Raw genomic sequence first — 60,948 nt, 5'->3', positions numbered from 1 at the left:
TGTTAGTGAACAGGACTGATGCGGGGGATAAACGACTACCACTGCCCCTCACGCCTTGCTACGCACTGCCAGGGGATGAAAGGCCCTGTTGCGTATCAACATGTAGTGTTTGTGAGGCGCATTCTGTCACGCTGTCGCTTGCATGGTCGTACATGTAGAGTTTCTTGTTTACTGATAATTTGTTGTAGCGCAGATGAATGAGGGGTGTTCCTGGCAAACTTTTACCAAAGGCTATCAGTTTACTTCGTGCATGACGGGTGGCGGATGAGTAGTCATCAGATATTGCTATGTCTTTTTCTTTTAGTTCACTGCGTACGGAAAACACTTTCTTTTATTTTGTAGTGGCTGAATTTTGCAACGATGGGACGGCATTTGTTAGGCGAGTATGAACCGAGACGATGAGCGCGTTCAATTGCCATGTCGGCTAAATTGACGTGAAGGCTTGTTAACATGTTGACGACAAAGGCTTCAGATTCCTCCCACGATTCCCGAGAGTCAGGGAAACCGTGAAAAATAACATTATTTCTTCGCGATCTGTCCTCTAGGTCGGCAAAGCGAGATTTCATAGAATCAAGCTCAGCGTTGCGGGCTTCCAAAGATTTTTGGAAATCCGTAACCTGCTCTTCAAAGTCATCAAAGCACTTTGTTTTTTCTTCAAGGGCATCAAGTCTTTCTTGGATGCAGCCAATCTTAGATTCAATATTTTTTTGGCTAGCTTTGAATGATTTAACATCGACCACCAATTCTGTCTGACACTTAGAGGACTGGACAGATCGCAGTTGAATATCCTTGAGCAGTTTGAAGATAGCGGCCATCTGTTCCGAGGGTTCGTCAGGCAAAGTTAGTGTTTCTAGATTGGATTCAGAGCGCGTGTTAGGGCCAGGATTGGATTCGATGTCGCCGCAGCAAAGTAAGAGCACAGACATATGAAAGCACTCGCAAATAATTTCAGAAAGCACTTGTGGGCACGGGAGCAGCAATAAGCAGATATCATCGCTTCTCTTAGCGTACAAGGAAAAAGGCTTACACACCTGCGAAGTGCAGAAAGCTGGAATGTAGAACATGTTGGTGTTGCTACTCCGGTGCCCACTGAAGACGGTGTCGCACGGCCAGGAATTTAAGTAGGCGCTGGGAATTGACGTCATCGTGGGTGACGTATATGCGCCGTACGATGGGCGCATCTGTCCGGGTGGGTGCAGCGGGATGTAGATATCGGGACCGGCGTGGTGGTTGGGTGATGCCACACAATCTGAATGGCTTGGTGAGGGAACGGTAGCAAGCGCTGACCAAAGCAGAAAAGACGCCAGGAACGCCTGCGAAGTGCGGAAAGGTGGAATGTAGAACATGTTGGTGTTTCTACTCCGGTGCCCACTCGTGTCTTGTCGTGTCTTTCGCGGCTACTCATGTGCAATGCGCTCGCGCGTCGTCTGCTGCGCTGATAGGACAGCGCGCGCCTGCTTAAATCCACTGCGTGGAAAATTGTTGCCTAATTGTCAGCCGAGTCACGTACTCCCTGCAGTACCACGCGACGACCAAGGCGGAAGGAGAGCAAACCGACATCATTCTCAGGAAGGCGTACAGGACTGCTCTGCACCTACCCAAGCACACGTCGAACGAAAAGTTGCTCCAGCTAGGCATCAGCAACACCTTCAGCGAGCTCGCCGAAGCCCTGCTGGGAACGCAAACCACGAGACTCAGAGGCACCCCCACGGGACGAGCGCTCCTAAGAAGGTTGGGTCGGGACACGAACGGACTAGTAGACAGATACGCGGACGTATCGGACCACCTTAGGAAAACCATTGACGTGGGACCATTGCCAAAAAACATGGACCCAATCTTCACGAAAACAGACGAAAAGCGAGGGCCGAGTACGTGGAGAGAACGCTAGCCCCAGTTAGACAACACCGTATACATGGACGCTGCCGTATATCTGCGCGAGAGAGAACGCGTAGCCGCGACGGTAGTGGTAAACAAGGAAGGAAACATGATCACGTGTGCCACGGCAAAGGTCGCCGGCACAGCGGAGGCCGAAGAGATTGCCGTTGCGCTGGCGGCACCAGAAGGCTGCAGAACGGGCCGATCTCTCAACATACTGACGGACTCGAAGAACGGGCAGGAACTACACGAGGGGCAGGATCAGCAGAACAGCCCTTAAAATACCCAGCGGGGTAACCTCCGCCGAGGAGAAACCCAGGCATAACCTAATCTGGATCCCGGGCCACGCGGGCATAGGGGGGAACGAAAGGGCAGACAGTCTAGCTCGAGGTAATGCATTCCGAGCAGGGCAATCAATTACTCCGGAGCTCCGCCTACAGGCTTGCTAGGGGGGGACACGCAGAGACCTTGCACTTGCATAGGGGAGCTAGAATTAGATATCCACCACCACACAAAGCCCTAACAAAGGAGGAAGCGACCGGCTGGCGCAGATTACAGACCAACTGCTTTCCTAACCTACACATACTTAATAAGATGTTCCCGACACAATACAGAGCCACCTGCCCTTGGTGCGATGCCACACCTACACTTTATCATATCACGTGGGAATGCGAACGCAACAAAGCATTCCACCAACACGAACACCCGAGTGCGGAGCAATGGGAGAGTCGGCTCACCAGCGGTGAGCTCGCGACCCAAAAGGCCTTAGTGCAGCACGCGAATGATGCAGCACGACTCAGTGGAGCCTTGGAATAGGGGCCCACCCTTGCTGACGAGAAGCCTCAAGTCGCCAGCGCCAGAGAAGACGACGGAGACTTCACAACCGCGAAACCCTTGAAAGATCCAATAAAGTTTTTATTCACTCATTCACTCTGTCACCTAGAAGTTCGCTTGTCTGAGGGTCGTTATTTGAAAGCAGTGCTTGGCAGCAGCCAATACTGAAAGCTTGGGCTCTGAAAGAGCTCCGTTGTGTGCTGTTGTTTACTCCTGTAAGTAGCACGTAAAGCCGGTAGACTACTTCCAAAGCGGTACATGATCCCGCGTTTCCTTCGTAAAGTTTTTGAGAGTTGCCATTGTCGCCACCGAGGCCAGAGTTGGCGCCAGAAAATGTGCAGCTTTGCCATGTGGTTTCATCATTTGATCTGCCGCGCACTTGCTGCAAGACTGCATGGTGTCTCGAGTCGCATCGTTGACGCTCAACTTGATCGTGTATGGTACGCGCGAAAAATGCGCCCTGCTGTCAGTGCCACCAGCCATGTAACGTGAGACGCTGCATCATCTGCCTGCACATAACGCTGAGCATTTATAGAGGTTCATAGATTCGATATCAGTGCGTTGTGAGTCAACACTTACTCAAGCTAGAAAAAAAAAGTATTTATTGTGGAGGCTAACTTCTACACGGCAGTAAAACGTACGCCATCCTCAGAGCCTCGCGTACTTTCGCGAAAGGGGCTTTCTTGCGAAATGTTTAACTACGTCGTGCTTGTCACTGACATTGAATGCGTAGTTGCACATAAGCGGCCTCATAAAACGAACCGTTCATGAGCTCGTTGATGTCATCGCTCTTGCACTTCAGCAACTTTGAAGCACAAAGAGCTGGGACAGCGTGCTCTACTAATGTAGTGAGAGGCTTTTTCAAGGTCTGATCGTCCTGCAGGGCGCGGTCAGCAAAAGCTCTTAATGTGTCGAGAACGAAGAGAAGTTGATCTGACGGTTAGAGCAGCCCACCTCGGTCTTGGCTGCGGGTGAACTGAAGGAGTGGCTGGTTGCTAACCGGCTTCGTACACAAAGTAAGGCAGTTCTCGCAATCCATATGCTCGCCAACAACTCGTGCAATGTAACCGCCCACATAAGCGGTAGCCGAGATCTGAAGCGACGGCAGGTGCTGTGGGAAAATTGTGGTAGTAAGCCTCTGAAGCACCAATCTTGCTCTCGACGGCTTCGGCGCTGCTTGCACAATCGACGTCAGGGCAGGCTTTGGAGCTGAAGTAGAAGTTGGTTGCGCAGAAGAAAGGACGTAAGCGGGTAGCAGTCTTGACATCGAAGCACATTCTTTGTGGCAATATTGGATGATGCTGAATTAGACGCAGCGATCCGGGTCTTCAGTAGCTTTTCGAGACTTGACAATGCAGCCCGAACATCCAACATGTCGTTACACCCGGATGGCATTCGCAAACTACCAAACAGGGATTCAATTGGATCGCTGTTGAATTTTCGGGTGAGGACGAAAAAGAACTTCTCTTCAGTCAGCAGATATTTGACACACGCCCCTGTGGATTAGGCAGTGATCAGAATTGCCTGATAGGTTTCGTCTGTGAGAAATTAACGGGTATGCCCAGATCTTTTTTCTAGCCCTTATAAATGCATAGGGAAAGTGACTACAAGCCATTCAAGCCACGGATCAGAAGTGTCGTCGAATTGGCAAGCATCCGGAAAATGTTGGTGTATGTGCTGCGTCGTGTTGCTGATATCGTGAAGCACGAACTAACAATAAACGTTCTTCATGAACGTAATCGTTGGACCTGCAGCTGAAAGTGACACGGCAGAAGTGCGCCCAGCCTGATCCTTGAAAAAGAAACAAGAATCGTACTGCGCGCGGCCGATCAGCAGTAGCCGAGCTTCTCGTATCCTCGAGGAGAGCGGGTATCGAGCATAGAGGCATCGAGGCACCCGAGGGCGCGCGCATCGAGGCACCCTACGTATTCTACTCACACAGCGCCTCCTTGCGGCAGCCGCGAGCGGCGGCGGGCCGGCGCCCGACGGCCTGAGGAGAGCGTTCGCCCAGGCACAGAGTAGGCTCTAACCTAACTAGTAAGTTGATGCTGTACGAAACACTAAGTTGTATGACACCATTCGGAACATTCTGCGGAAAACCGCTTGCCTACAAATTTTACACTTAGTGGCCCGAATCTCATCCGCCCATCCAAATTTTGGCCGCCCTCTGACACGCTTGCATTCTCGGTTACCCTTAAGGACTAGCGGTTGTCTTGCCTTCGGATTACATGCCCTGCCCAAGCCCATCTCTTCCTATTGATTTCGACTAGGATATCGTTAATACGCTTTTGTTCCGTCACCCACTCCGCCCACTTCCGGTCTCTTGACGTCACAACAACCATTTTTCTTTCCTTAGATGCACTGTCCTTAACTTAAGCTGAACCCTTTTCGTTAGCCTTCACATTTCACCCCGATAGGTAAGATACAGCTGCTGTATACGTTTTTTTTTAATGCGATGTTGATTGCCTCAGGGCATAAAACGACATGTAATGATAAATGAACACGCCTAAATAAATGAGTAAAGGTTCGCTGATCTAATGAAATCGAGCAGTGAACGATGATGAGGTCCTTGTGTCCAAGCGGTGTATGAAGCACTGTTATCGGGCGAAAGACCCGCTGCCGCCAGGTGCCGAATTCTTGTCGGCTTCAACGCCGGGCAAACCCACAGCAGGTGGTGAATGTCAGCCTCAAGATTTCTGTTCTTGCAGACTGGACACTGCAACTTTCCACTGTAACTTTCCACACTGGACACTGTATACTTTTCTCTTGAGGGATATTGGTAAACCGCCATTCATGATCTGAGAGAACTTGACTGATGCGCTGTTCTCCATTCTTATCCTTGCGGTTATTTCCCTCTGATGATCTGAATCAGCGGCCTCTAGGTGCCTTAAGTAGACGTACTTCCTCACCGCTCCAGCACCTCGCTGTCAATTGCTAACTGCTGTTTCCTTGCGAGACGGTTGAACATTACTTTTGTTGTCCATATGCTAATTTTAAGAGCTAGCATTCTGCTCTGGCTGTCTAACTCTTTGATCACGTTTTACCAGTTATACGAACTCGTAAAACTTGCTCTGGCACTCTGGTGCCATTCGCAAAACAGTCGTTTCTATCAAAGAATAGCGCTTCTCTCTCATTCTTGGTGCTGTCAGCTTTCAGCAGCGTGTCCCTGCATATCACTACACTAATCAATTGGGTACTGAAGCGAATATAACAAGACAAATCCTTGAACACCTTCTTGTAAGATCTGAGCGGATGGCCTAACGTCAAGTGGGCACTTTCAGAGTTTTATTAATATAGGCTACATTCTTTTAGCGAATTGAACGCGTTGAATGTAGAATACAGGGTCTGTTCTGAAAGTAGTAGGACTGGTTTTTTCCTGGGCGAACGGGCGGACGAGAGGCTGTCTGCGCGTGCACAATCGTTGAAGGGGGATATTGGGAATGCTGGGGAAAATCGGCAGTAGGTTCTCGGCCGTTGAAGAGAGGAGGTCGCTTGTATTTGAACCCCTGTCTAAACATCTCGTCACGGAGAATCGTGGAGCGTTTACTGGATCAGCGATACGCGATCACATTTTCAGTAAATCTTGGTAAAACGGGCAAAGAGACTTACAACATGATTAAGGAGGCCTACGGTGACGCTTCCATGGGTAGATCAGGTGTTTTTTGAGTGGCACAAGCTTTTCCGAGAAGGTAAGGAAAGATTGGAGGGAGACGACCGCTCCAGACGCCCTTCGACCAGCAAGACCAACGAAAATGTGTAGCGAGTGAAACATTTACTTAACAGTGATCGTAGAATGAGTATCAGAATTATTGCTGATGACTTGAGCATTCCTCAAACCCAAGTTTTTGAGATCGTGACAGAAAACTTATCCATGAGGAAAGCGTGCGCGAAGTTGGTGCCGGGAGTGTTGTAAGAGGAGGAAAAGGCCAACCGGTAGGATCTTCTTCATCATGTGAATGAGGACCCCGATTTTTTGCCCAGCACAAGGCGGCAACGCTGCCTCAGCACCCCTACAGCCTCGACTTGGCCCCGCCAGACTTTTTTCTATTCCCGAGAATAAAATCGACGCTCCAGGGGAAACATCACGGATCGGTAGAGGTGGTTCAACAGACCGTGACGAGGGAGCTAAACAGCATTCCGGTCCAGGCGTTCTTGGAGGCGTACGAAAACTGTAAAACTCATTGGCAGCAGCGAGTAGGTGCGGAAATTCTAATTGTAATTGAAATTCTAATTCAAAATTCTAATCGTTTGTACTATTCTCTTGAATAAATTTTGTTTAAAAAATGAGTCCTACTACTTTCAGAACAGACATATATATTGCCACGTATCGTTGTAGTGTCCGTTCGTTCGCGCTCAAGGCCGCAGGAACGGGGCGTTATCACTTTTGTTTGTGACGCGAAAAGTGACCGGACTATATTGATTGATCACAGCCGTGAAGAACTGCATCTATGTTCTTTCAGATTACTGCACCTACTTTTGACCTGTGATCTTGAAGTTTCCTTGCCGGCTTTAAATTGAGCGATGCAGCGAGCGGCGGGCCTTCTGTACGACTACCGCCGAGCACGCTTGTTGCTATGCCACCGCCGGGTGATTTAGTTGTTTGCGGACGCAAGTCAGCCCATGTAAACAGTTTCGTATAGAAGCCATTCTCATTGTATTTCTGTTCGCCGGGCTGCAGTCACCACTACGGGACATCTGGTGGAGGTGCAGGGTGGAGGTGGTGGTGCACACCAGCTATCTTGCTAAGCCTCTGATGATGGCAGCTGGTGCACAGCCAACACCCGTTATGCCTCGAAAGCCTCGTAAGCATCCGTATTTTGGTGGGGAACCACACGAGGAGGTAGATGACATGCTTGGACATGTACGTACGACCGTGTGGCAGCGCTGAACGCCTGGGACGACAGCGCCGAGCTTCGAAACATTTATTAGATGGCACTGCCATAACGTGGTTTAAAAACCACGAATCTACTTGCTTAAAACATAGTGACTGGCTAGTTGGTTCTGCACACTGGAAGCTTGCAGCGCAGCAGTGACAAGGACGAGACGAGAAAGGACGCAAACACAAGCGTTGACTAACAACTGTGTTTTATTGCTCTGAGCCAGCCTATATAAGAACTAGGTACAAAACAACAAAACAGAAAACCAACACATCACCTCACGCATTCGGGGCACTATTATCGGAATAGTCTCCCGTTCCTCCAATCTTTCGTTCTATCATTGGCGTTCAGAAATGACATTTCTTTTTCACTAAGGCACACAGAGGGGTTGCTGACACACTTATCTGCGCATTTTGATATCGCCAGAGCTTCCGCTATCAACCTCGTGGTGGTGTCCCGACACTTGCGAAGAATAACTGTGCTTTCAAGGGCAGGGGTGCACCCTTCGCACTGGCTACAGTGTAAGGCGAGTTCCCCTGTGTTTGGGTCCCTTAGGTTCCTTTTGTGCTCTTGTAGCCTTGTATTCAGGCATCTCCCTGTTTGGCCTATATAGATGTTGCCGCACGACAGGGGAATTGAATATACAACATCTTTTTCGCAATCGACGAGACGGGGACGGTGCCTCGTCACGCAGTCGGGCTCACGTTCGGTGTCAGAATTTACTCCTCTGCACAGCTGATGCAGTTTCTTCGGGGCCGAGAAGAAAATATCAATTCCCGCTCTGTTTCCTATCCTTCTTAGTTTGTGTGATACTGCATGTAGGTATGGTATCACAGCTGCCTTTGCTCGACGTTCATTTGTGGTGGGCCCATTTCGCGATTGTTTCAGTGTGCCTTCTGCAACAGCAATTAGGAGATGCGCTGGATATCCGGCTTGCTCAAGACGACGCACTTGGCTTCGAAAGGCTTCCTCTTTACGGTGCCCACATGTTTTCTCAAGAGCGCTCACAAAGCACGACTTCACAATGGCCCTCTTCACAAGCTTTGAGTGCGCTGAGGCATACGGGAGGACTGGTTTGTTACCCCTCGGCTCACAGGCCCAGCAAACATGTTCAGAGCCAAAGTACAGTCCTAAATCTAAGAACCTAATGTGGCCGTTGGCTGGCCGCTCATGAGTCACCTCCAACGGTCGAAGACACTCTGAAAACATTGTCAAAACTTCGGGCACTCGCGTATTCGCACAACCGTTTTCGTCGTTCAAGATTACGAGAAAATCATCTACAGACCTAAACACTTCGCCTATTCCAAACTCAGCGCATCGGTCCCGTATCTTGCGGTCCCGGACAGCAAGGCATATATCGCTTAGTACGGGCGCGACACAAGAACCAATGCAATCCCGTTTCTTTGAGAGACAATGTGGTCCTCGAACTGTGCAAAGGTGGAGTTCAGGTAAGTGTCCAGCAGCTCCAAGAATCTACTGACTGCCACGCCTGAAGCATTTTGAAATTTGACGGCACCATGGGCCTCGATACAATCTCTGACATCGCTTGACAGGTCCTCATGCGGGAGGGAATAGTACAAGTCTTTTATGTCCACAGATATTGCAGTAAAACTACCTCCGCGCCTATCTTTTTAGTAGTCAATCACCTGCTCGGAGCCTTTTACCTGAAAAGGGTCGTCAATATCGAGCACGTTTACATGAGTCAGGAGAAACTTTCCTAGATTTTTCTGCCATGCCCCGTTCTCCGAAACAATAACACGGAGTGGACAGTCAGGCTTGTGCGTTTTTGCGCTAAAAAATATATCTAAGCAGAGCTTATTGTCTCCATTGATACTCCGAGCAAGCTTGTGCAGGTTTAAACTTTCGCATAGCTTTATAGCATGGCGTTGCACTTTTTTCAACGACACTTCGTCGTGCCTGTCAAAGACCGAGTGCACTGCATCAGTAGTTCGCGATTTATATGCTTCGCTTGACATAACGACAAAGCCACCCTCTTTGTTTGCCGTTAACCGAAACATACGCCAGAACATACGCCTTTTGCATCCGTCGAAAGCTACTGCCGGCTGACGTCCTTTTGCTCTTTGGCGGTTTCCCTCCGTCGGCTGGCCATGGCACTCGTATCTGCAAGTTCCTGCGATCAGAGTGGCAGCGGCAAGCACGCCTCTACAAGAATCACCTTCGCTTGCTTCTAAACTGCTCCGAGAGCGTGGCTAATGCTGCGTGGCGCTGGAAGGAAGCTTCCCGTCTCATCGACCAGACTACTGAGGTCCTGTGGACACAGGTACTGCACCAGCTACGGAGAAATCTTCCACGGAATGGGACACCCTCCAGGAATGCAGTGCACACTGTTGGTGACGTGCAGCTCCCTGCGGAAGTCCACCAGCTACTCGGCCATGGTCCAAAGTTCGCCGTGGAGCCGAAAAAGAACGCAGCAGAACAGCTGGCGATGGTGAGGCAAGTCGCACGATTTGTGCCCAATACAGAGACAGAACGGTGTATTTCGGAAGGTGTTGATGTACTGTTGCGTCGCAGCGGACATGTAAGGGATACGTCGCTTAGAAGAGTTGTTGATTGTCTAAGGGGAAGGTCTCTCAATCTGTTACCGGCAGACAAAGAGGGTGGCTTTGTCGTTATGTCAAGCGAAGCATATAAATCGCGAACTACTGATTCAGTGCACTCGGTCTTTGACAGGCACGACGAAGTGTCGTTGAGAAAAGTGAAACGTCATGCTATAAAGCTATGCGAAAGTTTAAACCTGGACAAGCTTGCTAGGAGTATCAATGGTGACAATAAGCTCTGCTTAGATATATCTTTAGCGCAAAAACGCACAAGCCTGACTGTCCACTCCGTGTTATTGTTTCGGAGAACGGGGCATGGCAGAAAAATCTAGGAAAGTTTCTCCAGACTCCTCTAAACGTGCTCGATATTGACGACCCTTTTCAGGTGAAAGGCTCCGAGCAGGTGATTGACTACTTAAAAGATAGGCGCGGAGGTAGTTTTACTGCCATATCTGTGGACATAAAAGACTTGTACTATTCCCTCCCGCATGACGACCTGTTAAGCGATGTCAAAGATTGTATTGAGGCCCATGGTGCCGTCAAATTTCAAAATGCTTCAGGCGTGGCAGTAAGTAGCTTCTTGGAGCTGCTGGACACTTACCTGAACTCCACCTTTGCACAGTTCGAGGACCACATTGTCTCTCAAAGAAACGGGATTTGCATTGGTTCTTGTGTCGCGCCCGTACTAAGCGAATATGCCTTGCTGTCCGGGACCGCAAGATACGGGACCGATGCGCTGAGTTTGGAATAGGCGAAGTGTTTAGGTTTGTAGATGATTTTCTCGTAATCTTGAACGACGAAAACGGTTGTGCGAATACGCGAGTGCCCGAAGTTTTGACAATGTTTTCAGAGTGTCTTCGACCGTTGGAGGTGACTCATGAGCGGCCAGCCAACGGCCACATTAGGTTCTTAGATTTAGGACTGTACTTTGGCTCTGAACATGTTTGCTGGGCCTGTGAGCCGAGGGGTAACAAACCAGTCCTCCCGTATGCCTCAGCGCACTCAAAGCTTGTGAAGAGGGCCATTGTGAAGTCGTGCTTTGTGAGCGCTCTTGAGAAAACATGTGGGCACCGTAAAGAGGAAGCCTTTCGAAGCCAAGTGCGTCGTCTTGAGCAAGCCGGATATCCAGCGCATCTCCTAATTGCTGTTGCAGAAGGCACACTGAAACAATCGCGAAATGGGCCCACCACAAATGAGCGTCGAGCAAAGGCAGCTGTGATACCATACCTACATGCAGTATCACACAAACTAAAAAGGATAGGAAACAGAGCCGGAATTGATATTTTCTTCTCGGCCCCGAAGAAACTGCATCAGTTGTGCAGAGGAGTAAATTCTGACACCGAACGTGAGCCCGACTGCGTGACGAGGCACCGTCCCCGTCTCGTCGATTGCGAAAAAGATGTTGTATATTCAATTCCCCTGTCGTGCGGCAACATCTATACAGGCCAAACAGGGAGATGCCTGAACACAAGGCTACAAGAGCACAAAAGGAACCTAAGGGACCCAAACTCAGGGGATCTCGCCTTACACTGTAGCCAGTGCGAAGGCTGCACCCCTGCCCTTGAAAGCACAGTTATTCTTCGCAAGTGTCGGGACACCACCACGAGGTTGATAGCAGAAGCTCTGGCGATATCAAAATGCGCAGATAAGTGTGTCAGCAACCCCTCTGTGTGCCTTAGTGAAAAAGAAATGTCATTTCTGAACGCCAATGATAGAACGAAAGATTGGAGGAACGGGAGACAATTCCGATAATCGTGCCACGAATGTGTGAGGTGATGTGTTGGTTTCTGTTTTGTTGTGTTGTACCTAGTTCTTATATAGGCTGCCTCAGAGCAATAAAACACAGTTGTTAGTCAGCGCTTGTGTTTGCGTCCTTTCTCGTCTCGTCCTTGTCACTGCTGCGCTGCAAGTTTCCAGTACACGAATCTACCCTCACGACCAGGGCGACCTATTATAGTTCCATTATAGTCAAATTATAGTCCGAAATTAACTTTCAGTAGGCGATCGCGTATTCATATACAGTTGGTGCAGATGTGCAGAAACATGTGGTCGCTGAGCCCGGGAAGCATAGTTATGCTGTAGACGTTATCTGGGTCTGATTTAAATAGCAGGGCAAGAGTATGAGCACTTGTAATAGGGTATGGGATGGACTGATGCAAGTTGAAGTGTTAAGTCAGGGAATTGCTTTGATTCTTGGCGAACAGCATCGGCGCTAGCGAAAAAGCGGCGTGAAAGGTCACGGCCCTGAGGCGGTTTCAGTGGTAGCGGCCGCTTAGGAGCCTCGCTCGTCGCTAAAAACATGCGCTATAAATATCGGTCTGCTGGCGCTGAATGCCACTTAGGTCACTGCATACCCACTCCTATGGATTCTGAGGAGTGACACTGCGATGGGGGCAGAAGCGCAGCGGGAACAGATCCCGCTTGCGAAGGCCGTAGTCCGCTTACTGAGCGAGATGAGTTGGCAAGGAGAGTGAGCAATGTGGCAGTTGTGCAGTAGGTACGGCTGACGCTATACACTTGGTGCTGCATAGTCGAGAGGCAGCCCCCGAAGAGACACTGTCCACCGAGGCAGCTGGAATAGGAAGACCTTTATTGGTAACCGGCCACCGCTTATAAACGGTAGCACGGGAGAGAGAGAGAGAGGGGGCATAGAGAGAGAGAGAGAGATGCACGCGCTGTCATGCGCATGTGCCGAGCTGACGAAGCCGACGCCGGGTGATCAGGTGTGGTAACGATACCGCAGGTACCACTTTTATGGCCTCATTAAAAGGCCTTTAATGCCTCATTGTTGTCGACAGAAGGTTGTCAGCAGAGGTGTCACGCTTTTTCTAGTCACACCAGAAAAAAAGTCTTTGTGCACGATGGCATTCGAACCACCATCCTTCCGTTCCGCAGCCGGAGCATGCTAAGGGCTTCGCTACTTCCTGCCAACGCATATGTAGTGCTCCTTGTCTAGGACGCTGGAGAGTTTGCAGAAAGGTGTCGAATCAGACGGATGCCTCCCAAACGCCCTCCCGTGTCTCCAGCGTTTGAGATTCACAAACAACTGAGCACTTAATTAACGTCTTAGCCACACATCAGTTACACAAGCAGCAACACCGCGCTTAAAGCTTTCGTCTCACCACACTTTAAGTCAAAAAATCCCCTTCTCCCCCCCCCCCCCCCCCCCGCCCCTGAATTTTCTGAAGGTACCCTGCGCGAGACGTACAACTTGGCTGCCGATAACGACATAGTACAGAGTAACCACGCGCATGCTAAACAATTTCTCACCCTTAAGGGTGCAAATCAGTTTGTCCCCAGACGAACACCCTTTGCACCCAAATGGGTGCTCGAAAAAGGGTGCTGAGATAGGGTGCAGACATCAGCACCCTTAAGAAAGGGTGCACAGCATGAAATTTTGAAGGGTGTAAAGGTTGCACCCTTACTAAAGGGTGCTATTTTAACCATAACACCCTTCAAAATGGGTGTTGGAAGGGTGCTCCGCATTGATTCACCGAACAAGCAATAGGCTAGGATTGATGCAAGACAGCAAATGCGTCCATATATGTAGAATGATCGAATCTGCAGACAATGCTGGTTGACAGGCCACTGCTGGCAACACATTGCATAATGTTCTATAGCTACCCAGTTTTTTGGATCACATGCATGCCAATCGAGGGCACCTCCATGCACACATGCATGTGCCGGATATGCTTGGTCACCATCCAGACATGCCTGCAAGGAAAAATTCATTACGGAAAACAATGCTGACCACTTCAATAGTAACATACACTTCCTTGACAACACAGGCAGATAACCCATCATACAGCAGGGCCACATTTTCCTCATTTGAGGCATGTGCGGCACACGGAGCCTTGTATATATGCATATCAGAGTGCACATGAGTGAGTGCATATGAGGCTATAGTTTTGGCATAGCAGAGCAAATTTATTAAAAACACTAATAAAACACTTCACACAATGCGTCTGTATATCACAGAAAAATACACATCACCCTGACTATACTTAACTACACACTTTTTGTGACTTTATTGAGAAACTTAGTAGCCACTACTCTTGGTGTGCTTAGTGTGAGGCCAAGAAAAAGGCGCTCTAACACTACAAGCGTGTTGCATAGCTTGCGTTCGTACTGGACACTGAAGAGCCAGTTGGCCGATAAAACAGCCGCCAGCCCCTCCTCTGCGCTTTTGACCATGAAGTTTCTCCCGATCCACCTTAATATGAAGAATGTCTGCTTCTTCAATCTGCTGTCCAGTGAAAATTATACATGGCGTTGCCGGAACGCTCAAGTCCTGTTGTGGCAAGAAAATATTTCATTATTAGAAACAGCCCATGAGGGATTAATTCAATCCCATCTCTCCATGCTTAAGTCACCCCCTTCATAAAGTTGTCTGTACATTATACATTTTTTCAATACAATACAAAGAATGTTAACAGTACAAAATGGCTTGTCTCATATTTACACATGCAATTTTCGTTTATACGCAATGTTAACTTTTGGACCATAGCCAGCAGCACTCACAATTCTTAGATGACAACTTTATTACCTTTATTTATTTATAACACATTTGCTAACAAAATTTAAACCATTACACTAAAGTAATTACGTTGATATTAGGCTTCTCCTGTTTAATGTATCAGATTAAAGCTCAGCAACGTCTTAGACCAATGTTTTCAGCAAAGCAAATTAGTATAGTACACACGCATTCTAGCAGCACAAAATTAAGAAACTTACCTTCTCTCGCACAAAAAAAGCTGAGAGCCCATTCATCTCTTTAACACTTGCAGACAGTATCCGCACAACTGCGACTGTTAGGATGTCTGCAAAAGCAAAACATTTATAGGGAATGTTTGAATGCACTTTTTTAGTATCTTCTTAAAGTTCCCTAATTATATGACAAAGGCTGTTTAGAAAGTGAGTTGTTTGTAATCTTCTGTGCCCACAAGTAATGAAACATTGCTGCTAGGTTAACATTATCTTATTTAAGTCTGCTCTATCTTGACGGCCATTCCAACGGGTCTTCAAATATTGTCTAGTGCTTGACACAGCTAAAAACATTCCTTATTTACACATATAATTGTGCTATATTACAACAGTTTTCTATTCCGCACACTAAGCAACATGCCATCAAATTCTTTCCATGCAGGACCAGATACGAGTTGCAAACCTCGAAAGAACCAAACCTTTAAACACAGATTAAGTCTAATGCTATGCCTATAAGATGAAACCCTGCAAAAATAATTTGACACAGAGTGTAGGTCTGAAATATAGCAATAAAGCCTTTGTAACACTACTCACATCGCGTTCGCAGCCTCTGTGGTGCCATTTCTCCAGCACGTCGGAGAGAATCCATTATGCTTGCTTCGCAAGGAATGAGTTGCATTTGGGCTGATTTTATAATCTTGTCAATCCCCTCTGCTATGCAAGCTGAAGGGCTGACCTTCGTCAATCTCTGAAAGTCACTGCAAAACTGAAAAAAAGTATGTAAAAGTGCTTTACAACAAAACAGCAACGCATACAAAGCGGTGATTTTACTTTATCATGGCATCTACTGAATATAAGGCAAGGAACTGACGAATGCACAGTTCAAATGAGCACTCTGACCTCACAAAATACTAACACCACCTTATTTCTGAAGGTGTACTTGAGCCTGAAAATTTCGAGTCACACACGAAAGAAAACCAAAAGTTATGGTGCTGACAGTTTAACCTTGGCACAAGCACAGCCTTCGTGGCACAGCTAATGGGTCTTCTGCCCAAATGCATTTGAGCACTAACTTTTTCACCACATCAATTTTTTGGAAGCAGTAGCTGAGTTTTCTTGTAGTACAATAGAACATGAGTGCACAGAAGAGATGTGAAATCTCAAGAAATTTTGGAAGTTAGAAAACAGCTATTTTTTGTTTTCTTGCCCAGAAGAATGCAACATTAGGGGGGAAAAAACGATAAAGCACAATTTCATTCAACAAACTTATCTTGAAAATCAGAAATAAGTAAAGAATTTTGTTGACATCAGAGCAAAAGTGCTGCAAATCGTTTTCAGGAAAAGTTAGTAACAATGCATAGAATGCAGTTGACGCAAAGCATGGCATCAATCTACCAGGTATGACGGTTCAGTGACTAACGTTCGGCCGCAGATTCCAAGGTCGGCAGTTCGACCTTGGCCACTGTGATTGTATTTCAATAGAAGCGAAATGAAAAAACGTCCGTCTGCTATGGGATGTGAATTATGTTAAAGAATCCCAGATGAACTAAATTAATTCGGAGCCCTCCACTACCTTGTACTTCAAAGACTTGACTTGCTTAAGAAGGTTCAATCTCATAATCAAAAGAGTATACCGGGGGCACTGAAGTCTGCTTTAGTGGAGAAATGCGAAAGCAATGTGCACTACTGCTGTTTCTGTTGGTGCATTTGTGCAATTTAGTTCACAGTGGCCACCAAACCGCACACCATTCAGAGCTCCTCCATGGGCCAATCCCCATACTAAATGCAGAATTAGTCATTCTCTGCTGAACGTTCACAGACGCCGGTGAGTGCTCATGCCACTGCCAGCACAGTGGGGCAGCGTTTAAGCGAAGCGCCAATGCATTGGCAAGTGGCTCTTCTTGCCACAAGCACCCATAGGGTGTGACCCATGTTGCTCTCCAACTAGGAGTGCACACTTTCTGTTCACACACTCGATGCACAGAACACCGCGTCATGATCCAAGAAATAAATGCTTTCACATTAAAAAATAGCAATCATTTCTTCGGCTAGGCAAAGTCAAAACAGCGTGGTAGTTCGAGCTGCTTTCATTGATATGCTTCGTTTTGTTTCACTTGGTTTTGCATCTTAAAACGTTGCCACGCTAAGGTGTGTAGGGTGTGTCTTCCTTCATGGGCTAACCCCCCCACCCCCCCTGTTACTGTCCAAGCTTACAACCTGATTACCACCTGCATGGTTCTTGCTTTATATGTTGTTAGTCCCTGCCCAGTGATTACTACTTAGTCGCCTGAATGTGCGACATCAGCATAAATTACCCATAGTGCATCCCCCGCTGGAGGTAAGCAGTGAGCCCTGGCTTAAGAAACACACAACAGCTAAATGCAGGAACTGCTAATATAAGTGTAGTCACTAGAGTCTAACTACAGCAGTAACAAAATTGTTACATCACTATGACATCATCGCTGGGTAAAAAAAATGTATGCTCATGCACCTTTTCTTGCATTAAGGCTCGAGAGCATACAGGTACACAACGCTTTGTATGCATTCCCCCCGTAGAGCAGCTCAGTGTGCACATTACCAAACTGCGACCAGTTTTTTTTCACAACACAGATAACGTTGGAATCAGGAGTAGCCGACACATGACTGATGTCAGCAGTTGCTTGCTACAAAGACATTGCCACGATGTGGATGGTTGATTCCCAAACAGCTCATTTAGACAAAATTTTATAGTGCGTACAGTGAGGTGCTACTGTGCAGAAAATTCAGCTTCGAAAATTGGCATTTTTTCTTCCATTTTTTCAAGTTTTACTCAATCACTCGCATTTAGTGTGCATTAAAAATTTGTTTTTCGACCAGTCACAGAACCTATAGTACTTTTTCAACAAATGCTGCCTCACCTAAGAAGTAGCCTAAAATAATGTAAATGCTGTCTCTCAAATATAGTAGGAAGAGTTGACTTAGCTTTTCAAAGTTCCTTAAGTAAGGGTATTTCTCCTTTGCCTCTTGAACAGTACTTGTTGAAAGCTCGGTAATCCTATGGCGGGAAGTCAGCGACATCCTTTCCTGCATTTGCATTTCATCTGGGGAGGCTTTTTGCCTGGGGAGGAGCAATCTTTCTATACACTGCAAATGCTATAAAAACTGCAGACTGACGCTTCATCAGACATGTATCTTAAGAAGATATCAAGAGAAAACAACCAGAACATCTATAGAACTTTCATCATTAACACAAGAGGAGAGACCTCCGTCAGCATGCCTTCGATCACTCTTGAAGAAGGAACTGCTTTATCTGAACTCTTAAGCTCCTTCGTCTCAGAAATTGTCTCCCGCTGTACTACTGCACCCTAATTGTACGCCTTCTGTGTAAGATTGAGTGGCATGTCTCTGACAGCCAATTCCAGCACTAAATTCACTGTCAAGGTTCCAGAACTAGTCTAGTATATAAATTAGGAGGAACTGAAATGCATAAGATCAGTAATGAACATTCTCATGGATTTGTTGGATAGTATTCTGAAGTTAGCCTCTATTCTAAATGCAACAAAAGGCCATAGTGGATGCCTATGTGAAGCGTGTTGTGCTTCAGAATATTTATGACGCTTGGACTTTAAGAATCTTAATGTTCAAAGCCAGTGTTATGATGAGGAAAGCAGAATTACATCCAAGCAGAATCTCGGTGATACAATCACGTCTGTAACAAATTTCGATATGATTCGAATTCATAAAATTTCGTACCACAAGTGTACTGTGTATGAATTTTAAAATCTGATGTGTAGAGAAGTTTTACTTGAAACGGCGGCAATATAAGCATGGAAGCAGCGAACACGCCAGTGAGCAATAAGCATTATCCTGACATCAGCACCGCCATGACTGCTAGTTGAAAAGTGCACACTGCAAGCACCGATAAAGTGAGCAGCAGGCAAATGTCGTTAGCCATAACGGATAGGTGTGGTTTCAGTTTCCATGCTACAGTGTATTGTTCATTTGTTTCTGAACCCTCTTTTCCTCTTCCACGCTCCAGCACAGAGTAGCAGGTTGATATATAGATATGTACCATCAGGCCGACTTCTCTGTTTTTACACTAAATAAATTTTTCTTTACTACATGGTTAACAGGCAAAACAAATATTAATTTGCGATCCTGTGAGGCTCATTATTGAGATCATACTGTACCGCTCTATGCACTTACAGATTGAAGGACACATCAAGGCCATTTTCGTGGTCATCTCTGCCACTGGCCACAGTCCTGTTTTCGTGGTCATCTCCGCCACTGGCCAGAGTCCTGTCAGACACAGTGGGCTGCAAGAAAAAGCCAACAGCTCATTCATGAATTCGAAACTGAGTTGTGATCTCACTGACTACACGACTACTGAATCCAAATACCTCTGAAGATGTCGATGCACACTGCTGCTCACTACCATGTGCACGTAGCTGAATTTTGGACAAATCTGGGATACTGTCCTCAGCAGAAAGGTTGACGTATTCATCAAACGTCTTGTCCAAAATCTGTAAACGGCAAATAACAATTGGTTTTTATACTGTGCACGAGTCTCAAGAAACTCCATGCAAGACAAGTTGGTGCGGCAAGGACCGCCGTCACTGCCTCCGTTGCCTAGTACAGCAAAACAAAGTAAATGTGCAACAGCAGAGCTATGCACACAGATTAGAAAACAGACCAGTAATGTACACTAAATTTATTCTGATATGAGCAAAATCACTAATATGCATTTGCATGGTGAGCGATCCTCCACCGACCACTACAAAAATCAGCAAAGTGGACGAAGTGCTTGTACTGGGCATGAAATGCCTTTCGCTCTTGTGTGTGCTAGCACGTAGCCCCACAAGAAGTGTTTCAGCCTTTTGTTACTGACAAACATAGTTATATTTTCTTTTTTTTTCTCGGTTATGCTTCAAAGCCGCGGCAAATCGAATATTATGTCCATTGCGGACTGTGCAAGGCAGCGGCGATGACAGCTAGGTTGCACGGCGCGACTGCTAAGGCAAAGCCAGACAAAGGGGAGCAGCAGTATGGCAAATGGTTAACGTGTACAGTCAGAGGGTGACTGCCTGGCTAGTCAAACTACGTATGGGTACTATCTCCAGGCGAATAGGGAAATTTTGGAAGACTCAGAAAATAAGCTACAAGACAAGAGACATGAACAAAACGCTTCGACAGCAACGCATCGTATCGTAGCTGGCCGCCGTCGCCCTGAGGTTCATGCACATAGGTTTCGGCCGCGAAGCCCGAAACGCGACTGTGAAAAACGAAACGTTTAGCGCCCCTCCAGTTACTGTTTATTTCAACCATCGCCAGAAATAATAGCACAGTTCAGCAGTGCCTGTTCTCGTAAGGCCATAGTAAAAATAAAAACTGCTGCATGTAATCCTTTCACATGAATAGCGCAAAAGAACACAAAGGAAGAGAACAAAATGTGCCATGTGCTCTTACACAAACAAATGTAAAAGCTACAGCTCGGCCCGCACGGTTACCAAGCGGAACACGACGCGAACCAGGCGCGAACCATATATTCCACTGCAAATTGTATAGCTCTGGTCCTCACGTGCATGAATATGCCATGCCTCTCTTAGCGATGTGAACACCATCCGGATTCGAACATTTGCCGAAAAGCCTCAGTTGGCAGTATTTCCGCGTAACGCTACCTTATCGGCTGCCACCGCGATGGCTCAGTGTTGCACTCGGCTGTTGACCCACAAGACGCGAGCTCGATCTCTGCCGCGGCGGTCGCATTTCGATGGAGGCGAAATGCTAGAGGCTCGTGTATTGTGCGATGTCAGTGCGCGTTAAATGAACCACAGGTGGTCGAAATTGTCCGCGGCCCTTCACTATGGAGTCTCACAAAAACTCGGTCGCTTTGGGACGTTAAACTCCATACACCGCCACCTTGTCAAACGCAGCTGAAAACAAGCAAAGGAACACACGTGCACTTGCCTGGAACGAGCATGACGCCAGGTCCAATTTGCCGCCAAGAACCGGGCACGCGCGCACTGCGTCTTTGAGAGCGCTGAGGGTGTCGCCCTGAAGAATTCCACCGTGCCCTGAAGCGTATAGGCTCGTAGCGAACGTCGTTCGCGCGCCGACCACACCAAAGTGTGGTACGTGAACTAGGCAACGCGGCATCGCGGGGCAGAAGCGTACACACACGGTCGCACGCAACGTTTCGGTCGCACGCACTTCCAAACAGCAGGCTCTGACAGATGCAGCAATCTGTTGAAGCGGCGACGGCACCAAGAAAACAACATCACGTGACCGTAGCAGAACAAGAGGCAGTCGCGAAACTTCTCACACACAGCATGCAAAGAATATTAGCAGTTTAAAAAACTTCAAACTATTAGGCCTAAACCGATGTTTCTGCCACCTATAGGGAAGAAAAAAAATCAGAACTGCGCAGTTTAATACACTAAAACTGCACAAACATTTTACAAATTTCTTCATAGGTGTCAGAACAACTTAAAAGTTCTAAAATTGATAGACAATTATGGGATTTGTTTGAGTCTTTACTGAGAGGACTAGGACTCCCAGCGAGGGTGGCCAGGCGAGGGCCTCTCACGAGTTTTCTTTCCTGCTTGCGTTGCTTGCGTTCTTGTTCTCGAAAGGCCAATCATGGGTTGGTGCGTTGCGCTTGGTGAGTGTTATCGGTGTATTAAGGCTCTAACTGCGCAGGCACACTTGCAAAGCTAAGACGATTCGAGCAGTACCAAATTTAATGTCATTAATTTTAATTCTCATTAATGAATTGATTGATTGATTAATTGTCATGAATTAATTCTCGTCGCATGACACTAGCACCTAATGTCATTAATCGACTGCTACACGGGAACATGTAATGTCATTAGGTTCGATTGACATTCACCATCGAATGAGTTAGGGGTACTTTCGCCTTCGATCTCGAACCGAATGCGTACTCTGGACACCAGATACGCACCACAAACAAGCGACGCGAAAAAATAATGTGCACAATGCCAAACCTAGAAAGTATATTTAATTAGTTCTGCTAACAAAAGTTACTGTTGGTGTGAATCTGTTCACACTAGAGGCTGTCGTGGATAGCTAGTACTCTCGATCTCAAAAGCAGCCAACCGCAGCGGCCGAGCGTGAAGGAGGGTCTTCCCCGCGACCGTCGGTAATTTTGGGTTGCGTGTTTCTTGCTGGTTGGCGTTCCATGTTCGCTAAGCTCGAAAGTACTTAAAGACGTAACTGAGCAGTTCACCTTTTGGAAGTCATTTCCATGCTCCGCGCGTGTCCGCGCGCCGCCATGTCAGCCATTTGGTTTGTTTACATTTATAGGATTTGTGGTTCACTGTGTAAACATTTATCGCTTGTATTTGCTGCTGCTATAAATTACATGAGTAATATGCACACATAATCGCTATGCATTTTCGACAATAAGGAATGACAAAGCAAACTGTAGTATTCTGCAAGGCAAATAAATACGTATTCTGTACAAAGGATATCAGCTGTAGTTCTCGCCGTGTTTTTGGTTTAGATATTTGCTTATATCTTGGTTATATCTATCCGTACATTAATAAATATACTCAGTTCCATGTACACCCTTGTGAGCACTTCAGCACCCATTAGTTGTAGCACCCTTCTTGCTCCCTCGTTTACACCCTTCTGGTAAATGCACCCTTTGCTTCCTGCTTGTAGGGTGCTGCGGCTCAATAGGGTGCTCAAAGGGTGTGAAATAGGGTGTAAATTTATGGCACACCCTTTTTTGCACCCTTAAGGGTGAGAAATTGTTTAGTGTGCAGTGTGCGGTCTGCACGCTGAAAACCTCCCTGTTCATGTCTCTAAGCGCTGATCTTGATAAATTCATCACAGCGCGCAGTTTGCGTAGTGCAGGGCGCCCAAAGATATCGGAAAAGGCGCGTTTAAAGGCCGACCAGGTGGCAGAGTCTGATTCATGGTTTCTGTGCCATAGGCTGGCCACGTTCGACCACGTTGTTCAGCTTCATGGCGTCGTCTCACTGGTTGTGGCCGCTTACCCGCTCGTAGGAGGCAAGCCAATCCTCCACGTCGTGATCATCGGACACGCTAAAAATGGCTGGGTCCCGCTGTCGGAGAGCGTCATGGCAAACAACGGGCGTAGGCAAAGGGGCAGATGATTGACTTGCATCGGTAGACATAGTTGATGCGATGGCTCTGCTGCGGTGCTACAGGACGTAGGCCAAAGGCTGCACCCAGCACATCTCCAAAGTGTAACAGGAATTACACAGAAAACAGCCTAAGGCGAACTAGCCAAAATGGCGGTCCGAGCTGTGGTCATCAACCCAGCGATCTCGTGCCCTGCGCTGGCGGTGCGGCTGGCGCCGCTGCCTGTCTTCCTCTTTACAGTGTAACCAATTCGCCCAACAAGCCACTGTGTTGTACGCTGAAAAAAAAATGGCTGGATGTAAGTGGAGGGCATTTAATGGCACAGGATCATTGATGCCGCCCGTCGGCAACATTGCACGCATCCAGTCGAAAACGCAGATACATGGATTGGGTGCCTGGTACGGCACCACGATCCTCAAAGCTTGCGGGTTGGCACTCTGCTCTCCTCGCGCGCGCCTTTTATAGCGAAAGCTACATTGGCCACGAACTTGCGACTTCGCTGTGTCGGTGCTCCGAGGAGGCACAGAGACCGACCATGAGCTGTTTATTTATTTATTTATTTATCATCATACCCACAGCGCCATTGGCTGGCATTACAGTGGGGGGGTAGAAGAAAAAGTACACAAATGCCACCGCGTGCAGGTGGTTACAAAAAAAAAAGATAACAATGAGATAGAAAGAACACGGAATTATTATACACAAAAAAATGTCACAGCATGGAAGAAAATGAATCATTTGATAATATGGACACTACTTCCTCAGGCAGCTTGTTCCATTCCGAAACCGTTTTGGGGAAAAAAGACATTTTAAAAAGGTCAGTCCGGCACCTGTATTCTTTAACTTTAAGTGAATGATCTCTACGTAAAGACACGTAATCAGGGTTGGCTATATATTTGGTTCTGTCTATTCCAGTTCTAGAATGAAATATATTATGAAATAATTTTAAACGCAGTACTTTCCTACGTTTTTGAAGTGAGTCCCAACCCAAAGATTTTTTCGCGCTCGTTACACTAAAATATCGCCCATAGTTATTGAAAACAAAACGAACGGCCAAATTCTGAACTCTTTCTAGCTTTTGAACGTCAAGCAAGGTTTTCGGATCCCAGACTGTGCAAGCATACTCAAGTATGCTTCTAACGTTTGTATTATACAGCAGTTCTTTAGTCTTTAAAGGGAAAAGTTTAGCGTTACGTCGCAGGAAACCTAAAACACGACAGGCTTTGGCAGTAACGAAATGCACGTGACGATGCCAAGACATTGAACTTGTTAAATATACACCAAGATATTTAAATTCCAACACTGAAAGCAGTCTGCTATTATTTATGTTATAAGTGAAAATATGGGGAACCTTCTTTTTAGTGAAACACATATGTACAGATTTTTGTAAGTTAATATGCATTCTCCAGTTCTCACACCACTGGGCCACTTTACACAAATCCTGTTGTAATGCATCGCAGTCACTTTGATCGTTAATAATTCTATACAATACACAATCGTCCGCAAAAAGACGCATGTATGAAGAAATACCTGAAAAGATGTCATTCATGTAAATTATGAACAGTAATGGGCCCAAGACGGATCCCTGAGGCACCCCTGATGTTACAGCCACCTCATGCGATTGTTTCCCGTTGACAACAACACATTGACGCCTAACGCTCAAATATTCCTTTATCCACCTAATAACGTTCTCATTTATGTTGTACCAGTATAATTTTTGTATTAATAAGGAATGTGATACAACGTCAAAGGCCTTCTTAAAATCTAGAAAAATACAGTCAACAGAATATCCCTTATCTAAAGCACTTGACAGGTCATGTACAAATTCGGTAAGCTGGGTGACACACGAGTAACCACTGCGAAAGCCATGTTGATTAGTATTTAATAATGAATGTATACTAAGATGATTCATAATACTAGTATAAAACACATGCTCTAAAACTTTGCATAATACACTGGTCAAGGACACTGGTCGATAATTTGAAACAACATTCCTAGGTCCCGATTTATGTATAGGCACAACATTAGCAAGCCTCCATTCATCAGGCAAGGAGCCTTCCTGTAATGACTTTGTGAAAAGAATTTGAAGGTACCTTGACAGCACAAAAGCGCAAGAAGAGAGCAGGATCGTGGGTAAGCCGTCCGGACCGGTGGCACTGTTATCTTTTAAGCGTTCTAAGAGCGACACAATTCCTCGCTGATCAAATTCAATGTTCTCCATGGGTTCCGTACAGTTCAAGGCAAGGCGAAAATCGGCAGGGCTATTGCTGTCCTCAGCCGTTGCTGTCCTCAGCGGCCTAGCAACGGCCGCTGCTGGCGGACGCCGCCTGCTCACCGCGCCACCTGGCATGACGTCACACCACGCGACTCACCGCGAAGCCGATGCCGCCGTATGGTATGACGTCACACCGCTTGCCTCGTCGTTGCGCTCGCCTCCGCTCGCTTCGCCAGTTGTGTCGCATGCTTTTGCTGCGCATATCCTGGCATAACCGAGCTAGGCAACTGCCAATTTTTTTCACTGCTCTTCAGCCGATTGGTTATGGCATTCTGAACACGTATAGCAACAATACAGCCCGTTACAATGGTTTGTTTTTCCCGTCCTCTTATTGTTTTTGTCCCCTTCAATCACGGGTCGGTTACGGTTCTTTCGAAATGAATGGCCGTTTAATAAAGCTTATCTTTTCTCACGCAGCTCTCTCATCATGTTCCAGTCCACGACGAGTAACATTCCGCTTGCCAGCACCGATACCATGCGTCGGCGACGACTCCTCCTAGACTCAGACGGAATCCACCTCAACTACAACGTAAGTTATATTATCAGTACCAGCAACATGGAACCACCAATGTGTACATCTGGTGAGGTTAAATTCCGCAAGCTATTTGCTGCAACTGCCCTCTACGGTCAGTGCCAATATACGCTCTCAGTGCTATGCAAAGCGGTAAAAAAATCCAGTTTGCCGAAAAATTTGGTAGGCGCCGAAGAGGTGTTGGCATATTTAGGGGACACGGCAGAAGCCGGCTGCGTCGACGGAATGCCGCGGTGTTGCGGCACTGGACAGCCTTTTTTTTTGTTTTCACCTTTCCCGGAGGCTACAACACGGAAATCAAAGGGCGGGAAACATAACAAAACAAATTTTTTAACCAATAAATTCCACAAAAATTTCAGCGTAGGCAAAAAGAGTCACAGGATAGATTTACAGAAATAATGTAAACTGTATGGGGTTGTCCGCAGTGCCCATTTAGGGGTTGACTGTAAGGTATTTTCTTTTTTGAACAGTTTGAGTTCCTAATCACATGACATTCCTTACATTCCCCTCGTACAAGAAAATGTCTTCCAATATACCAAGTAAAGTATTTAAAAAGACAATAAAAACAAGAGACGTAAGACGAAACTGCGTTTTGACCAAACGATAACGTTACTTCATCAAAGTAGTAATTTGGGCCTGTTGGTAGTTCATGATGAGGACGTTGGAGCGCAAAAAAACAAAGACAGAGTGGAGACGTGGACGGGACAAGCGCTTGTCCCGTCCACGTCTCCACTCTGTCTTTGTTTTTTTTTTCGCTCCAACGTCCTCATCATGATAACATTACGACAGACTGTACTATGAGATCACGGATAATGTCACAAAGCCTATCTTGTGCGCATTGATTGGCTGAACCGGCAACTGTAAGCTAGAACTACAGTAATTATTTGTCTGAAATGATCATTCGAAAAAAAATTGTAAGGACGACTACAATACTCCCTAATGCGAAATTCCAGCGCAGCTGCAATGCACAGCGCGCGAGAATGTGTATACTAGTAGAGAAGAACGTTGGGCCAGTTGGAGTACCGATATATTCAGGAAAACTTCGCGCAGAGCAACACAAGACGGAGGGAGAAACACGTACACACACACGAGCGCAAACTTGCAACTGTATTCTCGGAAACGATGCTCCGCCTCAAGAAGCAGGAAGAGCGCAAGCGTACAATAACCAGTGCAACACGTGTGGGAAAAACAGCGAGCACAATGATAGGCACAAGACAATTCATACCGGAACTTAGCGGAAATACCCAGCAACCAGGAACAAGAAAAGCGGGTCGTGAAGAAAATCAAGTTCTTTTTTTAAAAGGGCTACTCACGCCTTACTGACGCGGCCTTCTGTAGTATATATCTCGAGGGCCTCCACAATTTCCCTGGCCAGCCTATCGGAAGATCTCCCGGTAACAACCGTAGAACGGAGGAGCGTACGGCACTTCTCGTTTCTGAGAATACTGTCACGTTGTAGTGACGGCAGTCCAGCGGTCAGGAAGACACCAACCAGTCTTGGAAACGAAGATCTTTATTTGGGCTGACTTGCGCCCTCAAAAGAACTGAATCACTCGGCGGCGGCTTAAGCAACAAACGTGCTCCTCGGTCGTCGAACTACGAATGTCCGCCGCTCGCGGCATCGCTCAATTTAAAGGCGGCAAGGAAACTTCCAGATAACAGGACAAGATCATCTACAGTAATCTAGAAAAACCTAGATGCAGCCTTTCATGGCTGCGATCAATCGAGATTAGTCTGGTCGCTTTTTGGCGTCACGAACAAAAGTGATAACAACCCTTTCCTACAGCCTTGAGCGTGAACGAACAAACACTACAATGATACGTGGCATTACCCCCCATCCAAAGAAGCATCGTCTCGATGCTTTATAATGAAATTAAACACGGAGAATGCTTCGAGAACTTAGAGTCCTTTAGCGTTCCTAATAAGGTGTAAGGGCAGCGGTAAAAGCTTCAAGTCTGGTCGTGTCGTCGTCGTCGTCGGTGTTGTCGTAGTTTTTGTCGTCGTATTTGTCTTCGTAGTAGTCGTCGTCGACGTAGGGATCGTCGTCGTCGTAGGGATCGTCGTCGTCGTAGGGATCGTCGTCGTCGTAGGGATCGTCGTCGTAGGGGTCGTCGTCGTCGCAGGGGTCGTCGTCGTCTTCGTAGGGGTCGTCGTCTTCGTAGGGGTCGTCGTCTTCGTAGGGGTCGTCGTCTTCGTAGGGGTCGTCGTCTTCGTAGGGGCCGTCGTTGTCGTAGGGGTCGTCGTTGTCGTAGGGGTCGTCGTTGTCGTAGGGGTCGTCGTTGTCGTAGGGTTCGTCGTCGTCGCAGGGCTCGTCGTCGTCGTAGGGGGCATGGTCTTCTGTTTTCGTCGATGGAGGATCTTAGTTCTTGCGCTCAGAAGCAACCTCACCTCCAGAGGCTGCTTTATTCAGTTTAACCTTCGGGGGCTGGGGGAGCGTCCACGCATCGCGTAACCTCGGCTAGGAGATACAAAGCGCGGTGACGATGGCGACGGAGAATGCGATAGGCGGCTCGGCGACGGCGATGAGTATCCTTCCCGACGCAAAAAATCCTCGATTTCGGCTGGTCGCTGGCCGGGTCGGGGTCGTGGGGCGTCGTAAGGGAACCCTCGGATGCCCATTCTCCTGTATGGGCAGTACCGGAGAATGTGACCAGCTTCTCCGCAGTGGAAGCATTGTGGGCGGCGCTGGTCGGGTGTTCTCCACTAGACGCATTTCCTCGGCCGTGTACGACGCTCGTAGGACGGGCGAGTTGGGGCGAGAGGGCGGCGCGGCGCTCCAGCGCAGCTGGCTAAGGGCGATATGGGCTTGGGTCCCGTCGTCGAGGTACAGGACGGCGCACTGCTGCGGCGTAAGTCATGGCTGGAGGCTCCAGAGGCTGCGTGGTAGACTGGAGTCAGGTCTTCCGGCGAATAACTCAAAGGGCTGGCGTCGCGACTTGCAGGGGTTGTCCGGTACCTGGAAGGCTACCCAGCACCTCCACCAGATGTCACGTTGTAGTGACGGCAGTCCAGCGGTCAGGAAGACACCAACCAGTCTTGGAAACGAAGCTCTTTATTTGGGCTGACTTGCGCCCTCAAAAGAACTGAATCACTCACGCCTTTAAATTGAGCGATGCCGCGAGCGGCGGACATTCGTAGTTCGACGACCGAGGAGCACGTTTGTTGCTTAAGCCGCCGCCGAGTGACTTGCGCCCTCAAAAGAACTGAATCACTCGGCGGCGGCTTAAGCAACAAACGTGCTCCTCGGTCGTCGAACTACGAATGTCCGCCGCTCGCGGCATCGCTCAATTTAAAGGCGGCAAGGAAACTTCCAGATAACAGGACAAGATCATCTACAGTAATCTAGAAAAACCTAGATGCAGCCTTTCATGGCTGCGATCAATCGAGATTAGTCTGGTCGCTTTTTGGCGTCACGAACAAAAGTGATAACAACCCCTTTCCTACAGCCTTGAGCGTGAACGAACGAACACTACAATGATACGTGGCAATACGGTTACAAGTTTGCGCTCGTGTGTGTGTGCGTGTCTCTCCCTCCTGTCCTGTGTTATTCTGCGCAAAGTTTTCCTGAAGATGTGTATATTAGTGCGATAGTAGCATTAGTAGAAGAAGACGGCGATGTGCAATGCACAGCGCAAGAGTGTGCTGCAGTTTAACACGAGGCGTGATCGGCTGCGCGATAGCCCAGTGTTGACAGTCTATGTTGAGGCTCATTGTTTTACTCTGTTAGGTCGTCGGCACATCTGGGGACGATATTAGTTCGATAGTAGTATTAGTTGATAAAGACGACGATGTCCAATGCGACAGCGCGCGAAGATGTGTATATTTTAGATATTTATTTACAATACACTCAGGACCAGTAAAAGCACTGAGAGGGGAGTAGATGAACAAACCAAAAAATGCTCAACTGAATTGTTTAGAGGGGTATAAATTTCAATAATAAAGTAAACAGGATGATAAGGACAAAAATAAATATAATAAGCAGCCGAGCAGTGATCTTGCCAATATACAATAATAGCTGAAGCGGTACGAAATTTTGAGTTATCATCGACGCAAAGAATAATTGCGGGAAGAAAGACGACGTCAAGGACTCGCAAAATTGCAGACCGATTAGCTTACTGTCCGTTGCGTAAGGTATTCGCAAATAGAGTCAGGACAACCTTGGACTTCAATAAATCATATGATCAGACAGGCTTTCGTAAAGAATATTCGGCAATAGACCGTAGTGACAATCTGCTCATATTTCTCCGGTCATAGAGAAATGGGAGAAAATAAGCGACCCCTATAGAGCCGTCATTGATTACGAGAAAGCATTTGACCGAGTGTAAACCTCAGCAGTCATGCAGGCAAAGAGAATCAGGATGTGGAAGAGTCTCATGTGAAAAATTCAGGGGACACTTTGACTGCCTAAAGTGGGTAGAGGCGGAAGCGTTTTCCGCACCACCTTCGCTGTTTCTGTGGCACTGGTGGCGTCACATATAATTGAGTACTAATTACTAAGTGATGACAAATCACTAATTAATGGCTAATTACTGATTAATGCCTGAATACTAATTACTACTAATTAATGACGCTTAAGCTTCGCCTTTAGGAGTGGAACGCGACAGCGCGTTGTAGCGCTGCCAGGGAGTCCACGGAACGCCACCACCCGTTCGGCGCGATGCCTTACCCTTTGAACGCAACGCTTTTTGAGGAAAGGAAATGCCGCAGTAATTCTCTGTCATCTCGGTGGACACCTGAACCGCACCGTAGAGGAAGGGAGGAATTGGGAGTGAAAGAAGATAGATAAAGAGGAGCCGTAATGAAGAAAATGAAAATTGTATTTGAGGAAAGGAAATTACGCAGTAACTGTCTCACAAAATTCAGGGGGGCACTTTTTTGACCTAAAGTGTGGTCACTGATGTGTGGTTAAGATGTTAAGCTTCGGCCCTAAGAGTGGAACGCAACAGCGTCTGGCAACGCTGCCAGGGAGTCCATAGAACGCCATCGCCCATTCGGTTCTACGCCTCGCTCGTCGGTAAATTGGTTTTTGAGGAAAGGAAATGTATCTGTCTCTCATTTGTCGGTGGACACCTAAACCTCGCCGGAAGGGAATGGAGGAGGATGAGAGTGAGTGAAGACACCGTATTCACTAGACGCGCCTTTGTTCATTCGAAACCATCGAGCTGGCATGGCGGAGTGGATAGCATGCTCGTCTCTCACGCCGAATACCGGGGTTCGATTCCTGAGCTCGACCAATTTCTTAATCGGTTTTATTTATTTATATGACCTGACTAGTAAAGCTAATTAGGCTAGTTGGGTAATTAATCAATTAACTAAGCTCAGCCCCACTTACTTGGAGCATCACTATACGATCCATTCAATTGGTTGCATGGTTACTAGCCTGTTTGAAATTCGCGCACTGTGACGTCACGACCGTTTCCACCAATTGAAAAGCGTGACATTTTCTGTCGACAACTGCTGCTTACAACGATGAGACATTAAAGGCTTCCGCCTTAAAATAGTGGAAGATATCTATAACGACTGCACAGCTACCATAGTCCTCCATAAGTTCAGCAATCAAAATTTCAATAAATAAGGGTGTCAGGCAGGAACACATGATATCGCCAATGCTCTTCACCCCCTGTTTACGGGAGGTGTTCCGATCGAGGCCTGAATTGGGAAAAGTTCGGGATAAGAGTTAATGAAGAATACGTAAGCAATCTGTGAAAGTGCCATGCTAAGTCACTCAGGCATGAACTGCAAAGCATGATCAATGAGTTAGACAGTAGTGTTCAACAGCCTAGCAAGGGAACAGCTGTTCGCAACTGGTAGCGAGGTTCTGGAAGTAGTAAGGGAATACAGCTATGTGGGGCAGGTAGTGACCGCTGATCCAGATCATGAGAGGGAAATAACTAGAAGAATAAGAATGGGTGGAGCGCATATGGCGGGTTATCTCAGATCATGAATGGCAGTTTACCAATATCCCTGAAGAGAAAAGCATACAACAGTTGTATCTCACCGGTACTCACCTATGGGGCAGAAACGCGGAGGCTAACAAAGAGGGTTCAGCTGAAGTTATGAGAAATGAGAACGCAGCGAGCTATTCAAAGAAAAATGATAGGTGTAACGTTAAGAGATCCGAGGCGGGCGAAGTGGGTGAGGGAACAAACGTGGGTTAATGACATCCTAGTTGAAATCAAGAGGAAGAAGTGGGCTTGGGCAGGGCATGTAATGCGAAAGCAAAGTAACCGCTGGTCCTTAAGGGTAACTAACGGAGTGGTGCTGGGATACGGGGGATACAGATTGCAAAGGACAGGGCCAATTGGAGAGACATGGGACATTACTTTGCCCTACAGCGGGCGTACTCAGGCGTAGTCAGATGATGATATTTTGATACACTCGTTGTTCGAGGTATGAAAGACTGCAAGAGAGCACGGGTGTTAGACGTATCTTTCTGATGATTATCGATGCAGTGTGATTCGTGATGAATTCGTTACTCAGGCTAGGATGATGATACAGCTTGGGGAACTTAGCAAGGCGACGAATGAGGCTAGTTGGTATTGCATTGCAGTTTGGCTTGACTGCACTGAGTGGCCACAATGATAAAATAAGTCAACGGCTGGATGTGGCGCAACTATCAGCTGGTTTATCATTTACTCGAAATGGGCACTTTAAAGGAAGTGGGAACCATCACTACGCATGTGCATCATTTTCTTTTTCTTAACAACTGGGTGAGCTGTTTCGCAACAGACGGCATCTCGATCGGTGATAGCGCTATTGAAGGTGTACTGACACAATATTCCCGTCTGTTGTCGATACAGAAAAACCTCAAAAATGTCTGTGCCGACCATTTCTTTGTACGTGGCCAGTACTCGAGTTTCTTTCCAAACCAGGTTTCCTATTTTGGCAAGGTTTGCACCCTTTGCAGTGATCTGCATGTGTGCCAGGCCCAGGTTTGGTGAATGGACCACGTCCCCAATCTTCCAATGCGCAGCCAAGGGACACGTATCGAAAGATTGCTGAAATATCTTTGTTAGTATGACGGAACTATAATTTGAAGTATTCAGATCTTGATTTGGGCAGTCAAAACCGGGAGAAGCATGATAGTCAAGTTTTTTAAGAAGGTTAGCAACGCTATCTGCGTCCACAAAAATTGGTGACATGATCGGGTAATTATAATTCTGTGATTCGGGAAAGTAAGAACTAGGACCATAGGAAAAATTTTTAACAAATGTAAAGTTTAAGAAAGATGCACATTGGGCGTTGTGAAGCTTCTGACCAGATGAGTTCTGTAATGTAATTAAAGTTTCAGAGAAAAGTTTAACTGCGTGCTCTAGCACGTAGTTAAAATTTTCTCTGAAACCTTAATTTACGGACGTTAGTTCAAGGCAAACCTTTCTTGCAGAACATGGTAGAGAGAGGTCGGGGAGATGGTTATTGGTAATTACAAAGTGAACAAAGGAAGGGAAACCTCAGTGTGCCTGCCAACGTTTCGAGACTAGGCGAGCATTCCGCGCACCCTGAGGGTTTCCTTGCCGTGTTAACTTTGTGACTCTCTTGTAGAAAAGCGTTCTCGTACAGTTATGGAAAGGAAACTGCGAAATATCAAATCACGCTGAGCTGTAATGCTCACCCTAAACTAAATGATATTGCAAAGAAAAGCGAAACGACTCACATATTTAAACATAAATGCTCGAATTTCATATTTCTGTTCCCACGATTTTGTAATGCTTGGTCTTGTGTTCTTCTTCCTTTTTTTTCCTTGCTCCAAACGTCAACACAGCATGTTCTGCACTGATCACCTTCAAATTTATCGACGAGTTTTTTTTTACTATGCTTTGCTTATCGCACAGCAATGTTAAATTATATTTTTCTACATTACACTTGTGAAATGGGAAATATAATACTGTCACGCAGTGGTGACTGCAGTCCGGTGAAATGGAAAACAGAGAGAATGGCTCCTAAACGAAACTCTTTATTTGGGCTGACTTGCGCCCGCAAAGAACTGAATCACTCAGCGGCAGCGTAGCAACAAGCGTGCTCGGCGGTCGTCGAACAGAATGCCCGCCGCTGTCGGCCGTGCTCATTTTAAAGCTTTTTAAAGCACACTCTGGAACAACGTCGAGCCGGCTACGCCTGGATGCGATCAATCGAGATAAATCTAGGCGCGTCTTGCATCACGAACGAAGCGATAAAGCAGCGTGCCGGAAGCTTTGAAGAATGAACAAACACTACAAACATTCGCGGCAATATATCCATATGTATACAGTCTTTGCCAAAAGTAACCCGGCACAGGTGGTTCGTTTCTTAGCCGCGTAGCAACGCACTCACGGCAGCCCTTTAGCTCCGATTCTGTAAAGAGTAAGGTGAGCCCTTGTCCTTAAATTACGGCACCGTTCGGTCTTTAGGGCTGCTGTAAATGCTTCATTATAGGGTTGAGAAGCAAGAACCTGTTGCTCGGTTACTTTTGGCAGAGGGGGTACATCCAGTTCTATGGATAATGCTGCGTGTTTTTGTATAATTGCGGTTGAAGAGAGCAATTCCTCAACCGTTGGCGCCTTCTGAGGTCAGGGCGTAGTTAGGAGGACGTGTTGCCTCCTTTTGTCCTGCTTCGAGGGCAATAACGCTGCATTACCTCAGCAACAGTAAACATAAGCAAGTTAAGTGTTAAGCATAGATTGGAGAGAAAATAACGCTAAGCGCTTTTTAAATAAGGCATTGACATCGACCCAAGTGCAGCCATATGGCTACAGAGTAAAGCTATACAGCTTTCTCAAACTTAGTTGTTGAAGAAAAATTAATTAGCCTTGTGCTGACGATGCGCAAGGAACGCCGCCGACAACAGCCAACAAAACAGCACAGTATGCCTGAACTACCGGAGGACGGTATGGCCGCAGTCGACGAACAAATCACACGTCTTTTAACGGAGGCCACCGGCGACACTGTGAACTGCTCGCTCGACGTCGACGGGCAGTGGAGTCAAAGGCGCAGCAACATCGACTTCCGATTACGTGCGTCATTTCCTGCCTCTTCCCAGTTTACCGCAATGGCATTGGACAACTCTGCGACATCTTTGCTCCGGTGTATGTGCAACCCTTTGTCCACCTAACGCCCTTGATACTCCAGCGCTTGGGCTAGTAACTGGAAATAGCAAGTCCCGGTCGTCGTGATGTCATCATGATCATCATCATCAGCCTGACAACGCCCACTGCAGGGCAAAGGCCTCTCCCATGCCTCTCCAATTAACCCTGTCCTTCGGCAGCCGCGGCCACCATATTCCAGTAAATTTCTTATTCTCATCTGCCCACCTAACTTTCTGCCGCCCCCTGCTACGCTTGCCTTCTCTTGGAATCCACTGCGTTACCCTTAAGGACCAGCGGTTATCTGGCCTTCGCATTACATGCCCTGCCCAAGCCCACTTCTTCCTCTTGATTTCAACTCTTGATTTCTTCCTCTTGATTTCAAGAGCAGCACATCATTAACGTGATGTGCTGCTCTGGAATCGCAGAGGCAATTCCACGAAGGTGGGCGAGCTCGAGACCCGACTATGAATTCACAAGCTCCAGGTACAGGACACAAGCGCCCTGCCATCGATTCCTCGCTACACGTCCATGATAGACCATCGTGTACACGCTGCTGCTCCCCCGGGAAAGGCGGCGGTGTATGTGGACTCGCGTTTTCAACGTGTAAGCCATGCTCTCGAAAACCGGCTCACGTCATATCAAGAGGTAGGGGCTAAGGTGGTCGTTTCGTTTTGCGTTAGGAAAGTCGGTGGCGTATCAATCTTGGCTGGTTACTAAGTGCCTGTCGGCAAGCCCCGGGTGTCTGATTTTAGACGAACGCCCCTCACCTGGACTGCGGGTCGAGCTCTCGTGGCAGGCGTGTGCGGGATGCCTTCACGGTGGGCCAGTTTGCTCTGCTCAGCCACCCTGGGAGAGCAACACAGCCAGTGCGTCAAACTCGCCGTGCTTTCTACGCTCCGGGCTATTTTGGCGCCTAAATATATTTATACTCACAGCGTGCGAAATAAATGTCAGTTCAGCGCTGTGTTGTCTATTTCCCATTATTCTCTGCTCTCCTCATAGGCATTGGGCCTTGCGCTGTTTCAATTATATCACGCATTATAGCCAAATCGCCCACCAGTTCGAGATTCCATACAGTGCGACCTGGTCGCAGTTCTACTCATGCCTAACTGCTGACGCCTAGGTAGCTTATCGTCATATTATTTCGCCAAAGAAGCAGCACGAAATTGTGTTCCGAAATACCATACACTGCCTCCTTCAGCTGCTAGTTCTAATATAGGCCACCGTGGTGGCTCAGTGGTTATGGCACTCGGCTACTGACCCGAAACACGTGGGTGCGATCTCGGCCGCGGCAATCGAATTTCGATGCAGGCGGAATTCTTGAGGCCCGTGCACTGTGCGGTGTCAGTGCACGTTAAAGATCCCCAGGTGGTCGAAATTTCCGGAGCCCTTCACTACGCCGTCCCTCATAGCCGGAGTCACTTTGGGACGTAAAACCCCATAAAACCATAAAATCAAACCAGTTATAATATGGCAGGCATCCCAGCAAATGTATATCAACTGCCTTCTGATGTGGACGCACATGGAATCGCGTGTCCGTTCTCCATGACTGAGTTCGTGGCTGCAATAGATGATGCGAAACAGAAAACTGTGCCCGGCCCGGGCAATATTCAGTATGCGGTTTGCAAGAAGCTCAGTAGCGCTGCACTCCACCATAAACAAAGTACGACTGGATGGCGTCGTGCGTGACAGCTGGAAATCTGCTCTCGTGATCTCTATCCCGAAGCCAGGAAAGCCTCCCACGGACCGTGCGAACTTGCAATCTACCTCCTTAACTCCAAAGCTGTGCAACCTTGCGGAGAAAATGTCACGATTGTCGTGGTAGCTAGAGCAGCACTGTTTTTATCACCCCGCTCAAATTGGCTTTCGTCCATATAGTGGTACAGAGGATGGTTTGGCTGTCTTGGCATCTGCAGTTTTGTCATGTAACCGTAGCCGCAATACGCAATGGATGTTGAAAAGGCATATGACAACATCAGTCATGTTGCCATCCTGAACTCCACTGACACGCTTCATCGCCCTCTGATAGTGCGCAGTTCTGCGAAATCATTTTTGGCAGGCAGAAAATTTGCAATATGCCGCAGCTGTGAAGCGGTCGGACCAGTTCCGCTCTGAAGTGTGCCGAAGGGATCAGTATTGCCATTGACGTTATTTTATTTATTTATTTTGTGACGAAGAATATGGGCATTAGCGCACTCGCATTCCTATCGCTCTGAGAGAGACACTGCTCAACCTGACCGACGGCGGAACATCATTGGTCCACCGCTGCTCCCAGAAGTACTTTGGTTTGGGCTGGTTGGTTCGTAGCCATGTTTGCAACAGAAAGGCGCAAATGGGACGAGGACAGAAAAGGAACGTGACGGAAAAGGACAGGCGCCTGTCCTGTTGCTTCATGTTCCTTCTGGTCCTCGTCCCATTTGCGCCTTTCTGTTTCAAAACATCGCTGCTTCCGTCGTCCTCACCGTCACCAAATAGACAAGCCTAACAACTTATTTATTACTCATTACTCACAGCACCTTTGTCAGGGCATTGCAGTGAGGGGGCAAGAATAATACATTCAACTCTTCGCATATTAGCTGGTACATTGCACACGAAGCTATGCATAAAAACAAAAGAGCATCCACAGGTATAACAGGATTGCAAGAAGGCGAGCGAAATGCACAGAAAATACGGCATCATGATATCGAGCAGAGGAAACACACAGGGACACTGTGGGCGTGAAATCCTGAAGTGACAGCGATCTGTACCGAGATTACCACCGAAGAACAGCCGAAAAATAACAGTGTCAAACAGATTGTATCACTTCTGAAGATGAATAAAACGCGTCACTGGAAGAAATGCGTACAGCAACGGAAGGCAAGCGATTCTATTCCCGAATATTTTTGAAAAGAACGTTCCTTTGTGTGCTAGAGTGTTACATCTGTATTCCTGAATTTTATGTCCGTGGTCCATAGGTGCCGATATGCGATGCGGGGCAGATTAATAAAATGGTTGGTTGGTTTATGGAGTTTAACGTCCCAAAGCGACTAAGGCTATGAGAGACGCCGTAGTGAAGGGCTCCGGGAATTTCGACCACCTGGGGTTCTTTAACGTGCACTGACATCGCACAGTACACGGGCCTCTAGAATTTCTCCTCCAAAGAAATTCTAGCCGCCGCGGCCGGGATCGAACCCGCGTCTTTTGGGTCGGCAGCCGAGCACCACAGCCACTGAGCCACCGCGGCGGCTTAATAAAAATGTTCTGACAACTTGTAGCACACAGACGTTAAAGAAACGGGACGGTAATTGGTGACAGCATGGCGGGAACTGGATTTGTGGACTCGCACATTTCCATTTTCCAGTCGTTTGGAAGAACGCCATCCTCCAATAATTTTTTTATAAAGAACTTTCAGATGAAGCGACACTATATGGGAACAAGACTTCAGTAAGGCATTAGATAGGCTGTCGGGACCAAGCGCTTTCCTTGGACCTCGTGCTTTAGGGAGATTTTCGGTACCGTTTTGGTCAATCACTATGTCATCCATAGGCGGCGTATTATACCTAGACAGATTCACCTCCCCAAAACTGTCACCTTGCACAGAGAAGATTGAGCCAAAGAACGATTTAGAGAGCTAGGTTCTTTGTGCAGCATCCTTAATAATTCTTTGTCCATCTTTGGGGCTGCGAATCGAGACACTATCCCTTCTGTTTCGCATTACAAGTCGCCAAAACTCCTTTGGTTCTTTCTTCATTCTACTCTCCAGAGTTGACAAGTAAGTTAACTTGGCACGCCTCAAAGCAGCGTTTACTTCGCCAGTTATCTTTCTCAGTTTACTGAGCCCCTCCGGAGTGGCTCAGTGGTTACGGCGCTGGCTGCTGGCCCGAAAGACGCGGGTTCGATACCGGTCGCGGCGGCCGAATTTCTACGGAGGCGAAATTATAGAGGCCCGTGTACTGTGCGATGTCAGTGCACGTTATTTATTCAAGTTACTCACAGGCTCCTTTACATTGGAGCATTGTGTGAGTGGGGCAGTGCATAGAAGCTAGAGAACAGCCCAAAAAAGCACAAAAAAAACAAAAAAAACGACAGAAGAGAAACGTTATACAATAATTAGCAAGAGGCACTCAGTAGAATACAAAGGAAGTAATACAATACACAATAATTACATGTTTCGAAATGTGGCAACATGGAAATGGAACGCGATTTGACAGTGAGGCTAAAAAGTGCACAAGTTAGTTCACACTAAGCAGCAATAAAACAAATTTTTCGCAAGAAATACAGAGAACTGAGACACCAGGCGAGGATTGCGGTTATTTTATCACGAAACGTAGCATGATTTCTGGTATTAGTAGCATCGTCAGGAAGGCTGTTCCAATAGTTTATGGCACGTGGGAGAGCAGACATGTTGCATTCTTTGTGACCAAAGATACGCGCAAAGCTGCTGTGATTATGGAGGCGATGAGACGTGTGACATGGCCGTGACAAACGTAATGTGTGACTGTGAAGACTGAAAACCATTTTATGAAATAAGCAGAGAAGTGCTACGGTACGACGTGATTCTAAAGACTCAAGTGATAGCGATAACTTGATCTTAGTGACGCTGGAATGCCGGTTATAATCGCGAGCGATGAAACGTGCAGCACGGTTCTGTATAGATTCGAGATTACGTGTTGGATACGCTTGGTGGGGTGACCAGATGGGTGATGCAAATCCTAGTCGTGGGCGGACAAAGGTCTGGTAGGCTAGTTTTCGAGTGTCAGATGGTGCACCATGAAGATTACGCTTTAAGTATCCAAGGGTTCGTGAAGCCTTAGCTGTAATTTTATTAATGTGTGTCGACCAGGAAAGGTTTTGATTTAGGTGAATGCCGAGATATTTATATGAGGACGCTGTTGTCACATGATTACTGCTGAGCGAGTAGGTGAAAGAAGAGTTTGAAAGTTTACGGCTGAAAGTCATTAATTTACACTTATCAGTGTTGACCGGCGTTAGCCACATGGAACACCAGTTTGTTATATGGTCTAGATCTTTCTGTAAAGCGATATGATTGGTTGGATTAGAAATTTTGCGGAAAATAATACAGTCGTCAGCAAACAAACGGATGTTAGAGGTAATGTCGGTTGGTTAATACATATTAAAAATAGTAACGGGCCTAGGACACTGCCCTCGGGAACACCGGACGATACTTCATAGAGAGAGGATGAACAATTATTTATACTGGTAAATTGTTTGCGAAATGAGAGGAAATTTCTAATCAATGATAACGTTAATGAGTCGATATTTAAAGCGGAGAATTCGGCAATTAAACGACATTGTGCTACCCGATCAAATGCCTTAGAAAAGTCGATGAAAATGCAATCAGTCTGTTGGTTATCATTCATGTGAGTCAGAACTTCGTGCGTAAATTCCATGAGTTGTGTATCGCATGACAGTCCTTTTCTAAAACCGTGCTGATGAGGGTAAATAAAGCGGTTTTGTTCAAGGTGCTGGGCAACATTTGAAGCAATGATATGTTCTAGAAGCTTACATGCAATACTGGTTAAAGATATAGGTCGGTAGTTACTGATGTTACTTCTGTCTCCGGATTTGAACACGGGGATGACTTTGCCTTTTTTCCAATCAAACGGAAGTTCACCTGTAGATAAAGACTGCTGAAAAATGTGATACAAGATTAAGCTGCTCTAGTTTATAGTGAGTTTAAGCATTTTGGCGCTGATTCCGTCAATACCAGAGCTAGTGGACATTTTAAGGTTTTTGATTAGTGACGCGATGCCTTCAACAGTTAATTCAATAGGGGTCATATACCTGTAGTCGACTTCGGCAGTGGCAGGAATGTTAGAAAGATCTTCATGGGTGAACACTGAAGTAAAATAATTGTTAAAGATAGTCGCACTTTCTTCGTCAGTAATGAAATTTCCGGTATTGTCCTGTTGAGCGATTTGGGCATGAGTGTTAGCTGGGGATATTGTACGCCAGAATTTTTAAGGTTGTTGCGCATAAGGGATTGAAGATCATGAGAATAAAATTTATGTCTCGTGTTACGAACGGCACGGCAGTACTGTTTTTCGCAGTCTTTCTGTTGCAGTTTCAGAGATTGGGATCCAGATTTTTTCATTGCTTTAAATAAGCGCTTCTTTTTATTCTTACTTGTGCGAAGTCACCTATGATACCATGGCTTAGAAATGTTGACCCGAAATGAAATTTGTGGTACGTGAGCAACCATTAATGACAGCAACTTTTCTTTAAATAAGGTCCAGTTTTCATTGACGGTACGGGAAGAGAAAGTGGAAAGATAGGAGGAGCAAAATTCTTGCAGACCGACGTTAAGAGCATTGCAGTCAGCTTTTTTATAGTTGAAGATGAGCTTAGACGTGAGATGCCGCGTATGTGATGGGATGCTAACTGCAATATTAAGTATCAGATGGTCACTGAATCCCTCACTAGTAGAGACGGTGCTTGAATTGTCGGGGCATGAAGTCAAAACAAGGTCAAGAATATTCGTTCCGCGTGTAGGTTGGTTTACTAACTGAGTTAAAGAAAAATCTAAACTTAAGTCGATGAAGTCTTTAGAACAGCGAGAGTCAGAGGTGAAGTTAGACCAATCAATGTCCGGGAAATTGAAGTCCCCCATCATAAATATATTAGCTTTAGGAAACTTGGTCCTTATGGCACTGAGGTTATCGCGCAACTGAGATATGAAAGCAGCGGAGCTATCTGGTGGTCTGTAACATGCACCTATTATTGAATTAACGAATGATGACGTAATGCAGATTCATATAATCTCAAGGGGACTGGGTAAATTAACAAGATGAGATGCTATACGCTTCCTGACGGCTATTAGGACACCTCCTCCTCTTTTGCTTTCTCTATCTTTGCGGAAGAGTATGTACCCGTTAGTATCGGGCAGTACCTCAGTGTCAGAAATATCAGGATTAAGCCACGTTTCAGTTAATGCAAAAATGTCACACTCACTGTTCTCCAGGTATGAACAAAGTTCAACACGTTTGGGTAGCAAACTACGCATATTAGTGCATAAGTGTAATCGTGATGGCGTGTGATTACGACAAGTAGAGTTTGAATGATCGATTGTACCAACTATAATAAATAAATAAACTATCTTTTCCCGCGTGAGCTATCTTGTAGATCGAATGACGCTCCCAGATGCAGCATCAAATACGAAGGTGGCGTCACCGATGTGCAGTCTGTCTACGCTAAGCTTATACGTGGCGTTTTGTGACTTCGGAAAATCAAGTAGATGTTTCCTTGATATTCGTGTTTTTAACGAAAAATGTTCTCGTATAGCATAATTTGTATTCTTGAATTTGGGCCCCTTTTCCAGAACGAGCTGTTTGTCTTTGACAAGTGCAAATTTAACAATGACAGGTCTGCATTTGCCTTCCTGGTACTTCCCGAGGCGATGTGCGCGCTCTATTTGAGACGGCTCGACTGTTACACCGAGGATTTCTGAGCATAAGTTTATTATATTTGTCTCACCGGATGACCAGGTTTCATCAGAGGTGTCAGGTAGACCGAAGAAAAGGAGATTGGAACGGCGTAGACGGTTTTCGGCGTCATCGCAGCGCAATTCGATAGACTTTAAGTTGTCCAAGATTTCGAGAGCAACCTCAGGCGCCTGAACTGGTGAAGCACTACTTTTTTAATAGCAGCAGTGTCCACCTCTAGCACCCGAATTCGAGCTGACAGCTGACTCAACTCGACATCAACGGACGCCTGCCAATTCTTTAAAGCGCGAAGGTCGTTGCGGATATCATCCTGGCCTAATTCAATTCTTTGCACAGTTTCCAAGATAGTTGCTAGAACTTCTTCCGTTCCAGGGCCAGGATTCGATTCAGCATCCCCTGACAGAAGCAATAAAATTCTACACAGCACGTCTTTTACAAACTTGTCACAGTTCATGAAAGCAACAGACCACTCACAGGGGCACAACACCACAGTAAGAAAACAATAAGAGAACGAAGAAAGAACCCCAGGTGGTCGAAATTTCCGGAGCCCTTCACTACGACGTCCCTCAGAGTCTGAGTCGCTTCGGGGAGTTAAACCCCAATAAACCAAACCAAACCAATCAGTTTACCGATAATGTTAATGGATTTTTGTGGCGCAAAGGCATCAGCGACAAAAGGGCGCCATGGCACAAGATGTTTTTCTTCGTCTCATGGTGGGGTCAAAGACCTATTTCCCAAGCATTTCACCCTGTTTAAGCCGAGCACCAGGCCAGGGGTAGCTGGTTCCCATTGTACCATCGGTGGGTACCCGGCGGCACTGGTGGTCGAACCCCGCACCTCACGCATGCCAGACGGATGCTCAATCAATAGGCCACAGCTGCGGTACAAAAGAGTGTCTTAAGTGCAATATCTTTTTGAAGAGTGTCCAAAGTTCTGCTACCGAACAGGCTTCTGCAAGTATCTCAAATAGCAAGAACTATGATTCAAGAGATGCGTTCTTTTCTGTGATGTTTGCTCTTGCCTATTAGAATTTGAGTCGTCTATTTTCGCAACTAATTTTTATGTGCTGCATGTCCAATTCGGTAAGCACCGCATCATGGTCACTGATTGCTGGCAGAACTTTTTTGTACTGAATCCATTCAGGAGCATTTATTTATTTTATTATTTATTTACAAAATACTGCGGACACTGAGTCCAAGCAGGGTGGGCGAACAAAGTCAATCAAGAGACAAAAAAAACGCAACATTTCAAAAAAGAACAACACAATATAGAAAAAATAATTGGTTAAAACTCTTGGGATAATGGTTTAACTAGCTCATTCCAATCTGTTATTGTGCGTGGAAAAAACGAAAACTTGTAAGTGTCTGTTCTAGCGAATATAGGGGTTAGAGAACTGGGATGGTGTTGACGAGTTTGTCTGGTTGGTGCCGGCGTTAAGTATGATGAGGGATCCAAACCAAGTTTGTTATGTAATAAGAGTGAAGAAAAGGTCTAAGACATAATCACCTCGCGTAGTAATGTTGTTTTCATCCCTCTGGCATGGTGCTTACATGGCATCAGTGACAAAATTTCTGCAATACACTGATGAAATCACGGTGTGGAGTACTCGCCACGATCTGCTTACTCAGCAGGCTGCCCTCCAATCAGCCTTGGATGTTACCTCTAATTACGCATCATCCGTCGACCTTCAACTTTCCCTGCATAAAACAACGTACACATCGGCCGCCAACCACTGCGGACGCCGTAAACTTGCTGCAAGTTCAATCCGTCTTTGTCTTCCAGGCACCCCACTACAAGAAAGTCCGAGTGTAAAAATCCTGGGCTTAACGATTCACCAATCAGGGTCAGCGACTGCTTGGCTTTCTCAGGCAAAAAGGCAAGCTATTCACACTTTGGGTCTGATTAGAAGAATTGCTCCTAAAACGGGCGGCACTGGCTCGTTCGTGCACGGCAGTTGGTGAGGGCAGTTCTGCAGCCATGTATTGTTTACCAAGCCCAGTTCCAATATCTCACCAGAGTCCAGTGGGGTTGCCGTGAACCGAGAGACTATGGGACAATTGCGTGCCTTCCACGCATCACACCGGTCAGAGCATTACAAGAGCAGCTCAACATGAGCTGCTGCAGCTGCGCCGTGTTCGAACTCCACTGGGCACGCACTGAGGGCACACTCCTTTCTTCCCCCATGGAAGTTTGTACTGTTCAGCGACAACAAGCCGACATCTGCTAATTCGGCATCGTTGCTTCGCCAGAAATTTCAAGATACTTGCTGCCTGAAGGGTCCGCTGTTGTCTTTCTCTACTGCCGGTGCAGACCTGCACAAAATTAAACCTCTAAGTTTTTGTGCTGATCTCGTTGCAGTTCAAGAAGCACTCTGCTCCCCATGCGGCGCGCGCTGTCATCCCCACTAACGCTCTTCCAGCGGTGGGGTTCGTGACACGCATCCTGCAGCCGGTACATATTGAGTGGGGTCTGCCGACCTCTCAAAGCTAAGCTGATTTAGCGACCCGCCTAGTGACTCCAGGCGCATCGACTCCCTCATTTGGACAACTTTACGCTCCTTTTATGAAGAAAGGAACACCTCCGACGTATCCCTCCAATGCGCGGTAACCCGCGGTTTTACCCGTGCACAGGAGGTTGCGCTTCGACGGATCCGGGTCGGGGTTGCCCTGGAAGTGGCCTCTTTCATTGGTGTGGGTGTCCGATATGCAAAGGCGAGGACATTGACGCCGCCATCCACCACTTACTGTGGGACTGGCCTACTCTCAAGCGGATCCGGCACCTGAAGGTGGAGGGGCTTGCATCGCGCAAACATGCTTCATATACTGCCTGGACGCAGGGACCATACCGTCCCTCACTACTGGACCGCATAAAATCAGCTACTGCAATCGTTATTGTATCCTTCATCACACTTTCGCCCACGGATGCTCTGAGGCAATAAATCTCGTTCAAAAAAAACTGTCCCCGCAAACATCTCACCCTCCAACACAACTTTCTGGCATCGCCTGCTACGCTTCCCTTCTCTTGGATCCACTCCGTTACCCTTAAAGGGACAGTGAGGAGAGCTCTATAAATATTTTGTTTGCAGCAAAATTCGAAAGTTCGGCATTTCATGGCTCTGTTGCAACTTGGCCAGCAGCGAAAGATGCATTTATTTCTAAGAAATTTGGATTCGAAGTTGAAAAACTTTTCCCGCCGCTCTGATTCAAACTTGGGATTCTCTTATGACGACACAGAAATAAGTGACGTCAAACATGACGTACGCATGACGTAACGCTGACTCCGTGACTTCTGACGGCCAGCAGTGCGGCCTGGCAGCAGCCGAAAAGAAAGCTACCGCCGGCCGCACGTTGAAGGCACGGCCGCTACCGTCGCTTCGTTTACGTTTGCACGGGCGTTTTGCCAACGTTGCGATGGATCCCGTTCTCGAAGTCGTCAACGAAGTTCTAGCAAATAGACACCTTTATCATATCGTGTACCTTGTTACCGTTAGCGGAATGCCGGGAGCCCGCCTACCGCCGGTGAGCAGGCGCTGATTGGTCCCGATGCTGCAGGCGCGAGCGTAGCCGCCGGGTACATGGCGCCATCTGGCGACGTTAAGGAGATTTGCGCTTGCATTGGCTGCGCCTCAGTGATTCGCGGTGCCTCTTGTTCTAGTGTTACGATTCTAGCAATACTGTTTTGTCCTATGACGTCATCACGCTTGCACTTGCGAGTTTGGCCTGTGGCGGCGATACCTGTATTTTGGTTCTTGCTCTCTGCTACGTTACAAGAGCTTTGTTGTCAGTTTGAGTGGCGTTTTTGTAATCAGGAGCTGGTATTCTGTCGATACAAGCCAACTTCAATGTCTCCTCTGAGTCCCTTTAAAGGGACACTGAGGACGTCTTGTGTACGTCTTGCTGTAGCGCTATTACCGTTTCTGTGCCAAATAATGCACCATCTAGCCCAAATTGACGTTCTTCTAAGTCATGAATACGTCATTCGCTGACGTTCGGTTTGCGACTTCCGGTTGTCGCACCCAGTACCCCAGCAGCAGCATCGACAGCGCGACAGAAAGAGGCGGCAGAGGTAAACTGAAACCATATGCGCGAAGGCAATGCCCTGGTTCGCGCTTGCCAAAGGAGTCGGGCGACGGCACGAGCAGCCGATTTTCACGGCTACCGGAAGTGTGCCCGTGACGTCGTGGCTCCTCAGCGAATGACAGCATGTGGTGGCCTGCTGACGTCACGGGACTAGTGACGTCTATTATCACGATTTTATCTTGAAAATCGGTCACTACGAACACACCAATTGACCCGCGAATTTTATTTGAAAGGCTGTGCACTAAAAAGACGTTCACAGGAAAAATGGATAGAGACGACAGGAAAGAAGCTTCTTTCCTTTCGTCTCTATCCTTTTTCCTGTTAACGTCTTTTTAGTGCACAGCCTTTCAAATATGAATATGTACCAACTAGCCCGTCAAAGAGACTTACTTATGCGAATTTTATAAAACACGGTTTTTTAAAATTTATAATAAACTGCCGGCTCTGTTCCGAAGACTCATGCTTGGTGTGAACGCTTCTTAGCATCATTTGTAAGCTCTGAAAACATTTACAAGCGACTTTTAACTCGTTGCATAGTACCTTTAACGTTACACCTATCGCTTTTGTTTCCAATGATCACTGCGCTATCCTTAAGTTGATCCCACTTTGTTAGCCTCCATGTTTCTGCCCCATAGGTGAGTACTGGTAAGATTCAGATGTTGTATACTTTTCTCTTGAGGGATATTGGTAAACTGCCATTCATGATCTGAGAGAACCTGCCATATGCGTTCCACCCCATTCTCATTCTTGTAGTTATTTCCCTCTGATGATTAGGATCTACGATCACTACCTGCTCTAAGTAGACGTATTCCTTTAGCACTCACTCCCCGCAGTGGTTGCCCACCACGAGCCAGGGAGTGGCGCCACCGTTAAATTTTATGTCACGTTCCAGCAGGACCCCTCTTCTTGAATCTGCGTGCACAAAAAAAAAATGCCGCCATCGTCTGGAAGACGTGGAAGTAACGAGCGTTAGCTGTTCGGTAGCGCCATCTATCGTCCAAGTGATGTAATGCCACGTGATTGGGCTACTTTTCCTTGAGGTCGGATATTTTTGACCAATTTGTGCCGCAAAAGTTTTTCGACTCTTTGGAGGGTCATTTTTTCTTACCAAGGCGGTAGGTGCCCGGTCGCCATGAGGTATGAAATTGTGAGATGCCGAGTGCTGACGACAAGGCCACCATGTTAAGCCTAACCATAAGTAAATGTTGCACTAATTAGACAATATTGGTGTCTAAGATGTCTTACTCATCGAGCCCGTTACAAACGTCCATCAGTTAGATCGTGACGTTACCGGTAGGTTAATTATAAGGAATTAAATAGAAGCATAAAGATAACTAAATATTAACTTCATTAGTTAATTTTGGGGTCTAGCCTGCTCTACTCATACAGAGGATTCCAAATATCTAATTCGTTTTATGATGCCTCATTAATTACTGAGTTAAAAGCGATTAAACAGTCATGTGAGTAGTTAATATGGCGTCACAAAATCAGTCACGTCACCGATCACCAATTCGATATACTAAAGACGTCAGCAATCAACCACCATTTGGGCATACCAAAATCGATTTACTATGCGGGCCGCCACCTTGAATTCCTCGAACTTAGAGGGAGGTTTGGTTTATGGGGGTTTAACGTCCCGAAGCAACTCAGTCTATGAGGGACGCCGTAGTGAAGGGCTCCGGAAATTTCGACCACCTGGGGTTCTTTAATGTGCACTGACATCGCACAGTACACGGGCCTCTAGAATTTCTCCCCCAAAGATATTCGGCCGCCGCGGCCGGGATCGAACCCGCGTCGTTCGGGTCAGCAGCCGAGCGCCGTAACCACTGAGCCACCGCGGCGGGTTCGTGGGCGATTTCAACGCTCCCAGCACACTTGGCGGTACGTGCGTGAAGCGAAGCACGGGCGCAAGCTAGCGGAGCTTGCGTCCACGCTGGGCCTGACTCTTCGCACCGATCCTGCACATCCAAAGCGGGTGGGTAAATCTGTGATTCGGGGCGCGTTTCATGACTTTATCTTTGCCAAAAATATTAGACAAGCAAAATGGTCCAACACCGAAAAAACCTTCGGCAGTGGCCGCTGCATACTATACACCACCGTCAGAACCAAATCATTGGTAAGACCCCATGCTCAAGTCCGCCTCCCCGACAGGGCAAGGAGGAGGAGGATGTAAAAGAGGAAAGGCAGGGAGGTTAACCGAAAGAGTAATCGGTTTGCTACCCTACACAGGGGGAATTGAGTGAGGGGATAAAAAAAAGAAAGAGAAAGGAGAGTAACAGAAAATTGATGTTCCGGCCAAACTACACTAATGTGGCCCCTATCCACGAACAAGGCTACAACGCGTGTTCAAAACAATTTGTTACACACCTTCGTTCAACGGAAACTCAAGTTCAACTATCGGAGCCCACGTCGGGGGGCGGACAACCACCTCCTTCACCTCAGGGAGGCACGACACACCCTGTGCGGTTGTGCCGGTTATCCCGACTGCATGGGCTGTGCGGCTATCCCGACTGCGCGGATGCCATTGGATGCTTGACTCCATAGGATGCCTCCGTGGACAGCAGCGCACTGCTGAGGGGCCGTGTGACACGGAGATCGGAGGACGGCATCTGAGGCGACGGGAAGAGCGGTTTCGAAAAAGAGGGCGAATATTGCCCTGAACGCCGCCAACTCTCAAGCGGCTCTCCTCCCCCCTGCGGATGGAGTTTAGTAAGGCGAGCAGCAGCAATGGCAGCGGTTGAAGCATTTTAGGTCGTTACCCTCAACGTGAGGGGTATGTGAAGTCGAAGCCGTCAATATCAACTTAAGCACCTCTTGCAGAGATGAAGCGTGAGTGTAGCTGCCATCACGGAAACGAAATTACCTTCTGACGGGGATACGGACTTTGGCCTAAATCCGTTTTTGCTTGACTATAATATTGCAGAGGGTAGACGACGATGACAATGGGCCATTGAATGAGCTGAAGGCAGACGGAGATGAAAAGAAGTTTTCGCCGTGTTCTCGGCGCTACTCGCAGCTGTTCCCTTCGCTTATGTAATTAATTGTCAATATATTCTTTCCCGCAACATAGACGAGGGGACTTTGCCCCTCGTCTTCGCCTTCGGATGGCTTCCTCGCGATGCACCCTTCCTTGCATATTTACTTACCTTAACTAACAAGGAAGGGCGCCGGTCTCACAGCGACACGATCGCCACAGATGGCGTGATTGCTGCGTGCGCGCGCGGGTAAGACGACCTTTTGGCTCGAGTTTTTTCCGCGTACGAACGTGTCGGCGGACGCTCCGCACTCTGACAGCGGTGCAGGCCTCACGGTGGAAACTTGTTCCCGCCAGCTCGTCCCGTCCGGCCTCGGAGTTTCTCGCTTGCCTTAGCATTGGTGAACGTTCACTCGTAACCGTGCTGGTGGGTCGGAAGTCCTCGATTCCCCAGCGTATTATGTCGCTAGCTGGCGTTATTGCGGCAGCTGTAAATGCCTTGTTTGTGTTAGCCAGAATGTCGTTCCTTTGTTCCCTCACAGCAAGGCGGCTTGCGCTTGGTAGCATACGCGATTACGGGGTGGGGTGCGGCGGTTTTCAAATGTGTCAGCCGCAGTGAACCGGGGAACGCATTTGTACCCCTGTAAAGAGGAAGATGATTAGCAGTCGGCGCAGCAGAACCGACGCGCGGCGCGAGACGAGAGGAAGACGATCGGCAGATGAAGCAGCAGAGCCGACGCGCGGCGCGAGACGAGAGCATCAACTGTTCAGGGACCGGACCTGCCCTTGCCCTCTCTAACGGGCCTTCACAACCAGTCTTCGCCTGTCAATAAAAGCCGTTACATCTTGGTGGAGCTGCGGGGTAGACAGTGGCGAGAAGCGAAAGAGTCTGATGGGATGAAGATGCTTGAAGAGGCTTGGAGTCCTGCCTGTGACAAAGCGTTCATCAAGATGCACCGTCTGCTTACCTCTCCGCCCATACTGCGCCACTTTGACCCTGCTTCTCCAACTGAAATCCACACTGATGCGAGTAGCGTTGGTATCGGTGCTGTTCTTGCTCAACGCAATCCGGGGTATGCGGAGTATGTTGTATACGCGAGCCGCACACTGACGAAGCCAGAGCAAAACTGCTCACTCACTGAAAAAGAGTGCTTGGCGATCGTTTGGGCGATCGGGAAATTTAGACCTTACGTATACGGCCGGCCTTTCGAGGTCGTCACGGACCACCATTCCCTATGTTGAATGCCCTCCCTAAAAGACACAAATGGCCGCCTTGCCCGTTGGGTCTCACGCCTTCAAGAGTACGATGCTCGTGCTATCTATAGCTCTGGCAGGAAGCATAACGACGCCTACGCTTTGTCTCGTTCACCTCTAGCCGATGAATGTGCCTCTCCTCCCGCCATCGACTGCGCCCCCTTGTCATTGAACGATATGCTCAACAAGCAGTACAAGGACCCTTGGATCACTTCTCTTGTAAGCTGTCTTTCAGATTGTTCAGTCGTGTCGGTGCCGCGCGCAATCCGCCGTCAGGCTTCCCACTTCACTATTCGTGATGGGATTTTGTACCGCCGAAATTATCTCTCTGATGGCTGCAAAAGGCTCCTTCTGATCTCCGCCCATTTCATCATCATCATCGTCATCAGCCTGACTACGCCCACTGCAGGGCAAAGGCCTCTCCCATGTCTCTGCAATTAACCCTGTCCTTCGCCAGCCACGGCCACCATATTCCCGCAAATTTCTTAATCTCATCCGCCCACCTAATTTTCTGCCGCCCCCTGCTACGTTTGGCTTCTCTTGGAATACACTCCGTTACGCCACTTACGCGCTGCCTTTCATAGCGACGGGCAAGCTGGTCACGGCGGTGCTTTCAAGGCCTACAACCGGCTTCGCCTCCGCTACTACTGGCGCGGCATGTACAACTACGTTCGAAAATTCGTCCGTTCCTGCTCCGATTGCCAGCGCCGCAAGCCCGGTCATCACCATTCGACCGGCCCTATGCAGGTTTTGCCATGCCCATCTAGGCCATTTGACCGAGTTGGCATTGACCTGTATGGACCACTTCCCTACACTGCTGCAGGAAACCGCTGGGTCATCATCGCTGTAGACCACCTGACATGGTACGCCGAAACAGCCGCCCTCCCAGCTGCAACAGCGCGGAATGTTGTAGCCTTCCTCTTGCACCATATCATACTTCGGCACGGAGCACCGCGTGAACTGTTGAGCGACCGTGGACGGGTGTTTCTGTCAGACGTCGTTCCATCCCTTCTGAAGCAATGCAACAATACTCATCACCACTACCCCTCACCACTACTGCCTATCATCCCCAGACGAACGGCTTGACTGAACGTTTCAATCTAACAACATTAAGTAACATGTTGTCAATGTACGTGGCTGCAGACCATTCTAAGTGGGACGTCATCCTCCCTTTCGTCCCATACGCGTACAACACCGCTACGCAGAGCACTACTGGTTTCTCACCATTCTTCCTTCTGTACGGCCGTCAACCATCCTCGCCGCTCGACACTATTCTTCCTTACCATCGTGATTCGTCGGAATCCACAACCGTATCTGAAGCCTCCAGGCACGCTGATGAGTGCCGCCAGCTCGCCCGGTCATTCACGTCCGACGACCAAGGGCGCCAGATATCCCGCTTCTAATACTCCCATGGCACAGACACTTTTCAGCCGCAATTCCTCCCTTGGCTCCATGTGCCTTCTGCTGCACCACGTCTCTACCAAGTTGCTGCCAAACTACCAGGCACCCTACCGTGTCCTTGAGCGCCCTTCTCCCGTCAATTGCATCGTTGAGCCCATGAAGTCATCACCCGATCTCCGACGACGTGGGCGCGAGACCGTCCACGTTTCGCGTTTGAAGCCGCACTACGACCCCTGCGTCTTGTTAACTCACTAAATCACCAGGATGGCTCTTTTTCCCCCGAGGCCAAATCTAAAGAGGAAGATGATTAACATTCGGCGCAGCCATAGAGTTTCTTACTATTACCTAGAGGAAAAGCTGGCGGCGCTGCACTTCAGCCACCATGGACGCTCAAAGCATCATGGGGCGGTGAGCTACTTGTTGCGGGACAGTCGTAGTTTTCGAGGACACAGAGTGGCACTACTAAGACGTTTCATTCCGAAAACGTTGTTCGTGTGTGCGCAGACGACTTTCGCGCGAACGCAGTGTGCAAAAGCCATAGTAGTGAAAACGCAGACACACGACGCCAATAAAAGGTTTCATTTTCCCGAAATGCCATTAAAAAACCTCTTAAAGTACCTAAGCAACAACATTTTTTTTTAAACATATTTACTTTTAAAAATGCACCTGTTCATTACGAAATATTAGCTTTTGTAATGTTCATTACTTAGCCAATAGGAAAGCTAGCCATCTCATATTTTGCGCAAACTTTGCATTTACATGCATTTCTGCTCCTTTGTTGCAATATACAGGCAGGATACTGAATGTTAGGACATTTGTAGTTATCTAACAGCTTTATTTTTCTATTATTTTTTTTGGCCAAAAGGTGTAGTTCTGCAGTTGGTAGCTTACCGCCCCATGATGCTTTGAGTGCCCATGGTGGCTGAAGTGGTCACGAGAGGCCCCCATGCAAACTCCCATAGATGGGTTGTCAGCTTTCCCTCTTGGTAACATTGAATAGGTTGGGGCAACCAAAAGGATATAAAAATAATAGACCCCTGCCTGCACCGCTTACACACAACAGGCTTAACCCAATTGAAAAATAAATGAGGAGGCCCGTAGGCAAGTTGTAATTTGACCACCCGTGGGTGGAAAAATAAAATATTAGGGAAAATGCTACACTAGCGACCCACAGCCGAGAGAGCGGGCCCGGGGAGGCTCCCCTGACCTCCCCTGGGAAGTAGCGGAAAGGGAAGTGGAACATGGGAAGGGAATGGGGACAGCGAGTTTTTTGCTCTGATCCTTAAATTATCTCGACTCCATTACTGGCCCGCCTGGCCAGGGCAGGGAGAGCATCGAGATTGCCCAATGGTGCGGCCCCACTCACGGGATGCCCGACCACCCACCATACGCAACGGGCTCCGACCGTCGGAGACAGGAAAACCTAACACGGGGTCAGTAGCTACCTGGGGCTCCTCTTGCACACTAGAGGGCTTTTCCCACCTGCCGGCTACTAGCCGTCGAAGGTTTTTCGCGGTTTTTCGGACACCGGAAGTATGTGTGATAGTCCCGGCCAGTGGAGGTCCAGAACGTCAACGGCCTCGCGGCCTCAGAACTGGTCGCTCCGGGGTGACCCATCTGTGCTTCCTCCAACCATCCATGCACTTATTTCCTCTCCTAGCTTGCTCTTCTCCTACTGAGGAGAGAGTGTTCAAGGCTGGGCGACCAGGCCACTAACCAAGAACGTGGCTTAGGATGAGATGACCCGGGCCTACTCCACCGGTACTCCACACATCTTCGGTTTTCGCCAGACTCTTACGAGGCTGTACTAAGCCCTCATCCCCCGGCATCCCGCAGGCGGTTAAGCCTGCGGCCGGCCGTAAGGCCGCTTCCCCGAGGCGGCGGTCCTCAGAGCCTGGCCACTATGAACCCCCGCGCGGACCTGGTTTCTCCGTAACCAGAAACCGACGCGTCGGTAGCCAGACTTGCACGCCCCCGCGCGCAGAGGAAGGTAGCATGTATTTGAAAACCTTTTGGCGTTTTGACATGCCTTCCGGGCCGGATTTCGTGGGTCCAACCTGAGTATAAACCCAGGCCTGCCTCCGCTCAGGCATCGGACCTCACGTGCACGACTGGCCCTCACAGTCGTCTGGGAGTCGCTGCCACTCCCATTGGGGGTTTGCATCCCCAGAGGATGGGTCCGATCGTCTTCCTCTCGTCTCGCGCCGCGCGTTGGTTCTGCTGCGCCCATAGAGGTAACAGTAAGAAACTCTATGGGCGCAGCAGAACCAACGCGCGGCGCGAGACGAGAGGAAGACGATCGGCAGCTGAAGCAGCAGAGCCGCCGCGCGGCGCGAGACGATAGCATCAACTGCTCTGTGACCGGACCTGCCCCTGCCCGCTCTAACTAGCCTTCACAACCAGTCTTCTCCTGTCAATAAAGGCCGTTACGCCTCAATTAACACCCCACATCTGGCAGCCCAACGTTGGGCCCGCTCTTGGGATATTGAACGGCTGTTTGTTCGGTTCGCGGAACGCTCCTTGTGCGGACCTGACAAGTGCTAGGCCCAGTGTGAATTTTGACCACTAGGACCTGAGGCATGCTTTCTTGAGTGGGAGGTGCATTGCGCTGCAGCATGTTTGAACTTTTCGGCCTGCTAAACACATTTTTCGTCAAGCTTTCTCTGGAGTTTCCAAAGAACCACTTGGTCCGCCTCGACGAAGGCCTAGCGCCCGCGGAGTTCCCGAGCCCGAAGCGAGTGAGTGCGGAAGCCAAGTGGGTGGTCCTAGTTTTCCGTTCAGATTTTTTCTATTGTCTCTGTTACGGCTCTGGGATCCGCGGCACCGGGTCGAGTGGCTTGAGGCCACGGGTGACGCTATAAGCTCGCTGGTGTTGCAGCTCGGCACCAGGCGTTTCGGCATTGTCCGATACGGTGGGCGCCGACCGCTCTGAAGCTGCTTTTTCCAGTGAGCAGGGTACGACCACCCCACAGAGCTGATGTCTCCTCGCGGCTGCGCGCACGTAACCCTTTTCGGGTCGTTCCTGTCTTGGCGGTCGTTGTCAGAGTGGTAGTGAGGACTAAGGTTTTTCGGAGCTGCCTGCACCACGTCGGAAGAGACACGGCCACCAGACCGGGATGCTGAGAGGGGGCGCACTTTGCTGCCCGCCCATGTTGTAACCTCGCATGAACTGAGCAGTCTCGCTCAACTCAAGAAATGGCTTTGTTCACTCGAACTTTGTGATTGCACAGCCGCCCGACACGTTTTGCCAGCGAGTTAAGCATTGAGCCACGAGGCCTTTGCGGACGCCATTACGTTATAGGCATGCAGAGTGTGTTTGGGCAATCTTGCACATCCCGTGGAGCCACCCAGGCTTGCTGTCCTGTGCACATCGGCTCGCTGCCGCCTGCTGCGACGGAGCTTCATATACCCTGTTCAGCGCATCCCTCCGGGGCAGCCGTGGCGAGACCAGCCAGCACTCTCCTCCGGCTGCTGTCACCCTGGCGCCTACTGCAGAATCCTTGCCTGCAGTTTTCAACCTGCCTTCCCTTCGCGGGCCTGCGGATACGCAGTACACGGGCTATGCGAGTCGTCCGAGCGAAGACCTACACGCCGCCTCCGCAATACTACGGAAGTCTGATTAGACGCTGTTGGCGTGACCTCCGCTGCAAGACCTGCCTCAAGTGCATGAAGACCAGGAGGCTCCACCATAGCATGTACTTTCAGGCGCGTAGATCTCTTTAACGTTGGGGAAATGTGGGGACTTTGCCCATTGTCTTCCCCTTTGGTGAGATTCGCCGCGATGCACCCTTCCTTGCGTAGTTACCTTAACTAAGGGAGGGCGTCGGTGTCGCAGCGACACGATCGCCATAGATGGCGTGATTGCTGCGCGCGCGCGCGGGTGAGACGGACCCTTTGGCTAGGGATTTTGCTTCGTACGAACGTGTCGGTGGATGATCCGCACTCTGCCAGCGCGGTAGGCTTCATGGTGGGTACATTCTCCCACCAGCTGGTCCCGTCCGGCCGCGGAGTTTCCTCCTTGCTTTTGCGTAGGCGAACATTGGCTCGTGACCGTGCTGGTCAGTCGGACGTCCTCGATCCCTCAGCGTATTTTGTTGCTAGCTGGCGTTATTGCTGTTGTAGGAACAAGTTCCTCTTTTGTGTCAGCCAGAATGTCGTTCTTTTTTCTCTCAGAGCAAGGCCACAGTAGTCACCCTGCGCTCGGTAGTGTACGCGATCTCGGGATGGGGTCCGGCGGTTTTGAAATGGGTCAGCGGCGGTTAAGCTTGGGAAACGCAATTATCTCCCCCCCCCCCCATTAAAACCCCCACATGGTGCGGGTTTCCCTTACGCCTACCGACGACGGAGGTCCGCAGAGGACGCCAGCTGTCAGTGCTAACAATGTCCCTGACGCCTCCCAGCCAACATCGGCGCCGTTCACGCCATCGATCGTTCTTCCGCACCCTCGTGACCTTGGGACACATTCTGGCGCCGAAAACGTTGAAGATTGGCTCCACATGTACGAACACATGAGTACATAGAACCGATGGTATCCGACCCTTATGCTTGAAAATGTCATATCGTATCTAAGAGACACCGCTCGAGTCTGGCACTAAACTCACGAAGACGATGTGATCATCTGGGACGTCTGAAAAGAGAAACTTCGCGAGCTGGTTGGAAAGCCGCTCGGCCGATCACTTGCTGCCAAGAGGGATCTTGCATCCCGAGCCCGAATTTCTAGGGAATCCTATATTGCGTATATTCAAGACGTGTTGGCCCTCTGCCACAAAGTTGATAATAACATACTTGAGTCTGAGAAAGTGGGCCGCGTGTTGAAGGAAATCACCGAAGATGCCTTCAACTTGCGCGTCTACAAGAGTTGCACTAAAGTCGACGCCATTATTAAGGAATGTCGACGCTTCGAGGAAGCCAAAACCTATTAGCTTTTGTGTATTAGCCAGCCGTACACACGCCTCCCCAACACGGCTGCGCGCCTTCCTCATGTGAAGACCTGCTGCACCGGCAAACTCCAGCGCCACCAGAAAACGTGATCCGCATCATTCGACGCGAACTCGAAGCACAGTCCCCTGCGTCTGCGTGATGGCGACAATCACTTGCCCAACATCTCTCTGGTACGAGCCGTCGCCCGTCAAGGGGTTCAGAACCTTTTTTAAGGCGGAAGCCTTTAATGCCTCATCGTTGTAAGCAGGAGTTGTCGACAGAAAATGTCACGCTTTTCAATTGGTCGAAATGCTCGTGACGTCACAGTGCGCGAATTTCAAATGGGGCCAATTGTACTTTGGCTAGTAACCATGCAACCAATCAAAGGGATCGTATAGTGATGCTCCAACTAAGTGGTACTGAGTTTAGTTAATTGCTTAATTAATCAATTAGCCTAATTAAGATAGAGGAGAATGAAGAGGTCAGAAGACAGAGGAAAAGAAGAGAAAGACGCGCGTCGCAGCGACAACAGCGTCCGCGGAAGGAGACGCTGCTGAAAAAACGGATAAGTACGAAGCCGCGTTCGCTCCACCACCACGGACTTCCCCACTCAGTTCGACGTTGCTCGTTTCATATACGTTGTGTCGAACATCCTAGACAGTTCCAACATTTGACAGGTGAATGACAGAACACGATGGATAGAAATACAATGATGTAAATATGAAATAGCCTAATTAACCTTTCTAGTTAGACCGCATAAATCAATAAAACCGAGAACGAAATTGGTCGAGTTGGGGAATCGAACCAGGGTCTCCGGAGTGCGATACGAGCACGCTAGCCACTACGTAATGCCAGCTGAATGGTTTGGAATGAACAAAGGCGCGTCTAGCTAATACGGCGTCTTCGTTCACTCCCATCTTCCCCCTTTCCCTTACGGCGAGGTGCAGGTGTCCACCCAGATATGCGAGAGAGATACATTTCCTTTCCTCAAAAAATAAATTTACCGTCCAGCAAGGCGTACAGCCGAATTGGCGATGGCGTTCTGTGGACTCCCTGGCAGCGTTGCAAGACGCTGTCGCGTTCCACTTTTACAGGCGAAGCTTAACATGCTAACCACACATCAGTAACACACGCAGACAGCCAATGGACGCGTCATTCGCTGGTAGCACTTGAATCATCATTCACAACCACATTCGTGGCAGAATGCTGTACTCAGGCTTTCGCCTTGCACCACTTTAGTCGCCAAAGTGACTCCTAATTTTTTTCACACCGTCAGCCCCGTAAGTCCTTCACCACCACCCGAATCACTGCGATTGCTCCTAGACGACCTTCGTACTTCACTCCACGTCGACGTAACCCTAACGACTGGCGGACAGCCGACGACATTCCCATTTGTTTCCCCTCCCACCGCATTGGCCACATCTCCCGTCCCGCCGTAACCCATACAGCACTCTGACCTCTCACCGCAACGACGAACAGCCCGGCCACTTCCCGCCCCCTGCAGGCCAGCACGGTGCTATCTTCGACGGACAGATTTCCCGCTTCCCCCCCCCCCTCCCTCTGCGACAGCATTCTAGTTTGCACCAACGCCGTCGCTCCTCTTTTGTTGGCTACAACCGCTTCCAAACAGAAAACTAGATGCTTTAGTGTCTACAGGTGATGCTGCAGTACAGACGCAGTCCCGCAATCCTCACCTAGTTCTTTACGCAAAGCATAATCTGCTCGCCATTCATGGCGATGAAGCCCCTGTGAGAGCCCTGATCGATACGAGCGCGCACGTATACGCCATGAGGTCCACCCCACGACGTCGCCTCAGAAGAGGACTGACCCCTGCAACCATAGCCGTTCTCCGTGTTGCCGACGGCGGAATGCCTCCTGTGGTTGGACTACGCACATCTCGAGCGACTATACCTGGCCGTCATACATCCTGCGTCACACAACTACATACAACTGCGTCACCAGTGTTATAACTGCGTCACCAGTGTCACGCAGTCATACAACTGCGTCACCAGTGTTCAGCTTGACCTTCCTCTTTCTACTGAGTCGTCGTTTCCAGTTATACATCGTCTTTGTGCTGTCGAGTTTGTCCGTCTACCGCCTCAAGCCGCAACTTACATTTCTTTCTCATCTGTTCCCGCTGTCATTGATGGTGACTACGTAGTCACTCCGGAACTTGACGTGCCCCTTACGCGCAGCATTGCGCTTGCTCACACCGCCTTTACAGTGTCGGCAAAGCAAACCGAGCATACCTTCCGGTTCTGAACTTTGGCTCGTCCATCCAACCGCTCCCGTAAGGCATCTCACTCGCCACGCTGTGCCCTGTTGCCGAATGTGTCAAATCAGTGATGGACAGCTGCTTACCTTCCAGTCGTCAATGCCTCTTGCCTGCAGCCCCATCAACTGAAAAACCAATGGACGCATACGCCAGCATGACCGCTTCTGACCTACCACCGAAGCACGATCAAGATCTTAGGTGCCTCTTATCATCTTTTCGCGACGTCTTCGACCTTGATGCCCGTGTTTTGGGCCGTACCTATCTGGTGACGCACCGCATAAACACCAGTAATGCCGCTTCCCCCCAGAGACGTTCGTACCGAGTGTCTAGCGCTGAACGCACCTTCATAAATCAAGAGGTGGACAAGATGCACGCAAAATATGTCATATAGCCCTCGACAAGCCTTTGGGCTTCACCAGTCGTCCTGATAAAAATGAAGGACGGTAGCTAGCGCTTCTGCGTTGATTATCGTCACCTCAACCACATCACAAAAAAAAGGGCACGTATCCTCTCCCTAGGATCGATGATGCATTAAACTGCCTGTACGGAGCCAAATATTTCTCTTTGGGGTACTGGCAAATTCCCGTTGATCAAAAGGACCGCGAAAAAACCACCTTCGTGACGCTTGATGGCTTATACCAGTTTAAAGTCATGCCGTTCGGACTCTGTAACGCGCCGGCTACCTTCGAACGAATGATGGACTCCCTTCTTCGCGGCTTTAATTGGTCTACCTGTCTCTTTTACCTAGACGATGTTGTGGTTTTCTCGCCTACTGTTGCAAAGCACCTCGAACACCTCACCAGTATTCTGACAGTGTTCTGTAACGCCGGACTCCAGCTCAACTAACCGAAATGCAAATTTGTTCACCGCCAACTCACTATTTTCAGACACCTTGTTGACGCTTCTGGCGTACGCCCAGATCCGGTCAAAATTCAATCCATCAAAGACTCTCCTCTTCCAAGGTCGTCTGAAGATGTGCGAAGCTTTGTCTGCTTGTGCTCGTATTTTCGCCGTTTTATCAAAGATTTCGCCGGCATCGCTCGTCCCCTCACCGACCTTCTTAAGGACAACAGCCCCCTTTACCTGGGGCCAAGAGAACTCATTTTCCTCCTTCGTCCGTTTCCTGACCGCTCCTCCCATCTTGGCACATTTTGACCCGTTGGCTCCCACAGAAGTTCGCACCGACGCCACCGGATATGGGACCGGTGCCGTGCTAGCCCAACGTCAACAAGGTCAAGATCGAGTCATGGCTTATGCCGGCCGCCTACTTTCCATCGCAGAGCAAAATTACTCCATTACTGAATGCGAGTGTCTCGTCCTTGTCTGGGCAGTCGCTAAATTCACACCCTACCTGTTGGGCCATTCATTCGCAGTTGTCACTGATCACCACGCTCTCTGTTGGCTGTCTTCTCTAAAATATCCCACCGGTCGCCTTGGTGGCTGGGCAGTGCGCCTCAAAGAATACTTGTACTCCGTCGTGTAGAAGTCAGCGCTTCACCACTAGGACGCTAACTGTTTATCCCGATACCCTGTGGAGCCACTTGGCTCTGAAGAAGCTGAGACCCTGCCCTGCCTCTTCGCATCGTGCGCCGTGAACTGGAGGCCCTGGCTCCTGTAACGACCAACACGCCCTTGTCGGAACACACCCTTGCCACAATATCCCTTATTCAAGCTGTCGTCCGCCAGGAGGTCGCCAGCTTGTGCATGCCCTCTAGCCGTCCCGTCGAACCTCGGAGTGCGAGCCCCATCTCTCCCGTGGTCGCTACCGCTACGGCCCGCA

The 60,948-nt window shown here is 48.4% G+C and overlaps 1 protein-coding gene and 1 pseudogene across 4 annotated transcripts; both read right to left on the bottom strand.

The window, feature by feature from the left end:
• Nucleotides 1–14,143: 14,143 nt before the first annotated feature.
• On the bottom strand, nt 14,144–15,576 carry LOC149367445 (uncharacterized; annotated as a pseudogene). Its single transcript, XR_016284865.1, has 3 exons — nt 15,443–15,576; nt 14,879–14,964; nt 14,144–14,435 (listed from the first exon to the last, which is right to left on the bottom strand). The product of XR_016284865.1 is annotated as an uncharacterized LOC149367445 (transcript).
• Nucleotides 15,478–21,096, bottom strand: LOC149367444 (uncharacterized). Of its 3 annotated transcripts, none has more exons than XM_089555622.1 (4): nt 20,795–21,096; nt 19,228–19,350; nt 19,034–19,143; nt 15,478–15,614 (listed from the first exon to the last, which is right to left on the bottom strand). In XM_089555622.1, exons 1-4 carry the CDS (start codon nt 20,981–20,983, stop codon nt 15,590–15,592), a joined length of 447 nt encoding a protein of 148 aa, XP_089411748.1. In that variant the 5' UTR covers nt 20,984–21,096; the 3' UTR covers nt 15,478–15,589. The 3 variants fall into 3 exon arrangements, with proteins under 3 accessions (XP_089411748.1, XP_089411740.1, XP_089411756.1); XM_089555614.1 differs by lacking the exon at nt 15,478–15,614 and adding an exon at nt 15,664–17,945; XM_089555630.1 differs by lacking the exon at nt 15,478–15,614 and adding an exon at nt 15,664–17,911.
• Between the last annotated feature and the right edge of the window lie 39,852 nt (nt 21,097–60,948).

This window comes from Amblyomma mixtum, chromosome 1, assembly GCF_055824585.1.
Source record: "Amblyomma mixtum isolate Tamu chromosome 1, ASM5582458v1, whole genome shotgun sequence".
In the NCBI taxonomy this organism is placed as follows: Eukaryota; Metazoa; Arthropoda; class Arachnida; order Ixodida; family Ixodidae; genus Amblyomma; species Amblyomma mixtum.
This window is presented reverse-complemented; position numbering and strand designations above follow the sequence as displayed.

Coding starts and splice junctions, on each gene's coding strand:
- LOC149367444 (XM_089555614.1), bottom strand. CDS start 20,983: ATGCCGCGTTGCCTAGTTCACGTACCACACTTTGGTGTGGTCGGCGCG. Junction 19,144..19,227: donor GTGCATCGACATCTTCAGAG/GTATTTGGATTC, acceptor TTTTTCTTGCAG/CCCACTGTGTCTGACAGGAC. Junction 17,946..19,033: donor CTTGATGTGTCCTTCAATCT/GTAAGTGCATAG, acceptor GCTCCTCCCCAG/GCAAAAAGCCTCCCCAGATG.